Below are 59,225 nucleotides of genomic sequence, written 5' to 3'. Positions count from 1 at the left end.
ATAAAGAGATTGGTGAAAGCCAGCGCTTTAAGCCATACTGGCCTTATCACTGGTCCAATTATCAACTAATTGATGTAAGAACTAAAAGAGTCATTAGTGAAAATGCTTGAATTAAATTTTTTTTATCATCTTTGTACATTTTTTTTCCATTAGAGTCACACCTTTTGATTGATATTAATGTTTTACTCACATCCTTCTCATCCTGGACCCCTGGTAGACATCTTTTTGCATTCATTGCAACATGGGCAATTGCATAATTTTCTTAACAAGAAGTTATGTTGCTTGAAAAGGAAAATTCATGTCCTTCTTAAAGTTTGTAAGAGCATCAGCATCCTTCATGTGATCAATTCCATGTGTGATGGTCAGAAACTTCAGTTTCTTTCAGCTGAGAAATCAACAATAAGATAGTAAAGGAAACTTAATTTTCAGCTAGAATAGTGAAGGAAGTAAAATTTACACAATTGGTATATTTTTATTTTTTTTCACTGTTCAAACAATATCATCATTAAAATCCTGGATGAACAATAAAATAATAACTGAAAATTTCTATAATACAGTGTTGTTTTTTTAATAAATTAAACCAAAAGAGGAAAATTTTTTAAAATATAGAATCAACAAACTACCAAAACTTGAACAAACGGAAATATAAATGAGCAATCTACATGAGCTCAACGTCTTTTTCCTTCAAAAATAAATCCACATTAGCACAATGGTAGGCGGCCAGGCAGACCAACATAATGGTACATGCTCATACATCATCATTGCTTGTAAGGGAAAATAGCACAACGGGTAAAGATGACTATTCTTTATCCAACAGCATGCATCAAACTCACTTCCACCCTATCCTTGAGATACAAAGTAATTTGTATATCAAATTTATATGATGTTTCATATGGAAAAGTAAGAACTTTAACTCAAGATAATATATATTGCAAGAGAATGAAATCAAAGATTTATAAAAATTGTCTCCTCACTCATTTTCGTATCATTTTTCATTTTCAGTAATTATTTTATTTCTCCATTGAAAAGGATCTATCACACTAATAACCTTTAGTATTTTCAGTTTACACTAATTAAATATAAGAGAGCTCTTGATGCTTCAACATGATGAAACTACGTTCAGTCTTGATCTAAACTTAATAGACAATCAATTATAATAGACTCTTCACTTGCTAAAACATTCATGACATGAATCCCTTAAAATATCATAGAATTTAATTCCTTACATTTTTATCATTACTTCATTAATTGTTAACATGATCAAACTCCTGAGGGTAACATAATAAATAAAGTTACTGAAAATGTTCAAACAAGGAATTTGATTATAGTTTACTTAAATTAAATGTAACACAAAAACAAATCAAATTTTAAATCTTCTTAATGAAGCATATATTTTTTGGTATGCAATAAATAAAACTTTTTTTGAGGACAATAACATGATCTTCAACTAAAATCTAAATTATTATATTATTGTTTAGGATCATTGATTTCATTATAATTATAATAACAAAACTCTATGGTTTTGGAGCATTCCAACTATGTATTAGCTTTTTAAATGCATAAATAAGTATTGGGAGTGGTGTAAATTTACAGTTTTCCATGGTCAATCAATTTCCTCCACTATCCTAAACTACTTATGAAATATAAGAATTGTAGAGTAGAATAATAATATATAATCTGAAGTAGTGGATTTTCTAATAGAGAGGAGGGAGAAAAGCTAAAATATCGTGGCATGCAGTATATCACATGAACTGTGTTGACCTGTTGCAAGCTCACAAAGAGTCCATGAAATCATAAGAATACTGGGAATCATCTATTAGCTGTCTTGACAAGCTTAGGCTTGGCTGAGAAATAGATTATAACCAAAGTCATAATATTCCCCAAGAAAAAAAGGGAAAAGGTCCATTATTGTTCAACAGCATCCCCATTGAACCGAACTCCTTATGCTGGATCAATATCTCCCAAGATTCCTAATGATTGTTCAGATCCAACTCCATTTATTTAGATGAATATTCTTGTTATTTTCATATTTTTGTTTTCCTACAATTAGTTAAATAACAAGTGGAGATTGATGTTGAAAATAGTGTTTGCCTGAAATTTGTGCTATGCCTTGCTTTATTTTTCACTATTTTTGTAAGGAATAAATTTTTGTTACCAAAAGTTTTAAAGGCTAGTCTAGTATTCTTGTTAATTTTGTGTTTTCGTTTCTCTCTAAATCAGTGAAATAACAAGTGGAGATTAATATTGAAGATAGTATTTGCACAAAACTTCTTCCATGCTTTGCTTTATTTTTCACTCTTTTTGCAAGCAATTTGCTACCAAAATCTCTAAAGGTATTAAAAAAATAAAATGGTTCATCATACATGTTGTCCGGTCTAAATCAAATTTCTTCTTGGGTTTTCAAAAACAAAAATAGAACATCAAAAGCAATACCAAACAATGCGTTAATTAGCTTGCTTCAGTTTTGGTTGTCTTAAATTTATTCTTTAGTTATCTCGAGAGATTTTTGTCAGCTGACACTTTGATGGCCTAACAACCAGAATGCATTCAATCAAATAGAAGAATTGCATGCAATACAGGTGTATGTGCACGTGCGCGCGCGCGCGCGTGTGTGTGTGAGAGAGAGAGAGAGAGCCTTTTATGGAACAAAGCATGCTGAATTTAAGAACTGCTATGTTTGTTTTATGTCCAAATGATCATAATTGCATACTAAGTGTCACAAGTTTGTTTTATGTCCAAATGATCACAGTTGCATCACAGATGAAATATTTGTACGTGCTAGAATTCCTTTGGAAGATGTTAACCATGAATAGAGACCAATCTGAAGTCAAAAAATTTTCTCCTGACATCTCTGTTCTTCCACCATCATGACGCACTTAATTTTCATACTTGCCTCCCTCGAAGATAAGCATTAAGCATTTTTACGTGAGTCAACCCCTTAGTTCCAATGAACTGCATGAGTGGATTAAGACTTAAACCACACAACATAAAGCTTACAAACAAATATGACATGATCAATTAGCATGACTGATTTATATGCAACGTCTTATTATAAAAGATATATAGTGAAGATAGGAGTATGGAAAGGTGGCAAATGTCTAAAACATGCATCAAGGTTTCAAAAAACATCAAAACAGAATGGTACGAGCAATATACCATTTGGTAGAGAGTAGCATCGATACATAATGCCTCAAACCATAACTTTCTAGTAAAATACCGATACTAGATCTAGTACATGAATTTTAAACCTTGATATGCACAAACCATTTATAAAAGTGCAACACCAATCGTGTCCCTGTTTTCTATCATATAATCAGGTCATCTATTTGATGCATCATATTTTCATGTGCCATTATATTTTTTTCACTAGTTTATGCAAAATAAAAAGATAAGATTCAACACAAGCAACCATCACAAAATAATCAAAAGCATGCACATATTGAAGATTAAAATAAATAGTCTGCAGAATATCAAAACAAGCAACCCGATTGTGAAGCAGGAATATCATCGGCACCCATTTTCATTGATGCACTGCCTTTGTCCCTTTGTTTAGAACATGAAGAAAGAAAGAAAATTCATGAAAGTGCTTTCTGTATACTGAATTGTCCTTAATTTGAAAACAAAGATCCATTTGTATTTTCCATTGCCAAGTGTCTTGGCATGCAAGTCAAGACACTCTTAAAAAGAATTTAGTTTTATGAGATATCTTGACACAGTTACCAGGAAAGCATTTAAGCTGATCAAGTTTCTATCAGGAAGATATATTAACCTCCATGAACTGTGAACAGATCTTCAATCTCATGGTAAGTTCATAATCTTTTGAGATAATATAATAGAGCATGTCATAAAACAAATAAAACTCAAGGTAATTCTTGTCATCATAACCCAAAACAGAGCAAAAATACATCGAGGCAATGTACGGAACCCACAGTCAGGATAGAATAGAAGAGAAGTATTGTTATAAAAGCAAGCATCAAAAGTTTGTCTATTGTTGAGAATATGTTTGTGTGCTGAAAATCCAAAGAAAGCATCATAAGTTCTCTCACTTAAATTGGACAAGTTCATGATGCTGATAATTCAAAAATATGCGCCACTGACCACCAGATGCCCTTGGGGCCATTTATTAAGCATGATAAAGGCCCCTATTCAGATGAAGCTAAGAGAAAGCATTATTACTACTAACAATTGCTGATCAGTATCTCTTGAACTTGATTCACATTGCTTGTCATAATAAAACTTTTCTTCCATGCCACAACCCCCGGCCCAAAGAAAAATAATGATGCCTCTGAGCTTGCATGAACTCCGCATACAAAACACAGGAAGCCTGCAGTGCTGGAACCTGTCGAATTGCTTAAGATAATATAAGAACCTTCAACAATCACTCAGGGGAATAATTTCACCGAAAAGCAAGAGAGAAACCCAGGAGGAGATGAAGCTCCACATATTCACATTACTAGCTCTGAGATAATCCTGTTCAACGGCCTTAGAGGGATATACCAGAAGTAGAAAGAGATGGCATATAGGGTGCTATCAGTCCGTCCCCCAAAATTTCAGCTAGAACATGTTCAAATGTTTATTCACCTTGTCCTTGGCATATGAACAGCCGATGCTCAGAAGGAAAACCAAGTTACTTGGCACAGGAATTATATGATCATAAATAGTTTCTACTAAAAATTCCGGACAGCTACACAAGCAAAGTTCCTAAGAATCTATGCACGAACAACTGCAGAGGAGCACTCTTTTAGAACATTTACAGTTACAATGCCATGAGAAACCACTAGGCTGTTGCATTTAAAATTCCACATCAGCTGATCTTAAGGGTTGCCTTTGATATAACAAAAGCCTCGGCAGGCACTTATATTTACACATGCATCTTAATTTCTAGATGACTTGCTCCTAAAGAGCTGGCTTACAAGAAAGAAGCATCCTGTACTACGAAAAACAGAGTCAGCTCAATTAAGTTTACAATTAGCATGCAGCCACTTAAATAATCCAGAGATAAAATGAGTGTGCTGCATGTGACACGTAAGATAGAAGGGGAAATTTGCACTTAACAGGAACAACCAGAGATGAACTGTACAGGCTAAGCTCATTTTGCGCCAAAGTCAAAAGAGTGAAAACAAATCTGATTTGTTTCTAAAGGGTTCTGTGGCATACTATTAACAACATTCACATCTTCTGTTTGTTTCCTTGTTGAATCATTATGCAACACTTTCTCCATTTCTGCTATAAATCTATCAAATCCATGCTCCAGAATATCAAGTGCATCTTTAGATACTGCACTCTTCACTGCAATAGCAATTGCCTTATGGCAAACATGATTATATCGCAATGTCAAAGGTGCTTGATTACCATAAGCAACCACTGATTGATGTCTGCTAGACACTGCCTCATCTTTTGCATCCTTTGTCCACCTCCTCAGTATGTACTGAGATGGAAGATCAAGGATATTGTTGTTGTTAAGAACTTTCAAGGCATGCATGCATAGGATGCCCATGGACTCAAACTTTTTACAACTGCATGTCACTATAACATCAGATGGATTGAATTCCACAAGCCCATAACACTGCTTTTGGGGCATATAAACTCTGAAAGTGTATACAGTTCCATCCATACCAACAGGTTCGCAAAGACAAGCAAGTTGGCTCTTGTACTCGTATTCAAAATCCTCATACACCATCCTTGTATATGATTCTGCTGCTTCAATTAGCATAGGTATTTCGACGAATAAAACTGGTTTAGTATGCCGTGATTCATAATCTTCAAGAAGTTCCTCATCACGAAGTTGAACCACTGCCTTCAAATACTGTATAATGAACTTGGCGAGAGGCAATTTCCTATAAAAATGAATCTTAAAGAGACTGTCCATGTTTTCAGCCCACTGCTTTGTTATCATGGTAGCAGAAAATGAATTACCATGATATACCAGAGCCCACTGCTCTCGTACTGCATACAAATCCTCTAACCATGGGTTGCTTTCAAGACCATACTTAGTGATCAAGTTGTCCCATTCTTTATGGAAATCATCTTCTAAGCCACTAGCGTAGATGCAGTTTTCAAACTCCTTCTGAAAGTGAGGTTCAGAAGTGTAGACACTGGGAAGATGTATTTGAGCATTTTGAAGTATATGCCATAAACAAAACCGATGACAAGTGTTGGGTAAACACATAGTTATCGCCTTTGACATTGCAAGACACTGATCAGTAAAAATTGTCTTAGGCTGCTTTCCAGACATTGTGGCCAAAAAAGTCTTAAATAACCAGACAAAAGATTCTACAGATTCATCTAATAATAATGCAGCACCGAATATAACAATTTGTTTATGATTATTTATGCCAATAAATGGTGCAAAAGGTATATCATACCCACTAGCCCGATAAGTTGTGTCAAATGTGACCGCATCACCAAAATAGGCATAATCAATAACTGACTGTGCATCCGCCCAAAAGCAGTTAGTCAATCGTTCTTTGCCATCAAGTTGTACAGCATAAAAAAACGATGGGTTCTCAGACTGCTTAGCTTTCAGAAATTCTAAAAGGAACTGTGCATCTCCCTTCTCAAGTTCTCTCGTCCTGTCCGTGTTCAAACCGTAGCATTGGTTCCTTAAAACAAATCCAGCATCTTCCGTACAATGCATTGCCTCCGCCTGAAAATTATGTAATTGAGCAGCTTTTACTCCATGACCATCCAATTTAGTAAGTACTGCACGTTGAACAGGCAATTTCTTTCTATGAGACCTTAACATGTGCGAATTATTTGGGCTTGCAAGAGGATGATTGTGTTCATCAATAAATTTATTCACCACCCACACATTATTATTATTGACTTTAAATTCAATACGGGCCAAACAGTTTGTTCTCTCAATTGGACGTGATTTCCTAGCCATATGCACACGAGGGGCTAGACGGCTACCTTCATTGCTGCACACATAATGTCTATACCGTATACTCCCATCTCTTCTTCGAGAAAGATGGTCTTTTCGAACACTAAAACCTTTTCTCTTAGCATATGAGTTATAGAAACTGTATGCTTGGTCTTCTGAATAGAACACCATACCAACTTTTGGTTCTGCTTGTGAATTGTAAGATGCCCCTGGAGCAAGTGATCCATCTGTGCTACTGGCACTTTCAATTGATCCATTCATGACATTGGTATTCTTTCCCGATCTATCCATTTCGTTGGTATTTGTGATGATAGAAGTTGGTGACACATGAGGCACAGCAGTCTCGTTACGAGCACCTTCTTCAGATGTTGACATTTCATCTACACCTTCATCAACTTTCTCCTTATCCTAAAAACAACCTTTGATATCTCAACAAATTATTATCTGCTCAAATCAGCTATAAAGCATTATACAAACATGAATATAGAAAACCAGCTTCAGTAGATAGCAATCCTGAGAATGAAGTAAGTATACGTAGCAGCTCAAGAAAAATATTCTTAGAAAATTAATTATCAGAAAGATGTATAGCTAGTAATCATTGCCTCAAAGCTGCACACTTGCTATGTTGATCACAAGCAACATATGCAATGACAGTAGGTATCCAAGCAAATTAAATGATCTGAACAAGTTAAAATATGATGTTACGAAGTTCATAAGAAACCATATGCTAGGACTGGCCATTCACCTCCGCACTCATACTCATTTAGAAGACAAATCAGATCAGGCCAAGGCATATATGTCATTGACAAGAAAATTCAGGTTTATAACTTTGGAAAATGCTAAGGAGCTTCATACAACATTTGCTAGTATAAATTCACATATACACAACTAAAGAGCAAATCTAATAATCACATTCACCAAACTTGGGCTTGCATATGAGCAACTAAAAGTAGGACTTTAAATAGACACTTATTTGCATCAGAATCTTCAGGCTTACATTTCTGCATCCCAGTTTTCATAAGCAATAAGATAGATGCTCATGTATTATTGCCTTGTATATCACATATAACCAAATTCGACTCACATTTTTTAATGTGTTCATCCTAATTGTATCTCTTCGAGTGTCACCATGCATCCATCTCAACATCTGATCTCTGTTTGGGGGCCCCTTCATGGTCCAGTATTGTAAACCACAAAACACTGCAAGCTTCATTGCCATTTTCTTTGGCAAATTTTCATTATGTTGCCAAGGCATGAAATGAATGCATAACACCGTAAAAAGTAAGCACCTTTCCACTTCATTTAATTCTACAAACATATCTTCATCTGTTCACTAAATTTTGTAATACATTTGCGATGGCAAAGTTGGTCAAGCTATGGCATACTTGACTTTAAATTTTACTGGGCCTTATCTTCATTTCCTTTTCCACTAACATTGAAACTCTACATACTATTTCAGTTTTCTACTTTTTAAGGAAATTTCCCTATAATTCCAATTAGGCATTTGATGTCATCCTCTTGTCATCAATCAGCACTAATCATGGGCGAACAACATGGTATGCCTTGCCAAATATTAGAAGCAAGTCCATCTACAACAAGTGCAAAGATTCATCTACGATATAATGCAGAATGCTGCCATAGGTTCACCATGACAAGACTCGTGCCTTCATGCAACACTTCTAACAGTTTTCACTATCGTGTCCCCTCCCTCAAATAAAATTAAACATAAAATAGCTCGCTAGCCTACAATTGTCCACCAGTCCCACCATCTTTTGGTTGATATTTTTCCTCCACAATTACTCTTTCAACTAACAGGTTTGTCTCTTAAAAGCAAAAAACATTCAGCTTATATTGTTGATTACCTCTTATTCACTTCCTTACATCAAAACCATCCCCACAATCCCCTTTTAAAATACAAACACAAAACCTTCATTAACACCTCCCAAATGGGTGGAAGCGGCATCTTATCGAACATTGACATCGGCAAAAGTGGCCAAGTTCCCTCACTTATTGATTTCTTCATCTATCACCACAAGCTAAGGATAAACTCACAAGTTCCAAGTTGATCAACTCCTAATTTTTGATTTCTTCCTCTGAAACTCTCCTTATATCCTTATATTCCTCATGCCCACCCTTCTTTTTAAAACTTATAAGAAAGTTAATGCATGCAAAGATGATCTCAACTATTCTCCAGACCAGGAAGACTTAAGAGATTTGATGATTCCAAAAATGCTGCATCCTGTGCATTGGTTTGGGAAAAATATTGTTTTTCTCCACCAAGTTTCAACCAAAAAGTGTCTCATGTGTTATAACATTCCTATCTTTCATTTTACTGACATCAGACCAACACAATGTCCAGACCATAGAGACTAGGTTACGAAATATCCAGACAAGCCAGGACAGATTTGCATTGACATTTACTCCCACATTTATCACTGTCTTGGCAAGATTGTGCTCTCCCAGTACAACTATCCGCAAAGACAACTGGACTTTCTGGAGGCTTTCTGCTTCAAAAAATATATACATATCTCCATCTTAGTCTAACCATTTGTCCTTAAGCAATCACCTCCTCACAAATAATCATTCTAATCTTTCTTCTCTCGCATCATTCAATATTGCTGATTTCCACCATAATTTTGAGTCCAAATCTTCAAAATCTCCATTTGAAACACCAACAGTAGAATTCTCTACCCCTTAACACTCCAATCCCTCCCTTTCACCGAATTCTGCGTATTCTAACCACTTCTTGTATCGCAACTAATTCAAAACCCACTGTCCTCAAAAATATCAACTTTTATTGGGCTATGATCTCACGGTAGCCTAGGCAAGCCCCAAACAAGTGTTAAGAGCAAAATGATAGACATAATCAGCTACAAACAAGAAGCCCTTTTTTGGGACCAAAGGCATCACCATTCCAGAAACCTATCAATCTTTAACATGGAAAACAAAAAAACAAACAAATTGACACAATAAACCCAAATAAGGCCAAGAAAAAACCGAAACAGTAAAGTTTATGCCCTTTTTCATAACTCGGACAAAAAAACTAATATATGAATTGATGCAGCAAAGATATCTTGTGAATCCAAGAAAGAAAGGCAGCTCAAAACCCCCGATAAATCGAATTCGGATGCGTCGAGGTGGACCGTAACTGACCTTTTTCTCCCCTGCTGGATTAGATCGCGATCATAATGGAGTTCTCTGGTGGGAGATTAGGGTTCCATTCCTTTCAAGACCACCATAACGAACCCAAAATCCCCCCGCCGCTACCTCCTCCCCTCTCTCTCTCTCTCTCTCTCTCTCTCGGCTTACTTGGCCCAAGGACTCCTGAGGAAGACAAATGCGCACGTGCAATGCACGTGCGGATCAAGCCTACATTGAGTAGTGCGCTAATGATGCGGGACACTTGCAATCTGAATGCATGGACGGTTGTGATCCCTCGATTTTAGAATTCAAGGAATAGTGTCACTCCACCCCTAAGTTGTTTTATGTCTTCATTTTTTTTTTAAGTTTCAGAAGCTCTAGGTTTGTGCAATTTTGTTTCCATTTTTTTTTTTTTTTTTTGATTCATGTGCATCACATTTAAAGAACACTAATTTGATTAACAAGAGAGGGAGGGGGCAAATAAAAAAGAAAAAAGACTATAAAGATATTTCTTGAGATCTCGGAAGCGAGATTTCAAAATTTTATTTTCACGGCCTTTTCATATTTTTTTTACTTTCTTTTTTCTTTCTTACTTTATTCAGTTGACATTCGATGACAATAATCTCTCAATTATAACAATTTGTCCATATGCTTGTAAGTTGATAAAAGCTTGTCTATTTTTTCTTTCTTACTGGGCCTGCTAGTGAGACTATAATATCAGAATTGCTTATGAAGAGGCATGTAACAATAGTATGAAATTATTTTTGTTAATAGCTAAATAATTCTGTTCATGCTAAACCCTTCCAACAAAAAATAACTAATAAGAGTTTCTACATTTCCTAAAATAATTAAAAAATATACTTCCTTAAAATAAGTTTTGCTTTTTTCTATAAATGATCGCCATTCTATAATTTCAATTTTCCAAGGTAATTTTAAATTTTTTTGTAACATATTTAGATCACTTTGGCATATATCTATATATATAGAGAGAGAGAAATGTTTAATATACTTTAGCATTACCAAAAAATTGAATAATTGAAGGAATAACGAAACATTTCTATTATAAGAAAAAAATAAACAATCGAAGGAATAATGGTAAAAACCACAATTGTAAACCTCCTAATCATTTTGATTATCTACGCATGGATTGGCACTTCAAGTGCAGGAAAAAATAATGATAATTTTTTTTGATCTTCTATTACCTTCAATTGTCATGATACTAAACGTTAAGATTGAAATTATTCATATGTCAAGAAAAATAGTAAGCAGCAATTTTCTTTAAGTTTGCAAAAGAAATAAGAAATTGAATTTTTTTTGGACTTTCTTTGTGTGTGATTCTTTTTGTGAGCTAATTTATTCGTGTTAGATTTCCATTATGAAGAGTCTCACTTTAAATGAATCCTTTATACTTGATTGTTTTGTATACATGGTTGTCCTTTTTTTGGTGCATGAAAAATAATTTACGTCTAGTATTATTTTCCTTTTGAAGAGTCCAACAAAAAAAGACACATGGTTGTTATTGTTTTTTTTTTTTTGGTAGGGTGCGTGGAGAAGAACGAATCCTTTTTGAAGAGTACAATAAAAGTCTAACTCGTGCAACATTTTCCATTTCTTTAGAGTTTCTAAAAGAAATAAGGAAACCAAGCCTTTCCAAAATAACTAATAAGAGTTTCTACATTTTCTTAAATAATGCAAAAAATTATACTCTTTTAAAATAATTTCTGCTTTCTTAATAAATGGGTGCCATTCTATAATTTCATTTTTTCCCCCTTCTGTTCTCTCCAGTGGAGGATTTGATGGTAGAAAATTTGAAGTTTTGTAGCTATGAGAAGAGAGGGATGTAAACCTCAAGTATATGTACATCCTATCCATTATAGGGTTCGATTATATTTATAACTATATGTTAGGCTTAAACTTCCACATGAACCAAGTAGTCTTAGGGGTCTTAATAATGACCATCTTCATGATAGACCTTGTTTAATTAGTTGCACCTTATGACTAAGCTTCACAATCCAGCAGCTTGATTTGGTCTTGATTCATGAGAGTTAGGTCATTCATGTGTCAAGACTCGAGCCAAGTCAGATTGGCTATTAAGGAACGGAAGCACTTTGATTTATTTGTTTGGGTTGGTTTTTTTTTCTTTCTTTTTTTTAAATTTTATAATTTCTACTTTCTTTTTGCAAAACATTCTGTTGCACTAAAGATTTTGAAGGAATTTCAAGAAAACAATCCAACTTTGGGAGCTTTTTATGGAGAACGAAAGCTTGATTTGTTGCTGGAAAGCTGTTCAAAGAGATGGACTTGGTAGAAAAAAAAACAGCAAACAGGATTTTTTTCCTTCTTCTACCTTTTGAGTTGGTGACACTTTGATTTTTAAGTTCAGTTCGGAGCGAAAAAACTCGGTTAGAGAGGTGTAAAAAAGCTCTTTTCATCAGAATCCTCCAGCTGAATCATATGCTTGGATTTGAAACTTGAAGGTATTAATATGTTCATATGGAGGGACTATGAAAATCATCCAATCGAAGACGTCTTTTTGGCATTGAAGTGAGCCCGGTGTCATTCTTGCATCAGTAAGTGCTGATTCGCGTCCAGCTCAAAATGAGGGACATACCGACCCTTGTACTTGCTCTACTTGCAATGCAGCCATGGAGACTTTGAATCATATTCCAAAATGTAAATATAGTTATTTCATGTTATTCATGCAGCAGATAATAGTTATCCTATCCAAAACAAAGTATTACATGACATTTTGCCTCATTCAAAAAGGACATCTGATTGGCAACTATACTATCAACATTTTGTCATATGTTACTTTGTACCTATGATGTATGAAATTAAGTGATTCAGGAGGAAAGACTATGAGATACATGATGATGATTGCATCTTGGAGTGAAACATTTGGGAGCCTCAGGTGGCACCAACTGCGCATATATTTCTTTGTTCCTATGTTTTGTCATCAATAGAAGTGGCTTGACATTGATGAAGAGTCTATATAATATAGCATTGAAACATACATACTAAACAGTCATACTGAAACAACATTCACAAATCAAATCCAAGCCTTCAGCATCATAGAAGTATGTAAATTTTTTAAATATTTTTTTGCCACTAAAATTTTCTTTTATATAAGCACCCAAACATTCTTAAACACAAGAGACCGATTATCAAAACCAATTAATGGCAATAGTTTTGTAATATCAAATGATGGCAAAACTACTGTTCTATGGACTATATTAGGATAATAGCAAACTGAAATGCATATCAAGAAACCATATAGAGTAAAAGCGTGAAACATGAAACAAATACATAAAAGTTCCCTCATTTTTACACAAACATATAATAAAAGTTCTTTCAACTCCCCGTGCAAAGTAGCAGAGACTCAATAGCAAATTTCAATCTCTCAAAAGAAGAAGAAGAAGAGCCAATTTCATGGCACAACAATACCACCCATCACCAGAAACCATTAAGCCATAGGCAATACAAACAAGAAACTCCTACTCCTGCATAAAAATATTGAGAAACCATTATCCGATCCCATACTGAGATTCAAATAAAAAAATGATATTTTTGGATGTCATTAAGTTAATAACAGTGAAGTTTAGGAAGCAACTCGTCTTCCAATCATAGAAGTTGGTAATCACCAATATGCTCAAATAGGTTAAGTTGGTAAGTTTAGTAGTTTTCCAGAGTTTGGCATAATAATAGCTTATATTATGCATCTGTATTCAATTTTAGATGAATACATGCAAAAATTACTTCCTCTGTAGCAAGTTTCCTGCTGCACAGCTTGATGACACTATCCAACAAAGTAGAAGCCGTAAGAGAAATCTGATGTCCTCTACATACTTGGTATTAATATCATAGAAGTTACACCTAATTCCATCTTTAAGCCAAGTTTACCTCTATTGATTCCCAACATGCATATAGCATCTGTTACTGGAAATTGAACCCGGGGGTGACCGCGGACCGAGGAGGAGGAGCTCTGGCAGGTGGTGCGGCGGCGGACGGCTTTCTCCAGAGGACCTGCAAGAAGCCGGTGGCCGGGGGTTCCAGCGCCGGCCCTCCGATGCTTAAGTCAAAGGGAGGTTTTCTTGTAGAGCAAGGAGAGAGATTACGTAAAAAGATGTCTCTCCCAAGGAGAAGAAGAAGCCCCCTTTTTATAGGAGAAGATGTAGGGGTTACCTGTGACTGGACGTGACTGTGCGAATTAATGAGTTACCGTAGTGATTGGACGTGATCGTGTGAATTAATGAGTTACCGTAGACGACCCGAGATTTGGGCTGGCTGGTGGTTTGTTGAGATCGTGCGCATTTAAACGTTGACAATCGTTGAGGCGGAGATCGCGGGATTGGACCCCGGATGAGGAGGGGGACTTGATTTTCGGTGGAGTAGGGAGATCTGCTTCTCCCTTTGACTGGGTCTTCTTTGGACTTGAGGTCGATCGGGCTTAACTTAGCCAAGATCAAGGTTGTAATCTCTGGGGTCGGGTGCGCTGAGGTTGGGCGCCTCGAGGTCGGGTGCCTTGAGGTCGGGCGCCGAGAGAGTATGCTTGCTGTTCGACCGATTCCTGTCTAACTAAAAATATGCTAGACAGATCGTTGTTAGAACCGACGAACAAAGTTTAAATTTAAATTCTACTCTTACCTTTCCTACTCGAAGAATAGCGGTTGTAAGAGGTCGATCCACAGGGAGGCGATTGGAGTTGCATAAAAATTAGAACGTTCACTCGGATTCAAAATCGACTTTTGAATGATGGAAGAAAAAACATTATTTTAAGGATGTTGATGGATTCTCTAGTCTACCGGAGAATGTTTTTTTTATTGAAATTAACTAAAAGACAGGTATTTAAATTCAAAAAGCATTTAATTAATCAAAGAAGAGTTTTGGCATAAATTAAAATGGATAAAACTAAGAGGATTGAAGCAAACATAGATTTCATAAAAGAAGATTTAATGTATTGCATAAAAGAAATTAAAATTTCAGCATAAATAAAATCTCAAAAGTAAAACTCTCCATCAAAATAAAATTCTCTAAATTTAAAACTTAAAATATTGCTCTCAATTAAAATTCAGACTAAAAACAACACATTGCTCTTTAATTAAACTTAAAATAAGAACAACATGATACTCAAAACAGAATCACTAACACAAATTAAAAATATAACCTCTAAAAGAAAAACAACTAAAACAATAAAAAAATAAAAAAAAAACAAAAGAAATGTAATGCTCTGTTTTCAAATATGAAAACAGAGCATTACTCTTCCGAATCGTCTTGGACCAAACCCGCCAAGCTCCTCTGTTCTTTGGCCTTCAACCGAGCACACCCCCTTCCCTCTTCCTCCTTCTCTTCTTATAGCCGCGGACGGACGCCTGATGCGGAAGGGAGATGGCAGACGCGGTGAGGACGCGGGGAGGAGTCGATCACGGATGAGATTCGGGCGGAAGCTTCGTGGACGGCTGCTGGGAGCTGAAGCGGAAGGTGGGGACGCGCAAGAGGCGGAGCGGGATTGCCGGAGATTGGAAGGAGCTGGATTGTTGCAGCTTCGCTGGGAGGCACGGATGCGTGATTCCTTCTTTGGGCGCTGGATTTGGGGCGTTCATGGTATGGGAGAGCTGGCAGCGACGGGAGAAGAGGAAGAATGCTGGGATTCCGGTTCGGAGGATCTTCTCTGCTTCGGCTGGGCTTGATCGTCGGGATCACACGCGGAGGAGGAAGGATGCTGGGATTCCGGTTCATTGCTGGCACGGTGGCTGGCACGGTGAGACTTCTTTCTTTGGTTGCTGGGAAGGAGCGGAAGGTGGTCATCCGGGATGCTGAAATGGAAGAATTTGGCTGGGATTTTCTTTGCAGTCGGAACGAGTGGATCACGGGATGGTGGGGACCGTTGCTCTCCCTGTTTTCGCACGGGATGCTTGCAGTCGGACGCTGGGATGCTGGTTTCCTCCTTCACGGGTGGCTGGGATGGATTGCGGAAGGAAGAAACGCGGGAGAGGAGGAAATGGAGATGCTGTGGCTTGGATTCCGGAATAGGATCTGGACGCCGTGCGGGATCGTCGGATGAACGCGGACGGGCGCTTGGATCACGGAGGGGGGCGCGGACGCGGTGGCTTGGATTTTCCTTTCCCTCGTAAGATGGGAGCTGGGAGACACCAAGTTCTGTCCAATTAGTCATATAAATAAAAAAATAGTATGATATGAAATTTGGCTTGTAGACGGGTCATCTATCCTGGCTGGATGTCAAGTGCAATTCTTTCAAGTCATGGGTTACCCAACACCTTATAGTTATGATATAGCCAATTTAGATTTGCCCAAAATTATTTTCAAAAAAAACACAAAAGAAATGGACCCGATTCGGACCCAAACCCGACTCGGACCCGACCCGATCTTCAACCGGGTCAGATCTGGGAAGGGATCCTTTTTTAATCAAATTTGTACTTAATGTGCATTTTATCTCTAATTTATGAAAATCTGTGCCAAACCCCAATATAATATTAATCCAGTGAATTTATCATTATCGATTAGCAATAATACTAATTTAGGTGACATGTAGGTCGCACTTTTGTGCTCTCATCACACCCCCCAACTAGCTTATTGCTAGTCTCTAGCAATTTAGTGTGAAAATGATAAAATGAGAGTGCAAAAGTGTAATTTATTATTTAAAAATAGTAAGATAAATACTCATTTTCGTAGAGCATTACGATTGCACTTAGCACGTGCAACAAGCCTTTAAACCCCTAGGTTACCCTAGTGGACGAGTGTTGTCTCGTGAGGGTTTGCAGTGAAGTTACCCACAAACTTCAATCCCAAAATAAAATTTATTTTATGAAATGAAAGTCTAATTTCAAGTACATAACTGATAAGAATTTCAAAAGCACACAAGGTTTTAATTATTAAGTAGCCCAAATTCTAGGTTAGTATGCAATTTAAGTTGAAGTCATTAAGTTTTCCGTTAGGGAGTTGTAAAACTTATTTATACTTGAGTGCTTAGTGAAGTTTGGACCATGCACAAGCTAAGGTTTTGGATCTCCAAAATATCGCTAATATTAGTAGTTTCCAAGAATTGGTCGGACAAGACCTATTTGCTGATTCAAAATCATCTTTTCTGCAGGATTTCGAGAGCTGTGGATGTTTACTTTAATACCTCATGGGCTTTATATGTAATATTCCAGTTTACTCGAATTTTTACAACGACGGCTTTCACACTATTGTCTTTTTTAAGGTCAATATACATTTTTTTGTTTTTCATTTTTTTTTTCTTCTCTCTTTTTTTTCTTTTTTTTTCTTTTTCTTTTTTTTTTTGAAAGAGAAATGATAATGTATATATTGTGCACTTTTACTCCTGTGATGATTCCTCCATGTAGCGGGCAATTAGTCGACAATTCTCACACCAGTTGGCATGAGGTGTCGGGCATCAAGACTCCCCTACGGACCTATGCTCGGGTTCCTCATCACAAGCCCGCTGACCTTTGACAATAGCTAGCCCTTTTCGATGTACCTGACTAAATCCACCATTTTTTTTATTTTTTATTTTTTGGATCAGAAAAAGGTGGTTCATCAGGATTCGAGGTTGCTACCATATTCTCAACACAATGTCGAACCTATACCTTAGAAAATGCAGGCCAGATGTGTTGTGAAATTCAAAGCACTAATTAGCTTACAACTCACTAAAAGGAACTTAATAAAAAGAACTCACTTTGTACTACTTCTAACTAGTCATTGGGCTCTTAGATTTTATATACCTTGTGTGTTGTATATTTTTTTTTTCAAAAATTTTAACTAAAAACTTTTTTTTTTCTCTTTATAAAATGCGTAAAAATACCCCCAAACCTAAATCTAACATTGTCCTCAATGTTAAAGAAAATTTAAAGCAGTATAAGAGGACAGAGGAGAGGTTACCTGATATGGGTGGGTAAATTGAAAATTGGGACAAAATCCCCCAAACCTGTATGTTAGTAATTTATTGAACTTTTTTTTTTTAAATAGAAGATATTTACATGTTGGGTTGCCTCCCAAGAGCGCTAAGTTTTATGTCTTCAGCCAGACAAAATGTAAATCTCCCTCTTTTTTTTCAACCATTATCTAAGAATGGTTTTGGAAAAGTCCGATGAAGAACAGTCGGCTGATGACGATCTATGCTCATAAGGGGAACAGAACTAAGAGGCGCATGCTTGATCCCTTCCTCGGAATGGGCAAGGTAAGCTTCTAAAGGGTCCTTATTATAAGTTTGTAAGAAAGTCTCCTGAACCAGACTTTCAATCATGTCAACTTCATTGATTTCTTTGTCGTCTGGTGGTTGTTTACTTATGTTGAAGACATTAAGCTCGACTTTCATGTTGCCAAAAGATAACTTCAGCATCCCATTTCGACAGTTGATCACAGCATTTGCTGTGGCTAAGAAAGGTCTACCTAAAATTATAGGTGTGTGACTGTCTGGATGTATTGCAGGTTCAGTCTCAAGGATAACGAAGTCCACAGGATAGTAAAACTCATTTACCTTTACAATTACATCCTCTACAATTCCCTTAGGATACTTCACAGTCCTATCTGCTAATGACAAAGTGATGTTTGTGGGTTTTAATTCCCCCAAACCTAGTTCGGTGTAGACAGAATAGGGTAATAGGTTCACACTTGCTCCTAAGTCTAATAGGGCTCTCCGAATGATGGTTTCTCCTATTTTAATTTCAACAGTGGGGCAACCAGGGTCCTTGTATTTTGGGGCAATCTGCTGTTGAATAAGAGATGAGGCTTGTGCAGCCATCACAGCTTGCCTAGGAATACTGGTTTTTCTTTTCACCGTGGTTAAGTCTTTTAAGAATTTTATATAGGAGGGGATCTGTCTGATGGCATCTAGGAAGGGTAAATTTATTTGAACATTTTTAAAGACTTCCATGATTTCATCGTACTGAGATTTTTTCTTTAAGTCTTGTAGTCTACTAGGAAAGGGAGCCTTAGGTGTGTAAGTCTCTATTGGTTTCTCCTCTATTCCTTGTGTTCCCTGTTCTTGTGCCTTTTTCTGGGTGGGGTTTGGTTCATGCTTTTCTTCTTTTTCTTGCACAGGAAGTTGGACTTTGTTGTCCACTTGCTTGCCAGACCGTAAAGTGGTAATTGCCTGGACTTCATGGGTAGGGTTTCCATTAGAATCAATCTGAAACTGGCCTCTCGGCCCTTGATTCTGTTGTCTACTAGGGTTAGGCACTGGTTGACTAGGTAGTTCCCCTTTCTTCCTATCCCCTAGAGAGTTAGCTATTTGGCTCAGACTAACCTCAAGTTTTGCAATTGCTTGCGCATGGAATTGGTTAGTCTGGGCTTGGGCTGTATTGGTCTGTTGTTGTTGCTTGATAAAATCTTGTTGTTGTTTCATCATATTAGCCATCATGGTTTCTAATTGTGAAGGTTGCTGTGGGATAGGGGCATTATAAGGCGGTACAAATGGAACCAAAGGTTGGTTCATTTGTGGTGGACCTATCCTGGGGAAGTTGTTCTGAAAACCTGGTGGACCACCTTGATGCTGAATAGGTTCATTTTGCTTGTATGAGAAATTTGGGTGGAACCTATTATCAGGGTGATAAACTGGGCTGAACGAGTTGGGAGTGGGCTTCTTAAAGACACTATATGAATTTAGAGCATTTGCTTGCTCGGCCTTTATAGTGGGCAGATTAGGGCAGCACTCCACTAGATGCTCAGGACTGTTACACAAAACACACAAACTATATGACTCGTGATCCACTTTCATGACGGGATTTGACTCTTTGTATGAACTCGAACTAGTGGAAACAGTGAAAGCATCAAACTTTTTACTTAAGTTGTTCATTCCAGTCACCAGATTGGATATGACATTTTTGAGTTCTGGGTCTGCTTTCATTTCATAATTACCTGGTTTTCTAGACCCGAACTCATCTCTATTTACTTCCTCACCATAGCTACTCCAATTTTGGGCGTTCTCGGCTAAGTCAACAAGAAATTCATAGGCTTGATCTGGGGTTTGGTCCATGAACCTACCTTTGTGCATGGACTCGATCATGTTTCTATGTGCCGGAGGTAGTCCTTTATAAAAGAAATGTACTAGATCAGCCTTGTCAAGCCCATGGTGCGGGCACTTGACCAAAAGATCATGGAATCTTTCCCAAAGTTGGAAAAATTCCTCCTCTGATTTTTCTCTAAAAGTTCTGATAGCATCTTTAATTTTTTCAGTTTTTACCATGGGATAGAACTTAGCCATGAACTTCTTAGATAGTTGTTCCCATGATGTGATGGAATTTGAAGCAAGGGAATACAGCCATGCAGCAGCACGATCTTCTAAAGTCATGGGAAACAACCTTAATTTAATACCCTCTTCATCTAAGTTTTGGTTTCTAAACGTTTGACAGATTGTCAAAAATTTGTTCAGATGAATGTAGGGTTGTTCACCTTCGAACCCATGAAACTTGGGTAACATGTTTATTGTTGCAGCCCGAATCTCGAATTGGGCTGCATTATTGATTGGTAATACTATGCAAGTAGGGGGACTAGCAGATGCGGGTGCGAATAATTCATTCAGGGTTCTAATATGTTCACCCATTGTAGAGATCGACGGTTGGTTTACAGTTCGCAGGTTATGATGAAAAGTTCTGTCAATCTCAGGATCAAATGGGGTTAACTTATCCCTTAATGACCTTCTACCATGCATACATTTTCCACAACTTAATTAGACTCAATTTTTTTTTAAATGAAATCCTAAAAGATAAGAAGAATGGCTAGACCAAGATGACCACAATCAACACCACACAACAATTTGACCCTATTAGTCTTAGAGCTAAGTGAGGTTTAGTAGGTTCTTAAATCTAGTTGCATAGAGACTTATCAGGTTAAAAAAGTTCCTGAAATTCTCTCTAGATTAGACAGCTCCTAATCTCCCTTTCAGATTAAGCTTGAGCTTACCAGTTAAGTGATCCAGTAACCAGTGACCAGAAAAGTCCCGGGGTGTGCAGTGGTGCCAGAAGGGATACACCGATACCACAATACCCGTAACAGTTCTCACTGTTGTAAAACTTTCCTAGACATCACCAATTACTAAATCCTCACTGGAGTGGCTTTCAGCCGCTTCTTTCTAAGAGCCTAATTGAGCTCGAAAACCCTAAGGCCGACGTCTAATTTAATTTTAATTTAATTTGGCTTAGGATAAGTATGCAAGGTGGTGATTTTTGGGCTAAGGACAGGTAATGACTTCCCGACCTTATCTTTTTAATGGGTTTTGCCCTTAATTACTTTATGCAAATGCTGAATACTAAATGCAGCACATAATCAATATTTTTTTTAAAAGTTTATGCAATGTCATTAGGTTGTACTGATTAAATGAGCAAGCAATTTTTTTTTAATTTTTTTTATTTTTTCTTAATTTTTAATTTTAATTTTATGTTGCTTTTTTTTTTTAATTTTTAATATAGGAATAACTTGAATGTGAACTAAAACTAATCCTTATGCGTCAGTCAATCTCTGAATGCCCGTTGAATAAGCTCTGGAGATTACTCCGTGAGGAGTCCCAATAGAGGTATGATCACCTCGGGGGATTGCACCCTATCAATTACTAGCAAAAATAATATTTTTTTGAATTTAATTAAATTTTTTTTACTTTTTTTTTGAAATTTAAATTTCAAATTTCGAATCACAGAATTCGAATTTTGAATTTAAATTTTTGAATTCTTGAATTTTTTTTTTTAAAAAAAAAATTTTAAATTTTTTTTTTTACTTTCTTTTTTTAGAAAACTTTAATTACGAATTTCAAATTTCAGAATTTAATAACTACAAAATTTACTAACTAAAATAATCAAAATAAGGAAAATTAATAAAAATAAAAACTTACTACCGGAGTGCGTTCACTCCGGGCATCCAAAATCCAATTTGATCTTCGTGATCGTTCTTGCTTCTCGATTTGCCTCCCCGGCAACGGCGCCAAAATTCTGTTCGACCGATTCCTGTCTAACTAAAAATATGCTAGACAGATCGTTGTTAGAACCGACGAACAAAGTTTAAATTTAAATTCTACTCTTACCTTTCCTACTCGAAGAATAGCGGTTGTAAGAGGTCGATCCACAGGGAGGCGATTGGAGTTGCAAAAAAATTAGAACGTTCACTCGGATTCAAAATCGACTTTTGAATGATGGAAGAAAAAACATTATTTTAAGGATATTGATGGATTCTCTAGTCTACCGGAGAATGTTTTTTTTATTGAAATTAACTAAAAGACAGGTATTTAAATTCAAAAAGCATTTAATTAATCAAAGAAGAGTTTTGGCATAAATTAAAATGGATAAAACTAAGAGGATTGAAGCAAACATAGATTTCATAAAAGAAGATTTAATGTATTGCATAAAAGAAATTAAAATTTCAGCATAAATAAAATCTCAAAAGTAAAACTCTCCATCAAAATAAAATTCTCTAAATTTAAAACTTAAAATATTGCTCTCAATTAAAATTCAGACTAAAAACAACACATTGCTCTTTAATTAAACTTAAAATAAGAACAACATGATACTCAAAACAGAATCACTAACACAAATTAAAAATATAACCTCTAAAAGAAAAACAACTAAAATAATAAAAAAATAAAAAAAAACAAAAGAAATGTAATGCTCTGTTTTCAAATCTGAAAACAGAGCATTACTCTTCCGAATCGTCTTGGACCAAACCCGCCAAGCTCCTCTGTTCTTTGGCCTTCAACCGAGCACACCCCCTTCCCTCTTCCTCCTTCTCTTCTTATAGCCGCGGACGGACGCCTGATGCGGAAGGGAGATGGCAGACGCGGTGAGGACGCGGGGAGGAGTCGATCACGGATGAGATCCGGGCGGAAGCTTCGTGGACGGCTGCTGGGAGCTGAAGCGGAAGGTGGGGACGCGCAAGAGGCGGAGCGGGATTGCCGGAGATTGGAAGGAGCTGGATTGTTGCAGCTTCGCTGGGAGGCACGGATGCGTGATTCCTTCTTTGGGCGCTGGATTTGGGGCGTTCATGGTATGGGAGAGCTGGCAGCGACGGGAGAAGAGGAAGAATGCTGGGATTCCGGTTCGGAGGATCTTCTCTGCTTCGGCTGGGCTTGATCGTCGGGATCACACGCGGAGGAGGAAGGATGCTGGGATTCCGGTTCATTGCTGGCACGGTGGCTGGCACGGTGAGACTTCCTTCTTTGGTTGCTGGGAAGGAGCGGAAGGTGGTCATCCGGGATGCTGAAATGGAAGAATTTGGCTGGGATTTTCTTTGCAGTCGGAACGAGTGGATCACGGGATGGTGGGGACCGTTGCTCTCCCTGTTTTCGCACGGGATGCTTGCAGTCGGATGCTGGGATGCTGGTTTCCTCCTTCACGGGTGGCTGGGATGGATTGCGGAAGGAAGAAACGCGGGAGAGGAGGAAATGGGGATGCTGTGGCTTGGATTCCGGAATAGGATCTGGACGCCGTGCGGGATCGTCGGATGAACGCGGACGGGCGCTTGGATCACGGAGGGGGGCGCGGACGCGGTGGCTTGGATTTTCCTTTCCCTCGTAAGATGGGAGCTGGGAGATACCAAGTTCTGTCCAATTAGTCATATAAATAAAAAAATAGTATGATATGAAATTTGGCTTGTAGACGGGTCATCTATCCTGGCTGGATGTCAAGTGCAATTCTTTCAAGTCATGGGTTACCCAACACCTTATAGTTATGATATAGCCAATTTAGATTTGCCCAAAATTATTTTCAAAAAAAACACAAAAGAAATGGACCCGATTCGGACCCAAACCCGACTCGGACCCGACCCGATCTTCAACCGGGTCAGATCTGGAAAGGGATCCTTTTTTAGTCAAATTTGTACTTAATGTGCATTTTATCTCTAATTTATGAAAATCTGTGCCAAACCCAAATATAATATTAATCTAGTGAATTTATCATTATCGATTAGCAATAATACTAATTTAGGCGACATGTAGGTCGCACTTTTGTGCTCTCATCACTTGCTGCTGTCACGCTCGCCATCAAGTGCCGGCGATTTATCCACGTGCTTTGAGCAATCCATTTTTCTCCAAACACTACCCCCGACTTCCGAATCCGAGTCATTTGCGAGCTCGGACAAAGGAAGTAATTATTTTCATCACGCAGGTGGAATCAGACGGCTTTAAATTGCTTCGTCGCTTCAAGCGTTTCAGAGGCATCTTTAATGAGAGCACGTCGTGGCAGCTTTTTGCTTTTTGAGGCAGTTTCGAGCCGCGGGTTCATGATGAGGCTCCAGTATCCGATGAGACGCCGCTTCGATTCTTCTTTTAAAGCGTCGATCCAAGTTGATATGCTGCTTTGGTTTCCGGAGCCGATACGTGGCGCGATCTAGATGGAAGGCGCAGTTTGGCCTTGTCGATCTGAGCCGTCAGGAGGGTCTATATAAACCCTGGCCTGGCCCTAAAAGCTCTCATTTGGCCGCCGTAGCTCTTGTCTTCTTCTTCTTCCACTTTTTTCTTCTTTTTTCCGATCATTGTTTAGCCTTCTCCGGGGGTGTTTCAAGGTGCTCTTTGGAGGATTTTTCTTGGTTCTTCGCCTTTGTCTGCGGGCCTTTTCGGTGAGGACTACGGTAGGTTGCTCTTCCCACGTTCGTTCGGGGGCTGTCAGTCTTTCTTTTCCGTTTCTCCTTTTTTTTCCTCCTTCTGTCTCTTTTTGGTGAGCACGGCAATGTCGGGTGGTGCTTCATCTTCCGGTAGGGATCTTTCCCGTAGAAGGGGGGTCGTATCGAAAATAGGCCAGAGCCCAGATGGGATCGGGTCAAACTTGGCCGAGGAGGAATTGGACCTGATCCGAGCTCGGTTTTTCCCTCAGCGTGGGTTCCATCTTGAGCCTGCGAGGTCGGAAGACCGGGTTACGAGACCTCCTCCGGGTCGGATCGGATTGTACATGGAAAGACTATGGGCCGGCTTGAGATTCCCTCTGCATGGGTTCGTGAATGAGCTCTTGGTGGCGTATCAGCTCGTCCCAGCGCAGCTCACTCCAAACTCGTGGAGGACCATCATCGATTTTTTATCGCTTTGCCTCGCTCACAAGATACCGATCTCGGTAAACGTCTTCTGTTGGTGTTTCATGTTAAAATCCAACCCCACGGACGGAGAATGGATTTACCTTGCCCTTCGGGGTGGTAGACCGTTCTTCCGAGATGCTCCTTCCTCCATTCGTGGGTGGAAGAAAAATTTTTTCTTCCTCTCCTCCGAGCACACGTGGGAGTTTGACCCATCGTGGGGGCTGCCCCAGCTCAAGGCCATCAACAAGCCTCCAAAGCTTTCGGTGAGCGAGCAGAAGATTCTCGATGCTCTTCGCAGCCTCGAGGGGGACATTCTTCTGAATGACCTCCTAAGCGAGGAGATTCTGGTGAACATTGGCTTAAGCTCGGCGCACCCTGAGGGTAAGGACGGTTGCACTGCTCCTCCCTCATTTCGTCGTCCTTTGTTTCACTTGTTTTTTCTTATTCTTTTTCCTCTCTCCTTTTTGGGTGTTGGTCTGACACTTGAGTTCTTTCTTCTTGTCAGATATTGCAAGAATGGTGACCAACAACGCGGCCCTCCTTGCCAGGTACTAGAAGAGGGCAGCCGAGGCCGGCGGGGCTCACCCTGTGCCCAGAAAGAAGGCTAAGCCAGCTTCGACTTCTGCTCCTATCGCGGTTGAGGGCCTCGAAGCTGGGACTTCCAAGCTCATTCGGAAGAACAGCTAGAAGAGGAATGGGGAGCGTGGGCCGGAGGAAGTTCCCCTTGTCGAGTGCGCAACTTCTTCCGGGGCCGCGAGAGATCCAGTGGCTCCAGCGTGCCCGACCCCTATTTCTCAGCGACCTCGCTAGGTCGTCCAGTTGCGGCGCTCGGGGCCCGAGCTGGGCAGCGGTCTCAGTGTCCCAAGTGCCTCTCATCATTCTCTATCGGGCTCTTCAAGGCCTAGCCTTCCGAGCTCCTCAAGGACCGACATCCCGAGCTCGTCGAGAGCCGGGAGCGTCGCTCCGAAAGGAGGCCCTTCTGCCCGGAGTGGTCGGTCTGTGAGGATGACTCGGCCCTCCACGATAGCAATGTCGCACGCGAGGTGGTTCGCTGTGCGTTGCTCCCAGCCGACCGAGCTAAGCTCGAAGCTGGTGATATCGGCAGTTTTGTCGATCAGGCCTACCGCTCTGCCATCCGAGTAAGTTGTCTTTCAGCTTTGATCTTCATATTCTCTTAAGTTTTCGATCTCGGCTCACCTCCATTTTCTTTTTTCACAGCATCTTTATAAAATCGACATGCTGGTCACCGCGGCGTCCGAGTGTCAGAACAAGGCTCAAAGGAGCCAAAAGGGGCAAGAGGATGCCAAGAGGAAGCTCGGCGAAGTCGAGGCTACACGAAGGGAGGCTACTGCAAGGATGGAGGCTGCTGAGGCCGAGCTTCGATCCACAGTCGAGCGCCTCGATGAAGAAAAGGCCTCGCATGCTTTGGCTAGGTTGGAGCTCCGTGCCTCCGAGGCACGTCTGGCCGATGCCTATTCCGAGATCGCCCGCCACAAGTATGAGGCAGGGGTCCTTCGGCTGAAGATCGAGCAACTCGAAGCTCGAGAGAGAAGGGCGTCGGAGCAAGCCCAGAACACTGTGCAGATCTTCTGCGGGTCGGCTAAGTTCTGCGAGCTGATAAAGGAAGAAGCGGTTGACAGGCTCATCTGCAGCTTCAAAGACTTTCGAAGGCAGATGCAGAGGATTTGTCCCAAGCTTGACCTCATCGGTCTTCAGCCTCGTCTGGGGGTCGTTGAGGATGAAAGCGAGCCCGAAAATCTAGAGGATGACAGCGCGTTCGACAGTGCGCTCGAGAGCCCTGAGGCCGAGTGGGGGGCATCGAGGCCGAGACTGAGGCGGCTGAGCAGACTGCTCAGGATGCTTCGTCTAGAGAAGCCACCAAAGGTGTTTCTAGGGAAGCTTCTAAGGCTGCTCCCGAGGCTGCTTGCGAAGCTTCAACCAAGGCCACTACAGGTGCTCGCAGAGACAGGCCAGCAGAGGATCCCGGGGCAGCTCCTGCTAGGGATCCCGATGTGGTTGTTGTAGATGACCTCGAGGTCGATGACGAGACCACTGCTGCTCCAGAAATACCTTAGGACTTAGTTTTTTCTTCTTTCTTTTTGTAAACGAGGTCGGCCATTGTAGCCATTGTATGGCCAAGTGGATCGGCCTCGAGACCAAATTTTATACTCAGCCTTGGGGTTCCCCATTAATGAAACATGCTTTCTTAAATCTCATTGTGTCTTTGAATTCGCTTTTACTTGTCCATTCAACGAACTCTTATCTTTGACTGCTTGAGTTGGACTCCGCGCATCATTCATTTTCACAGGTGATTTCGATATTTTTTTGCGAATTCTACTAAGTCTCTAGGCTCAGCTTTTAGAAGAATTCCGCTAAGTCTTTGAGCTCAGCTTTTGGAAGAATCCCACTAAGTCTTTGGGCTCAACTTTCGGAAGAATCTCGCTAAGTCTTTGGGCTCAACTTTAATTGCAGTGTGGATTGAAGTTGGCTTATTGTTTGACCGTCGGAACTTGCGTGTCTCTTGACCTCAAACTTGGCCAGAGGTCGAGGGAGGCTGAGCTCGCGGTCGATGCAGCTGGGCGCCCCCGAGCTTGGTCGGGGCATCATTAGGTAGGACTCGAGGTCGTCGCAGCAGGCCATCTCGAACTTGGTCGAGGCATCCCGAGCTTGGTCGAGGCATCCGACCTTGGCCGAGCATCCCGAACTTGGTTGAGGTATCCGAACTTGGTCGGGCATCATTTGGTAGGACCTGAGGTTGGGGGAGACCGAGTTTGCAGTTGGCGCGGCGGAGCATTCCGAACTTGGTCGGGCATCCAAACTTGGTCGGAGCTTCGCCAGGTTTCCCTTAAGGACTTGAATCATCTTTGGGACATCCTGGAGTTTACAAGTAGATAAACATTAGAAGAAGCGTTGAATAATTAAGAGGAAATCTTGAGAAATGCCCTATTGGCTATGTTCTCAAACACCGGAGACCCCCGGGGGGCTTTACTGATAATACATTTGGAGGTTCTCGGAGTGCCAGCTTTGGAGAATGGGAGTCCCTTCAAGGGACTCCAGCTTATATGCTCCAGGCCGCTGAACTCGAGCAACTTGATATAGTCCTTCCCAGTTTGGGGCAAGCTTTTCCTGCTCGGTAGGTTGAAAAGCCTTAGCTTTCCTCAGGACGAGATCTCCCACTTCGAAGAGCTTGACTTTTACCCTGGAATTATAGTATTGCGCCGCTTTCTATTGATATCTTGCCATGCGGATTCAAGCGGCCTCCCTTGTTTCCTCGAGGAGATCCAAGTTACTTCTGAGCTGGGATGAGTCGGAGGCTGCATCATAGTTCTCCACCCTTAGCAACGGGAGCCCGATTTCTAAGGGAATTACCGCCTCTATTCTGTAAGCCAGGTTGAAAGGGGTTTTGCCGGTAGGAACTCGGAATGTAGTTCTGTAGGCCCAAAGGACATTGTAGAGATCTTCGATCCATTGTTGGATCGATCGAGTCTAGTTTTGAGTCCCTGAAGGATGTTTGATTTGTCACCTCCGTTCGTCTGTGGATGAGCAACTGAGGTGAAACGATAGTCGATGCCGAGCTCGGAGCAGAACTCCTTGAAGCGATCATTGTCGAACTGACGGCCGTTCTCGAATATGAGGACGCGAGGGAGCCCAAACCTGCAGATTATTGATTTTCAGACGAAATCTCGCATTTTTGGCTCGGAGATTTGGGCCACCGGTTCAGCTTCGACCCACTTGCTGAAGTAGTCAATGGAGACAATGAGGAACTTTTTCTGTCCCGTAGCCTTGAAAAATGGGCCCAAGATGTCGATCCCCCATTGGGCAAATGGCCAGGGGGCACTGATCGAGGTCAGTGGAACTGAGGGTCGGCACTGAATGTTGGCGTTTCGCTGGCATCGATCGCACCTTTGGATGAAGTCTGCGGCGTTCTTTTGAAGTGTAGGCCAATAATATCCTTGGCGTAGAATTTTGTGGGCCCTGCCCGGCCTCCTAGGTAGTTCCCGCAGATCCCTTCATGGACTTCTCGCATAGCATAATCCGCCTCTGAAGGACGGAGACATCTAAGGAGGGGAGAGGTGAAGGACCTGTGAATCTGTGATAGAGCTTGCCTTCGTATAAGAGGTATCAGGAAGCCTGACGCTTGATTCGGCGGGCTTCGAACTCGTCGTCGGGGAGGATTTCGCTCTGCAGGTAGTTAACGAACGCATCCATCCAACTTGGTTTGATTTTGGCACAGAGAACTGGTTCAGACTTCTCAGTGCTGGGTGCTTCGAGATACTCAAGCGTTGTGATCTTCGGAAGCTCGCTCATGCGGAAAGTTGCCAGTTTTGACAGATGGTCCGCCCTCGCGCTCTCTGCTCTGGGATGTGTTGGATATCGAAGGCGCTCAGTGTGAAGGTGATATCTCACACCTTTTGGAGGTACTTTTGCATCGATGGCTCCCTCACTTCGAAATCTTCCAAGATCTGGCTCATGACCAGTTGGGAGTCACTGAAGACCGTCAAGCTCTTGACCTTGAGCTACTTCGCCAACCTCAGCCCGGCGACAAGCGCCTCGTGCTCCACTTTATTGTTCGAGGCGGAAAACTTGAAGCGTAGAGCTTGCTCTGCGACCATCCCATCCAGGCTAGTGAGGATGAGGCCTGCACCGCTACCTCCCGAGGTTGAGGAGTCGTCCACATGTAGAACCCATAGTTGCCTCGAGGTCTCCTCCCTTGATGTGAGCTCGGGCTCGGGGTCGTCCGATAAGGTGCACTCTACTATAAAGTCGGCGAGCACTTGGGCCTTAACTGTCGGCCTCGGGCGGTACTCGAGGTCGAATTCTCCGAGCTCGACTGCCCACTTTGCGATTCTTCCCGCGCGATCCGACCGTTGCAGGACTTGATTTATAGGCTGGTCGATCAGTATAGCCACAGTGTGGGTCTGGAAGTAGGGTCAGAGCCTTCGGGCTGAGGTGAGCAACGCATAGGTTGTCCTCTTCAGCTTGGAGTATCGGGTCTCGGCATCCCTCAGAACTCAGTTGGTGTAATATACCGGTCTTTGAGACTTGTCTTCTTCTCGGACTAGGACCGAGCTTACCACCACCGGGGAGACGGCCAAGTATAGAAAAAAAAGCTCGCCTTGCGGAGGCTTTGTGAGTAATGGAGGGGAGGCAAGATGGCGTCTGAGCTCTTCGAAGGCTTGCTGGCACTCTTCTGTCCACAGGAAATCCTTTGGCCGCTTGAGGATCTTGAAGAACGGGAGGCACCGTTCGGCCGACTTGGAGACAAACCTTCCTAGGGCCGTAATTCGTTCGATGAGTCGTTGTACCTCCTTGACCGTTTTTGGTGGTACCATTTTCTGCAGTGCTCGGATCTTCTCGGGGTTCGCTTCGATCCCGCGTTGGGTTACCACAAAGCCGAGGAACTTATCCGAGGTAACCCCGAAGGCACACTTGGTGGAGTTGAGCTTCATTTGGTACTTCCTGAGAGTAGAGAATGCTTCGTCGAGGTCAGTGATGTGATGCTCTGCCATCTAGCTTTTCACCAGCATGTCGTCTATGTAGACCTCTATGGTTTGGCCTATCTGATCTTTAAACACCTTGGCGACCAGCCTTTGATACGTCGCCCCAGCATTTTTCAATCCAAACGGCATTACTTTATAGCAATAGAGGCCCTTGTCGGTGATGAAGGCTGTCTTCTCCTCGTTCTCGGGCACCATTCGGATCTGATTGTATTCCGAGAAGGCGTACCTGAAGGTCAGCAGCAGCTGGTGTCTCGAGATGGAATCGACGAGCTGGTTGATCCTGGGAAGGAAAAAACTGTTCTTTGGACAGGCCTTGTTCAGGTCGGTATAGTCCACGCACATGCGCCATTTTTCATTAGCTTTCTTCACGAGAACTACGTTGGCGAGCCAATCTGGGTAGGAGACTTCTCGGATGAAGCCGGCCTCGAGGAGCTTGTCAACCTCCTCGGCCGCAGCTCGCTGTCATTCTGGTGCGATGCTCCGTTTCTTCTACCTCACCGACTTGTAGGTTGGTTTCACTTAAAGTCGGTGGACCATGACCTCGGAATCTATTCCTGGCATATCCATAGGCGACCAGGTGAAGACGTCCATGTTGGACTAGAGGAACTTAATCAAACAATCCCGCTCGCGAGGGCTCAGGCTAGATCCAATCTATACGGTTAGCTCCGAACAGTCTCTTCTTAAGGAGATTTGGATGAGGAGCTCACCAGGTTCTGCCCGTTCCCTCCTAGGCTCGTCCCATACCTCCAGATTTTCGATGGGCAGCGCGCGGTCCGAAGCTTGGGCTGACGCATCAGTTGATTGTTCTGCTCGGCTCAGTGTTTTGGCTGGTTGCTTTGCTTTGAGGGTCGCCATGTAGCATTGTTTGGTTGTCGCCTGGTCCCCACGAACTTCGCCTACTCCTCGCTCGGTAGGGAACCGCATGAGCAGATGGTATGTCGAGACTACAGCTCGGAGGGCATTGAGTCTTGGTCGGCCAAGGATGGCGTTGTAGATCGAAGGCAGGCGGACCACAAGGTAGTCCATCCTCACGGTGCTCTCTCGAGGGGTGAGCCCGACTATGATAGGTAAGTTGATCACGCCTTCAACCGGAACTGAATCTCCGATGAACCCGACCAGCGGAGCATTCATTCTTCGGAGCTGGCCCTCTGTCATTCCTATTCTTTGGAAAGCATCGTAATATAAAATATTTGCCGAGCTTCCATTATCAACCAAAATACGCTTTACATCAAATTTATTCATGACCATGGAGCTGACCACAGCGTCATCATGAGGAATTTCAACTCCTTTTAAGTCCTCGTCCGAGAACGAGATAGTTTCAAAGGTGCGTTGACGCTTCGGAGGGACTTTCCTCTCGGTCAGTTCTTCAGCTGAGCTCCCTTCAGTCGGACCTTTCCCTATGGTGTTGATTGTGCGAGCGATGGGCATGTTGTCGTTTTGATCTTCAGGTGGTGTGGCATTCTCCGTTGGCATTCTTTCATCCCGCCGGTTCTGTACGAACCAGTTGAGTACCCCACGGCGGATTGGTGCTTCAATCTCATCTCGGATTCAGAAGCACTTCTCTGTGTCATGGTCGTGGTCTCGATGGAAGCGGCAATACTTCCTGAAGTGCCGCCGAGTTTCTAACTCCCGCATCGGGGGTGGAGGTCGGAAATAGTCTCGGCCTTCTATTTCCAAGAGGATCTCTGCCCGGGTTGCATTGAGGAGAGTGTAGTTTCCGTACCTCCCCAAGGGTATCCTTGGCTGAGGCGGAGATCTCGACCGAGGTGGGGACCTCAGTCGGGGCTGCGCCCACTGACGGGGTGGACTCCTCAAACGAGGCAGGTTCTTCTTTCGACAGGGAGACCGGCTTCTCGGGCGGCCGCGCTCCTCGCGACGCCTTTTCTTCCCTTTTAAAGCTTGCTTAGCTGCACCCCGCCGGGAGGCAATAGCCTCCTCGGCTTTTGCATATTTCTGAGCTCGGACCAGCATCTCGATGAAGTCAGCGGAGAAATTCTTCTCAATGGAGAAGAGGAACCTGTAGGACCGAGCTCTTATCTTCAGCGCGGACATGGCGATCGACTGATCGAGCTCGCGGACCTCTCAGGTTGCGGCATTGAAACGGTCGATATAGCCTTTGAGGGACTCTCCTTCCTTTTGCTTGATGTCGAGTAGAGAATCTGACGTTCGCCGCTGGCGTCGGCTGGCAATAAAGTTGGCAGCAAACTGCCTACCAAGCTGCTCGAAAGAGGACACAGTGCTCGGCTTCAGACCGGAGAACCAAAGCCGAGCCGTTCCTCGGAGGGTTGCAAGAAAAGCCTTGCAGAGCACGACCTCCAAAGACCCCTGCAACGCCATAAGGGCTCGGTAACTCTCCAAGTGGTCCAGGGGGTCGGTGGTCCCGTTGTAGGGCTCTATTTGAGGTATTTTGAACCTCGATGGGACCGGTTCGTCCTTGATCTGGCGAGAGAAAGGTGACTTGGTGGTGAACTCAAAGTCACCCTCACGCCTTGCCTTCTGGTCTTGGAGCGCCTCGATCTGCCACTCGAGTTTCTCGACCTTCTTGTCGAGTTCTCCGCCTTGGAAGATTGCAACAGTGGTCTGTTCTAGTACTGATTGATCCGGGGCTGACTCGGCCTCCGAAAGTTGTGGCCTTTTATTCTGGTTCTTCCCTAGCGGCTCCCTCCGAGGAGATGCTCAGTTGAACCCTGGTAACAGCGCCATTCTCCATGGTTGACCCTCGAAGAGTCATGGGAATCTCAACCTTGGAACACCGGTCCATCTGGAAGGAGTGCCAATTGGACTTGAACCTGCGGAAGCGGCATAGGAGGGGCCTCCACGCGTTGCAGGCCTTGGACTGCTACTGCCAGAGCCTGGACTTGCTGCACCAACGTGTTGAATTGCTCTGGTTGGACCTGAGGAACTTGATCTGCCGGAGGCCTTGGTAGCGGGTTCTGAACTGAGTGGCCGGTGCGCGATGCCGAGAGGCATTAGAGGCTCCTTTACTCCTTAGCCTCATGATCATGACTCGGATCCTTCCTCTAGCACCAACTGTTGGTGAAAATTGGATCCGAGGATGACCGCGAACCGAGGAGGAGGAGCCCCGGCAAGTAGTGCGGCGGCGGACAGCTTTCTCCGGAGGACCTGCAAGAAGCCGGTGGCCGGAGGTCCCAGCGCCGGCCCTCCGATGCTTAAGTCAGAGGGGAATTTTCTTGTGAAGCAAAGAGAGAGATTACGTAAAAAGATATCTCTCCCAAGGAGAAGAAAAAGCCCCCTTTTTATAAGAGAGGATGTAAGGATTACCTATGACTGGACGTGACTGTGTGAATTAATGAGTTACCGTAATGATTGGACGTGATCATGTAAATTAATGAGTTACTATAGACGGCCCGAGATTTTGGGCTGGCTGGCGGTCTGTTGAGATCGTGCGCATTTAAACGTTGACAGTCGTTGAGACGGAGATCGCGGGATTGGACTCCGGATGAGGAGGGGGACTTGATTTTCGGTGAAGTAGGGAGAAATGCTTCTCTCTTTGACTGGGTCTTCTTTGGACTTGAGGACGATCGGGCTTAACTTAGCCGAGATCAAGGTTGTAAGCTCTGAGGTCGGACGCCTTGAGGTCGGGTGCCGGGAGAGTATGTTTGCTGCCGTCATGCTTGCCATCAAGTGCCGGCGATTTATCCACGTGCTTTGGGTAATCCATTTTTTCCCCAACAGCATCCGTTCAAGGTAATCAAGAGAGGAGCATGATGGACAAAAGGACAACGTTTTCTAAGCACATAGTTGTGAAGGTAATCTTGAAAATAAATAAAAAAAAACTATAGAGCAGGTTATAGAGCTGGCACACAGCTTAAATCCAAGAGAAAATTCTCATATCGCAAGGCATAACCATATGAAAATAAAACCAGAAGAGCAGTATTTGAGGTGAAAAGAAAAGTTTTCATATGTTTTAATGCAATTAGATAATATAGACATGCATATCAACTATGTTGTATATTTAATACCAGTGGTTGCTATGATCTAAAGCATGATTCCTTCCCATTTGCACATACATATGCAAACAAAGAAACATGTTGGCTATGATATGAATTATAATTTCTTCCTGCTTGCACAAACAGATGCAAAAAGGAAACATGCTGGAACTTGTCAAAATACCATGACAACAATCAATATAAAACAATCTCCACCCGAGACAACTAAAGAATAAGGTCAAAAATGGCTATGAATTCAAACCCATATTATGCATATACATCTGGGTTACCAATCAGTCAGCCACAGAGTTTTTTTATAAACATGTTCAATTCAACCATGTATCTTCACCCTGTGCTTTCCATAAAATTAGCTGTTGCTTTTGCTGGAGGGAAAAAGGCATTTAGCTGATCGAGCTGCCAAGCTTAATATAGAATGAAATAATCTCTAATCAAAACAAATGGAGCTACAAACAGAAATATAAGCAACCACTAAACTGCTGCTTTACCAACAATATTATCAGTTATAGCAGTTAAAAGTGCCAAAACCAAGAACTTACAACAAAATTAGGCATTTTGCAAAAGATCTGATAAGATTGTCAGGATCTAACATGAACAAACACTTTAACAACTCAATTACTTATGGACACACAAACATCTTAAATTTTACACAATCCAAGTGGACCACACAGCTGTAAGGACACCCCTATCAAGGTTATAAAATGCATTTGTCAAAACAATCAAACAAACGAGTTCTGCTGCATGTAAATAACTAATAGGGGGGATATTGCTTCAGCCAGCATGGGCACAGAGGCATTACAACAGGTTAAGCTCATCTAGCAGTAAACTCAAAACCGTCAAAACAAATGTTACTCGCATCTAATGTGTTATGCTGCATATTGTCATCAACATTCACATCCTCTCTTTGTTCATTTAATGAAGAATTATGCAGCAAATTTTCCATTTCTGCAATCAATCTATCAAGTCCATGCTCAAGAATATCAAGTGCATCTTTTGATAATGCACTTTTTACCGCAACAGCAATCGCCTTATGGCAAACACGGCTATATCGGAGCGACAAGGATTCTTGAAGATGAGAGTCAACCACAGATTGATGTCCATCAGACAGTGGCCCATCCTTAGCATATTTTGTCCACCTCTTCAGTATGTACCGAGGTGGGAGATAAAGAATGTTGTTGTTGTTAAGAACTTTTAATGCATGCATGCACAGAAAACCCATTGACTCAAACTTTTTACAGCTGCATGTGACTGTAGCATTGGATAGGTTAAATTCAACATGCCCACTACTCTGCTTTTGGGGAACAGAAACTTTGAAAGTGTACACTGTACCATCCGTACCAACAGGTTCACAAAGACAAGCAAGTTGGCTCTTGTATTCATATTCAAAGTCCATATACACCATTCTTGTATAGGATTCTGCTGCTTCAGTTAGCATAGGTATATCGACCAATAAAACTGGCTTAGTTTGCCTGGATTCATAATCTTCAACAAGCTCGTCCTCACGAAGTTGAACCAATGCCTTAAAATACTGCATAATAAATTTTGAAAGGGGCAGTTTCCTATAGAAATGAATCTTGAAGAGATTGTCCATGCTTTCGGCCCATTGCTTTGTTGTCATGGTACCACAGAATGAATTACAATAAGCCAGAGCCCATTTCTCTCTAACTGCATACAAGTCTTTTAACCATGAATTAGTTGCAAGACCATACTTAGAGATCAAGTTATCCCATCTTTTATGGAAATCATCTTCAGAGACACCTCCATATATGCAATTTTCGAACTCCTTCTGAAAGTTAGGCTCGCGACTGCAGACACTGTTTAAATGTTTTGGAACATTTTGAACTACATGCCATAAACAAAGCTTGTGACATGTGTCAGGTAAACTTATAGTAATTGCCTTTGACATTGCAGCACACCAATCTGTAAAAATTGTCTTCGGTTGCCTTGCAGACATTGCAGCCAAAAATGTTTTAAATAGCCAAACAAATGATTCTGTAGTTTCATCTAAAAGTAATGCAGCACCAAAAATAACAATCTGCTTGTGATGGTTTATGCCAATAAATGGTGCAAATGGTATGTCAAACCTGCTTGTCCGGTAGGTTGTATCAAACAGGACTGCGTCACCAAAGTAGGCATAATCAATTATTGATCGTGCATCTGCCCAGAAGAAGTTGGTCAATCTTTCCTTTTCATCAAGTTGTACTGCATAAAAAAATGATGGATCCTCAGACTGCTTAGCTTTCAGATAGTCTAAAAGAAACTGAGCATCTCCCTTCTCAAGATCTCTTATTCTTTTTGTGCTCAAACAGTTGCATTGATCCTTCAAAACAAGTCCAGTATCTTCTGTACCATGAAAATCCTCTGACTCAAAATCTTGCAGCAGAGAATGTTTTATTCCATAATAGTAATCTGCTTCAGTAAAGACTGCACGTTGAACAGGCAGCTTCTTTCTGTGAGACCTTAACATGTGTACCTTATTGGGGCTTGCTAATGGATGATTATGTTCATCAATGAATTTATTTACTATCCATACATTATCACGATTCACTTTGAATTCAATACGAGCCAGACAGTTTGTTCTCTCAAGGGGGCGTGGCTTCTTAGTTATATGCGTACGATGCTCTTGACGGGTACCTTCATTGCTACAAACATAATGCCTATCTCGTATGCTCCCATCTCTTCTTCGAGAAAGATGGCCCTTCCGAACACTGAAACCCTTGCTCTTTGCATATGAATTGTAGAAATCGTATGCTTCTTCTTCTGAATGAAACGTCATACCAACTTTTGGATCTAACTGTGAAGCATTAATAGAATCCAGAGCAGGGGATCCATCCAGGATATTGGTTTTTTTTACTGATTCACCTATTCCACTAGTATTTTTCACGGATCCATCGACGACATTGGCAAGTTTTGCTGATCCATCTATCGCATTCATTTCTTCAACCGATCCATCTGTGGCATTGGTATCTTCGACTGATCCATCTGTGGCATTGGCATTTTCTGCTGATCCATCAGTGGCATTAATATTTTCTGCTGATCCATCTGCAGCATTAATGTTTTCTGCTGATCCATTTGCAGTGATATTTTCTGCCAATCCATCCGCAGCATTGGTGTTAGTTATAACTAACATCTCAAAGCCATCATGACATTCCTTGGGAGCTGGGGATAACTTTAACATGGCATTCTCCTCTGAAGCACATTCATTTGAAGTTGACATTTCAGCTAGAAGTGCATCAACTCCGTCTAAGAAAATGGATTAATCATCAGCACCTTCAGTAAACCATTTTCTGAATATATTAAATAGGACAGGGATCTATAAATTAAACTTCACAAGATAAGTGCAATCCTTAGAAGAAGAAAACCTAGCATGGAATTAATACTGAGCAGCACAAGGAAATGACTAGCAAATTGGTTATCAACAAAAATGAACATATAGTAGCCCATGATCTCAAAGAGACAAAGTCATCGCTCATTATGTTAATTGTAAGCAAGTAACATGAGCAATGACATAAAATGCTAAGCATAATGAGTGACCTGAGCAAGTGAATAAATGAATTGGGGAAAGTGAGAAAGCAAACGCTCAATTGAAATTCATCTCTTACTTATATTCAGCAACTAAATTGGTTCTATATGAATTTAAAATCAATGAAAAATTAAATGAGAATATACATAACCACAACTCTGAAAATGTTAATGGGCTTCATACATAGACCAAAATGCAAATCAGATATTCAGGCTTTCTTTATAAGCATACTATTAACATAAATACAAGTAGAAAAAGGAAATGCATCACTAACTTTTGGTTCTATCAAAACGTTTAAGTTTCCCAGTTTTAGAACCAACTTTTGATAAGCAATATGATTTTCATCTGTAATTGTAATTTATAGTTGAAACATGTCTGAGGAAAAAAATAATGTTATCTCTGAAAGATTTTTCTTAGGTTCAGCCACTAAAACAATATATGAAATCCATCCTACCACATAGAAAAACAGATAAATGCAATTCCATATATAAAATTGCACTAGGACATAAATAAAAAACTGCACAAACTCTTCCACTGTATATGTATGTGTCTGCGTATGCAATAGTACATACATACAAAAATATATAGTAATTAAACTTTCAGTCAAAACAAGATGATTATTCTTCTACATTTGTGAACTGCAATGAACCTGCTAAACTTGTATCATTCAATTCAGGTCTACTTCAAACATCTCAATCTTTATTTCTGTTATTTTAAACAAAAAGAATGTTATTTCACAAGATTACCAACGTCTCATCTGAATGGACATAAAATAACACAAATTTGCACTGTTTAGATTCAATAAAAAAAGTTTGGGCTTGATTTAAAATTATTTTTGGAAAAAAGGAATTTAGGAACAAAAAGAGAGGAAGATGAAGGAAATTTAACTACTGATTACTAACTACCATTTGAAATACAAAAGTATGAAACTATTTAGCTGTAAATAACAACAGGAATCTCTCAGTACATTATTACTGCATTTGCTCTCAGAGCATAGTATAACAAAATTTGTGCTGCATCTACCATACCTGAGGAGGAGCCTTCTATGTTTAGGCAGGCATACTAGAGAATAAAGACATTCTAAATCTGGCATAATGATTAAGCAGAAGAAACAAATCTTATCCCCCCCCCCCCCCAAAACAAAACAAAAAAAAGCACGTCAAAGAAAAAAAGAAAGCTCTTCATTTTTTCTTGTTTTTCCCCCATTTTGATATCAAACACCTCCTCTATATTCTCTTGTCAATGGCAACTATAGCGACAAATTTCATTCTCGTTTACTCTACTTATAGTTCACTTGCATTTCCAAACATTCTTGAATTTAGCTCAACTCCTTCCACTCCCAGGTTTGATAATAAATTTGACGCATAACACCATTAAATACTTAAGGGTCAGAGGATGCTTGGCTTGTTCGAAGACAACCTAAAACGGCCGATAGCAGAAAAGACCAAACTAGTTAAATTGCATTTCTTGACAAAAAACTCGAACCAAAATTGCAATCAAAAGCCAGAACCACGGAAAAAAGGGTCTCAAATCAGCAGCCAACCCGAGTCTCCAGCATATTTAATAAAAATCACATCTTTAACAAGCTTCGAATGGTTTCATCGAAACCCACACCGTGTTAAACGAAATCATGTGCACTCGCTAAAGAAAATCCAAGACCTTGAAGTTCAGAATTATCGAACCACTACTACTGATTGAAGCCTTAGGATTCTTCAAGAAAAAATCGGTTTTGAAGCAAAGATTTTGATCACTCTGGATCTATGAATCAACCAATAACAATTAATTAACTCAAACAATCATACAACTTCAGAAATTTATGCTCAAAAGAAGGAAAAATTTCGGTCAAACAAGCTATCCCACCGAAAAATTCAACAAGGAATTGATATGAAAGGAAGAGAAAACCAATCCAAGCTCACCTCCTTCCAGCAAAGATTCGGATTTGCTTCCAAAAACCCTGATGGCCACCGCTTCTCTCAAACCCTCGGGTTCCCACGTCCCTCCCTCTCGAGCCCCAAATCTAGGTTCTGGTGCTCCGCCGGTGCGATTATAGCCGAGCTCGGAGAGGCTGTTTTCGTCTCAGAATAGACGGGTGATCTGAACCGTCCATCAGGATAGCATTGCGATCGTACGGCAGAGATCTTCGCAATCTGATCCTGGCCCTTATTGGCCGATCACAAAAACCCAATCTTGGTCGCTAAAGTGCTTCTTCTTTGTGTCAATCTATATATACACATATACATGTACATACATACATACATACATACATACAACAAACATATAGACATATATATATATATATACACACGCACATACATACATATATACATACACAAAATCATTTTTGTATACATGATTTTTTTTCAGTAAATACAAATTAAACTTTTTTTTTTGCAAGTCTAAAGCATATTAAATTTGAGAGGAGAGCCACTGAATGGACAATTATGATCTCAACAACTAAATGTTCTTACCTTTTTTTCTTAGGTATAGATGGACGTAGTGTTGGACTTTTTTTCTAGTTGCGTAATGTCTCTAACAAAAAATAAGAAGAAAATATACAATCTACCTAACTACAAAAATAAAAATAAAAATAAAAATATGCACTCACTTAGTCTAGCACTCAAACTGCAATAGAAATAGCCAAAATACAGATAGATTACGCGCTTGGATTAAATTGATATGTAACATAATGATACATGTCTATGTCATTCACAATATTGGTTGGATCAGCTTTGAGACTCAAAAATTACTGACCTAAGCTCTAACCCAATTTCAACTTGGCTAAACTTAAGTCCAATATTTAGCCACCCAAGGGTCCAACTTGCATTCCTATCCCTGAGTGTATACAGTTGAAAACATATATTTTACAGTAACAATAGTATTATGGAGAAGGAATTTAACTACCAAAAACACCATAAGACATAAAAACTAGCTTGGTGTGGGCAACTTCAATCTGAACTTGGGGTTGATACCCATCTATCCAACGCGGCTGGTTGTCTCGAGTTGCATGCAAATTAATCCAACTCGAGCTCTAACTATTCTTGTTCTACTTATCTCATAATGGAGGAGCAGAACACTAGGTTGTATGCAGCATGATTTACCCAACATAGACTGATGACCATTAAATTAACTTAATTCATTCCTTATCCGGAGAAGATACGAAAACTTGGAACCTTTTAAAACATAAAAGGGCATCTTATGAACTCCCTTCGAAAAGGGAAGCAACGTCAACAAACTCTATCAATAACATCCAACGCAGAGCATTGTTTATTGAAAACTAAGATGAACACATCTAATAATCTGCTTTCCTTTACTTCTAAGGAAGGCTGCTATAATTAAACATTTAAAAGAATAAAGGATGTCCCCTTCTCGTATCCCATTGGACCACCCTCCGGTCTACCATCCAAAAGATGCCTATATCATTAGCTTCCTCGACTTAGTTATCCTATCCTCTGTAAAATAGATATAGTTTGATCGATATTGTTGTGGTTAAGATTCGCCGTCTCAGTAACAAATTACGTACGGGTACCATCTTATTACTTTGAGCGAAATGTGGCAAAAGGAAGGAAAATCAGTATCGATATACCAAATATCGGTTTAGTACGAGACTGCATACTAATTCGGCATCTTTTCAGCTGGGACTAATATCAATAGCAAACATTGAGCAGTCCCCAAATGCTTTCCAACTGCGTCCAGCTCTTACCACCGTTCTCGAGCACCCGAAAGTTGACGGTCCTTGCAGGCTTAAATTGGCAAGCATTACATCCTCGAACCTCTCAATCTCTAATAACCATCAAAAGGAATTAATGACACACGGAAAAAGCGTTGAGAGAGTGGAAGCCATCGTGGAATTAACCTTAATTTTGTCCTTGCTAAAAAGAGAAAGTCAAAAAAGTGGTTTAAGTCAGCGTTACGTCATAAAGTTTGTCGGGTTGATGCTCTCTTTTTTTTTTGCTAAAACAGATGTTTCATACATGGCAGGTACGAATACACCCAGACGAATCTGCAAACAAAATATATATGCATACGCCGCCACCCACTCCGCGGCCCCGTTGGTCTTCCGATATATATGCATAGCCCGAAAGGTGATCCCCTCCCCCACCATCGACCCTGTATCACGAAGCAAAGGATGCACTCCTCCTCCATCACTATGAGGGCCCTGCTGGGCCTAGTTGATCACCGTGGACGAGTTGCCCTCCAGGAGGATAGAGCTCGCCCGAAGCACTCATCGCGTATGTCGCAATCCCAGCCAAGCCACTCGCAGCTCTACCCCTGGGACCGAGGTGTCGAAGATCTGACACCCCCCGCTGCCACTATGGTAGAGCTCGGTCCCCTGATAACAAAACCTGCCCCTCCTCTTCTGCCTCCATCCAGGACCAAACCATCAAAATTGACCTTGAGAAAACTTGGGGGTGGGGGCTCCTAGGTGAAAAACACCGTGTGAGAAGCTACCAAAGCAGTATGGGAGCCCCAGGTGTCTCGAGCTATCAAAGATCTATCATCCAACCCTGCATGAAGGAGCTCTATTGCCTGTGTCCAAGCCCGCTCCATCACAAACCAAGGGGACGGACGGAGCTCGCCAAAAAACTCGAGCGTTCCTAGCCAGCCATACCTGGTACGCTGTGCAGGATACCTGAATAGCCACAAAGCGCATCTGAGGGGAGCAAGACCACCGCCGAACCTTCTCCAAAAAGCAGTCCCTCCGGCTCCAGGCACCCTCCGAGATCCCGGACAGCCTCCAAGTCCACCTCGCCCAAACATACCGAAATAGTGCATGATCCATTGACTCGTCCACCTCACAAGACAGGCACACAGAAGGGATGCTAACACTATGTCGACTCAGCGCCCAGCTCGTCAGCAGACAGTCCCAGGCCACCTTCCAGAGGAAAAGTGCAACCCTCTGGTGTAGCCCAAATCTCCAGACCCAGCCACAGTCCCCGCCCAGCTCTGACCCCTGCTAGAGGACCCGAGAAACATCACCCACCCTAACTCTGGCTCTGCAAGTGGTGCTCCATACCTTGACATCTAGCCCTGCTGATCCCAGGACAGGAAGAGCTCGTACTCGCTCGGCTAAGTGCTCCCCAAATAACTGGCCCAGTCTGTCCTCATCCCACTCTGCCTCCCCCGGCATGATGAGGTCACACACCCGTAGCCCCTCCGCCCCCTCACCGCTGATCATCGTCGGCCACAAACTCAATGGAAGTACATCCACCCATGGGTCCTCCATCACGTCAATGCTCCGACCGTCGCCAATCAACCATCTAGTGTGCGCCAGGGCCATAGGCAAATACCTCCCAACCTCCCGCCATATGAAGGAGGTCCTCCGTCTCCCCACCGCCGGGCCAGCAGGGCCTGTCCGGCCATATCTCGCTGTCATGACCTGACTACACTGCCCACCGCGCCAGAAGCGCCTCTCGCCTCGCCAGAAGTGACTGCACCCCCAAGCCACCTTCGCTCAGGGGCAGACAAACTCTCTCTCAGGCCACCAGATGTACCCCGTGACCTCTCCCCAAGAAGCCTCACAAGAAGCCACGCATAAGCCGCTCTATCCCCACCAAAATCGTCTTCGGCACAATAGTATGGGCCATAAGGTAAACAGGCATGGAAGAGAGAACAGACCTGACCAGCGTCAACCTGCCCATCATAGAAAGTGATGAAGCCCTCCAACCCTCAAGTCTACTCTGCATCCTCTGCACCAAAGTAGAGCATTCCGCCACCCGCAATGTAAAGGATGACTGAAAGAAGAGAAATCAATCCTCCCTGTGATGGGGACCCCAAGGTAGTCCAATGCTCCCTCCTGCTCCTGCATCCCCAATATCGCCCTAATCTCTCGTCGCACCCTCTGCTCCGTGCGCGGGCTGAAGTGTATAGATGACTTTCGAAGATTAATTCTCTGTCCGGACGCCCCACAGTACTTAGTCAACACTCTCTGGAGAGCTCGTGCATCCCTCACACTTGCCCTAGCAAGTAGCAGGCAATCATTTGCAAAAAGCAAGTGAAAAATGGGGTGAGCACTGGGGCTGGACTGTAGGCATCCAACTTCCGATTCTTGCAAGCTACACGTATAGGGACAAAGGGCATCCCTAGCGGAGCCCCATAGTGGCTCGAAAAAAGGGCGAAGGCGTACCATTGACTAATATGGAGAAGCTAAGCCCCTACACACGGCCAAGAACCCAGTCAATCCAGGTCGGATGGAAGCCAAAACTCTCCAGTGCCCGTCTGAGAAAGGCCCAGTGGATCCGATCATAAGCACGCTCCATATCCAATTTCACTGCCATCAAACACCGCCTCCTCGGAGCTCTCTGTAGATCTCCCATCATCTCCTGCTCTAACAGGATATTGTCTGATATGCTCCTCCCTCCCACAAACGCTCCCTGCTCCTGACTAATAATGCTAGGCAGCAAAGTCTTCATTCTCCCAACCATAAGCCTTGTCACTATCTTATACAAAGTAGTGCACAAGCTAATGGGCCTGTAGTGGCCCGATTTTGATGCATCCTGACGCTTCGGTATCAGGGTGATATAAGTAGCCTGCCAGCCATCTGTCATCACCGCCCGACTGAAAAATAGCTGCACTGCCTCCACCACCGACCTCCGAATGATACTCCAATATCTCCGAAAAAAGAAAGGTGGAAACCCGTCCGAACGTGGGGCCTTGTCCTCTGCTATAGCCCATACCTCCTCCTACACTTCTTTATCTGACACGGGTCGAATCAATGCTGCATTATCTGCCTCCTCAACTCTGACTGCTGGCCTAGGGAGCTGGCCAAGCTCAAAGGGCTCCTTTACCTCCGTCCATCTAGTCCTGAAGAAATCGAACAACATCTGTCTCACTGCAAAATCCTCCTCCACCCGCTGGCCCACCCCAACTCTCAGTGATCGTATCATATTTCTTTGCCTCCTGATGACCGTCAATCGATGGAAAAAATTGGTGTTTTGATCTTCTTCCTTGACCCACTGTATCCTCGACTTCTGCCTCCAAAAAGTCTCCTGCTGATGCAACAACGAGTGATGGGAAGACAAGTAGCGTCGTAGGTCTGCCATCTCATCCTCCTCAAGCTCCCCCTCACGGTCCTCCCTCCCCTGGAGATCTGCAATCAACCCCTCCACCTCCTCCAGCCTCCGAAAAATGTTGCCCACAACCTTCCAGTTCCATCTGCGGAAGCGACGTTTAGTGAGCTCCAATCTGCGCGACACCCTCTGCATAGCATCTCCCTGTACAGGCATTTCCCAAGCCCCCCTGACCACTTCCCAAGATTGGGGGTATGACAACCACAGCTTCTCAAAATGGAATGGGCTATAATGACTGGAGCTCGAGGCTGTAGAAACCAAAAGAGGACAGTGACCTGAGGCAATTCGAGCAAGATGACTAACCTGGTAAGATGGAAACCGTTGAATCCAATCCGAGGATGCAATAGCCCTGTCAAGCCGCTCCCACACTTTCGCTCGTCCAGACTGATTGTTGCACCAAGTGAAACGTGGTCCGGAGAAGCCAAGGTCCACTAGGCCAGTAACATCCAGAAACTCTCGAAACTCCCTCCTATCCACTGAATCAGAGTAGATCCTCCCACCTCATTTCTCATTGGGGCTAAGCACACAATTAAAATCTCCCACTACTATTGTCGGCACCCCCTGAGTCAGCAAACATGACAGCTCACCCCAAAGGACTCTCTTTGTTCGGTAATCAGTGCTAGCATAGACCCCACACAAGACCCACGGGGGTTCCTTTGGTTCCAAAATGACCATCACAACCTCCTGAGAACAGTGACAAAAGACATCTACAGAGGCCACCCCTCGCTTCCACAGCATCAAAATACCTCCAGACAAGCCCTGGGACTCTACTTCAAATGATTCACAATCAGCTGCTAAATGTCGCTGCACCCGACGTAGACCTTCTCCAGACACCCGTGTTTCACATAGAAAACAAATCTCAGGGCAATGAAGCTGAACTAATTTTTTGAAGGACGACAAAATGAAGGCTTAGCCGCCCCCCTACAATTCCATGCTAGAATCTTTATTTCACACAATAAAGTAAGGTTTGGCCCGGACACTGTGGGCTGCTCACTAGCCTCTTCCCCTGACTTCTCCACCCCTCCCTGAATCACAGCCCGCAACAAATTCACTACTTTCCCATGATCTTGAATAGGTGAAATAGGTCCCTATCCTGAGCCTCCAGGAATTCCTCTCATCACCACCGTCGCTGGAGCCACAGGAGAGCACCTAGCCGGCACTGGCAGTGAGCCTTCCCCTGTCTTAGGTCTCCCCTTCCTTCTCTGGCCTGATGAGGAGGCCATCTCGCTTGTCGAAGCCACCTCCCGCTGTTGGAAGCTGGCCGTCTGCGCCTCTTTCGGACCCTTCCCCTTGGTCAGAGCCGTCTCGCCGCCACGGCCACCCGCGTCTGTGGGGCCACGCCTTCCGCCATCGGCCCGCTCGACACACATGCACCATCCTCAACGTGCGAGGTCCCGGCCGTCCTGTTAGGAACTTGGACACAGCCTGTCCCCGGTCGAGTGGGGGCTCTCGCTGGCGGCAGAGAGGCACTCCGGAAGTGCCGTCGTCCCTCCTCTCTTCGACGTAGACGCGGATCTTCAAATGAGGTCGACGATGCCGACCGAGGGAGTTGAGTCGGCTCAGTCACCCCCGAACCCCGTCTCGCCTTGGCCGGGCTCCTGGCCCTCTTCATCGGGCTTGGGCCCTATCCGCGGGTCAGCCCGTTGTCCACTGCCTGGCCCATTCCCACATGGCCCGACCCGTCTTGGAGTAGTAGACTTAGGCATGGGCCCGGATCCATCCTGACCACCTTGGCCCGCCCTGGCTCGGCCCTGTCCAACTGCACTAGCTGGCCCATCCCTTCTGCAAACTCCGAGTCCGACCCAGCCCCTGCTCCGAGTTGAGCCTTCCCAGCGTCCACCACTGTTGCAGCTTTCTCCGGCGACCACCTCCTAGCCAACTTGGTTGGTTTTTGCCATCCGTCCATGTCCGTCGGCAACGCGGAAGGATTCGATGCAGCCTTAGTTGATGCTCAATTGCTCATTGATGAGATGTATATAAAAAATCAGCTTTTATAATTTTGAATGATGTAAACTCATGCATCCTAGATTATTGGTTGATAAATATGAATATAATTCATATCCTGAAATATCAGCCAGTATAATATGAGGATAAACATTAAGAATAATTGGTTTGTTGTACCTCGCTGGAAGTTTGATCAGATTAATAAATATTACATTCGGTGTGTAAAACAAACATTAATCCACTATTACAATATTGCTTGATATTTCGATATCTCGTTCTTATACATCTACGGATTAACATAATTACTATTTTGTTTTTGCTAAAAGGGCGAGAGATTTTCTTTTTAAAAGAAATTCATGTTATCTTGTTCTACACAAAAGCTCCTCTTTGTTCAATCCATTTATTATGAAACATAGAATAAAGACCATTAAATGTATTTATGTACATTTGATGCTAATTATTTTGAAAGCACATACTAATATCCATATATTCATCCAGAAAAAGAGAAATAATAGACAAGGCGAACAACCCTTAAGGGGAATGTGATCTCAAACATCATTCTTTAGATATAAATTGATTGAATGCCATATGAAAAACATGTTTTTCCTCTTTTTTTCTTTTTTTTTAAGCTTTAGCGGACGCCTCCTAGTACGCGAGTACGTACGCACCCAATAAAATCAGAAAACAAAACATCACGAAGAGCTCTAGGCAGCCCTCTCTCCTGTATCCACAAAGTACCGCCTGAGTGACTAGCCATGTAAGAGGCCACCCACTAGGCGGCCCCATTAGCCTCCCTATAGACATGCTTAGCCAGGAAAGCTTCCTCGTCACTACCCATCGCCCAAATATCATGGAATAGGGGATGGTCCCACTGCACTACCCGCGGACCTTCCTAAATCCACCCTATAATGGTAGCCGAGTCACCCTCCATAATAATGGAGCTAGCCTGCAATACTCGTCGTGCATATCTGAGGCCCTTCCATGCAGCCCTCAGCTCAACACTGGGAACCAAGGTCTCCGATAGGTGACAATCACCAGCCGCCACCACTCGCGAACTCGAGTCCCGAATAACAAATCTGGCACCCCCTCTACTCCCTTCATCCAGTACCAATCCGTCGAAGTTAACCTTAAAAAAACTCGAGGGTGGAGACTCTTAGGTGAAAACAACCATGCGAGGCGCTACCTGAGGGGAATGGGAGTCATAGATATCCCGAGCTATCAAAAGCCCACCTAACAAGGTATCGAGACTAAACTCCTCTGTTTGTACCCGCGCATGCTCTACGACAAACCTTGATGACGTGCGGCGTTCAGCAAAGATCCTGGCGTTCCTAGCCAACCATATCTGATAAGCAATACACGTAACTATAAAGACCATAGGGCGCATCAGGGGGCTCTCAGCCCTCCGTCGGATGACCCGAAAAAACTGATCCATGCAACCACATATATCCTGTGGGATCCCTGCAAGAGCCTAGGCTCTCCTCGCCCACACACACTATAATAGCACGTGCTCAACAATCTCATCAGCCCCACACATCAAACACTGGGTGAGATCCTCACCCCGCAGCCACTCAGCACCGATCTCATCGAAAGATGGTCCCAGACCACCTTTCAAAGGAACAGTGCCAATCGTCGGTGAAGGCTGAGCCGCCAGACCCAGGCACAATCCGGGTTTGCCTCGAGATCCTCTTGTAAAACTCGAGCACCATCCCCCACCCTGACTCTGGTTCTACATGAGGACCACCAAACCCGGACATCCGGTCCCCCACACCCAGGTACCGAGAGACACCATACCTGCTCGGCAAGGGAATCTCCAAAAACCAACCGCAACCTATCATCGTCCCACTGCTTATCTCCAGAATCGTGCAGATCACATACTCGCAGTCCATCGCCCATCTTTGTGCTGACCATGGTCGGCCATAGACTCAGGGGTACATCACCTACCCACGTGTCTCCTGCCACATCAATGCTCCTCCCATCGTCGATCAGCCATCTGGTATTGAGAATGATAGTGTTATTTTCATGATTAACAAGCAATAATCAAGAGTATGTTACAAGTTAATTCGATACTTCATTTATAAGTCTGTTACTCTCAGTATATTTGTATAAATGCATTTCATTGTTTATTTGGATGAATCTAACCTTGAGTTGCAGCAAAGTGTGGATTGAGTCGACCCCAAGGTTGATTGGGTCGACCCCGGCACATCAAGAAAGCATTTGGCACACTTCTGCAAAAATGACACAGATGAACAGTAAGTTGGGTCGACCCAAGGAAAGCATGAGTCGACCCAAACCTCAAGCCTCTCAAAGACTCAAAAAAATGGTTCTCTAGAAATACTGAGAGGGTCGACCCAAGATGAAGTTGAGTCGAACCAAGCTTGAGTCGACTCAAACAGTGAGAGGGTCGACCCAAAGACAATGACAGAATACATGACAGAAAAGGTTCTCTGGAAACCCTAAGAGGGTCGACCCAAGTAAAAGTTGAGTCGACCCAACTGAACCTTGAGTCGACCCAAAGAAATGTTGAGTCGACCCAAGTGAAGGAAGGCTGAAATGCAAGGTTCTGTGGTTCTGAGAGGGCCGACCCAAGAAAAGTTTGAGCTGACCCAAATCTGATGAACAGTGGTTTGGGTCGACCCAAGAAAAGTTTGGGTCGACCCAAGCACGGGCAGAAGCATAACGGCTAGTTGTGCAGAAGTGCTTTTTGGACTCCAACGGCTATAAACGGCTAGTTTCTTCAATCCAACGGTCAGGAAGGACTATTTGGAGGTTGGAGAAGTATTTAAGAGGGAGTATTCATCAGAGAAAGCTAGCTTTGGAAAAGACATCAAGTGCATTCAAGAGAGAACCCTAGCAAGGCAAGCTTCATCCAAGTGCTTCATTCAAGAGTCAAAAGAAAGTGGTTGAGCAGATTCAAAGAGTCATTAAGAGCTCCATCCACCCGTGAAGAGTGAAGCATCCTTGACAAAGAAGAGAGAAGTCATATCAAGCGATAACTATTCTCTAAACTCTTCTTTGTAGATTATATTGTTATATTTGCTCATCTAGGAACTTAAATCTTCTTCCTTTGTTTGTTAAACTACTTGTAAAGGTTGGTTGGTTAGCCCGCAAAACCAACGGAATAGGTTGATTGGTGAACCCGGAAAACCAATTGTAAAGGTTCGTTGGTGAGCCCGTAAAACCAACATAGGTTCGTTGGTGAGCCCGTAAAACCAACATAGGTTGATTGGTGAACCCAAAAAACCAATTATAAAGATTCGTTGGTGAGCCCGTAAAACCAACATAGGTTCGTTGGTGAGCCCGCAAAACCAACATAGGTTTTTGGTGAACCCGGAAAACTAAAGTGTAAAGATTTTTGGATTGTGAGCCCGGAAAACAATCCAACTGTAATCCGCGGGATTATAGTGAATTCCCAAGGGGTCGCTTGGGGAATGGACGTAGGTGCTAAGGAGAGCACCGAACCACTATACTTCTTGTTGTTTGCATTGCGATTTGTTTAAGTTCACTAACTCATCATTTAACACAAGTAAGATAGTTAAAATTAAAAGAAACCTATTCACCCCCCCCCCCCCCCCTCTTGGCTTGTCACCTTGGGCAACAAGTGGTATCAGAGCAGGTGCTCTAATATTAATTATTGATCTCAAGATCAAGAGCCAAAGATCATGACAACTCAAATAGATAGTTTTCTAGGAGAGGGACAATTAATTGATAGACCTCCACTTTTTAATGGCATAAACTATACATATTGGAAAGCACGCATGCGTATTTTCATTCAAGCACATGACTATGATTTATGGAGTATCATAGTCAATGGACCACACACAAGCACTAATCATGATAAGAAAATGGATCAGCAAAATGCAAAAGTCATGAATGTGCTATTTTGTGCATTAGATGATAGTGAACTTAATTGCATATCTTTCTGCACAACTGCTAAGGAAATATGGAATATGCTTGAAGTTAAATATGAATGCACTAACAAATCTAAAACATCATGTGTAGAAGAAGAGCAGCATCATATGCAAATTCATGCTTAATGGCACATGAAGATGAGATATATGAGGTACATGCTAAAACTAAAAATGATTTTACATTTGATGAACTTCATGATGTCTTTTCTGATTTGTATTTAGAACATAAGAAACTTATTTGTAGGAACAAGAACTTGAAGAATGAAAATCAAATCCTAATAGATGAAAAACTAAAACTGACTAATGAAATTGAAATCCTAATTAAAGAAAATAAAGAACTAAATCAGAGAAATCAACTTCTCACTGAAAGCCATGATAAACTTGAGAAAAATAATGAATTGCTTTCAGAAGATAATGAAAAATTAACTAAAGAAGTTGATAATTTGAAACCTACTATTGAAAGATTCACTCTCAGCTCTGAAAAACTGAATTTAATGATAGAAAATTCAAGAGCTGTATATGACAAAGCTGGATTGGGATATCAACCTTGGTACACTCAAAAATCTTTCGAGAATATATTTCTTAAATCCTCCACTCTTCATCCTAAAACAATTTTTCACAATCTGGTGAAACTAATAAACAGAAACTGAAAACTGAAAATTCATTATCTGTTTTTGCTAAATCTATGTTGTTTAAATTTAGCAAGAGTATGCAGAAGTATATTACTTGTAATCCTAAAATCTGCAAACTAAGAGACGAAATGGTAATTAAGAGAATATGGGTTCCAAAAGAAACAATTATAGCTAACCTGCAAGGACCCAAAAGAGCTTGGGTTTCTAAGTTGAAAACATGATCATTTTTAGCAAATGTGTCTAGCTACCCAAGATTCCAATTATCTGAATAATGGGTTCTCTAGACACGTGTTAAAGAATGGAACTTAAAATATAATTAAGAAGAGTGACCAAAATGGAAGAAATAATGAAATTAGTAATCCTTGCATCCTCTCATATTGAAATTGTAGCTAGTATTAATCATTTCTATGATATAAGTGATACTTTTGGTATGAAAAGAAAATATATCCAAATCACTCCATCTTCCTATATTATGCTTCAGTTATTGATGGATAATTTACTTAATCAATACTCCTAGAATAACTCTGTGAATTCTCTATATACTTGATTGAGAGTTCTTATCCTCGGCATTATCTTCTATTGATCATAAACACAAGAATGTCTACTTGGTATGCCTTTGAATATATGCACTATGAATACCAAGATTAAAGAAACCTTTATTTTGGCATTAACTCATGCTAGTATGTACTTAGTCTCAAAAGACCTTGTCATTGACTTACTTAGACTAATTTCTGAAAGGTCAAAGTTTGCTACGCATGTTAACTAAGGAAACAAACAAAAAAAAAAATAATTTCTAAATCTAAAGATGTTGTTTACATCATTGAGTTTTTCAAAAGCTTACATTGGCTTTGTTCTTGGCACTTAAATTGAAATATTTTCTGCATTGGCACAAACTCACAAAAAGGGTTCAAATGAAAAAGGTTTGCAAACTATGAAAATAAAATTGTATCATGGCATAGTTTTGAAAACCAATTTCTTATTAAGTTGTGCACAGCTTCCTCAAGGTCAACTTCGATGGATCGGTTTTGGATGGCGGCACGAGTGGCGGTGCAGGCTTTGTCATACGGGGCCCGCACTCCAGGTTAGTGGCCGCCGGTGGCTGTCAGTTGTTCGATATCTCAGTTCCTGGAGCTGAGCTGCGAGCAGCCTGGGCAGGCCTTCGACATGCGCGGGCAGTATTGCGAGCCAGCTCGATTATTCTGGAGGGTGACTCGGCCACTGTCATCCGGTGGATACAGAGGGGGTTGAGGGGTGAGGGCACAGACCATCCCTTGATTCGCGATATTGTGATGATGTGTGAGGAGGGGGCCTTTCTGGCCAAGCATGTATTCAGGGAGGCCAATGGGGCAGCCGATTGGGTGGCTGCCCATGCGGCCCACCACTCGGGGTATGCCCTGTGGTCGGAGGAGGCGGAGTTGCCTTTGGCACTCCGCGAGATTTTGTATTTTGATCTTATTGGGTGTATTCATACCCGTACTGTATGAAGTATCCGTTTCAGCAAAAAAAAAAAAAAACCAATTTCTTATTAAGTTGTGCACAGAAAATAATATTGAATACAATTGTTTCTGATGACCCAAAGATTGATTCAAAGATTGATTTTGATGATCACAAAACCTTGAAGTATAAATACTAATGTTTGTGTTGCAAGGAGAAAGATATTTTTTTTGCAAGGAACATAGCAAGTTGGAAGAATACAAGAAGGCCTCCAAAGTTCTCAAGAAAAGTTGGAAGAAAGCTACAATTCATTGGCCCAAGCTTCAAGTTCAAAGAATTCAAGTTGAAGGAGCAAATTCAAAGAAAAATTCAAAAGAATAGTCCTCGAGTCGACTCCTGGAAGTTTCGAGTCGACTCTGGCACTCTAGAGTTTCAAGGAACAGTGCTCGAGTCGACTCCGGGACTCTACGAGTCGACTCCGACTGTGAACAAACAAAAAGACAGAGAGTTGATTTTCTGCGCTACAGTGATCTCGAGTCGACTCCCAACTTCAGGAGTCGACTCCCAGCTACAGTGCCGGCAGACTACTATTCACAGATCAACTCCTGTTTCAGCCGAGTCGACTCCTACTTCAGCCGAGTCGACTCGAGCACGCTGGGAGGCATAACGGCTAGTTTTTTCTTGATTCCAACGGCTCTATTTTTGTCTCTAACGGCTAGATTTTTGTTGGGACTCCCTCTAAAGCTATAAAATCAAGAGAAGAGCTAGGGGAGAAGGTATGGAAGTGGGAGAAAACATTTAGGGAAGAGATTTGAAAGAGATTACAAGGAAAATCTTCCATAAGCACAAAAGGGCCATTCAAAGTAAAATAGAGAGAAGAAGATCATCCAAGTGAATCCCAAAGCTTCCTCTCCATCCGTGTGCTGCCTCGGAGATCCTCTACTTCGTGCAAAATCAGAAGAGGGGGCAAGTGAAGAAGAAGCCGAGTTCCTCCATCTACAAATTAGTTTGAGGGCTTCTTCTCTTTTCTTTACTTATTTACATTTGCTATATTTGCTTATTTGAGAAGCTTGTATTTGATTTAAACTCTTGTTCTAATATCTTGTAACTTGATTCAATCAAGGGATTGAATCAAGGGGTTAAGGTTTGTTGGTGAGCCAAAGGGAAAAACCAACGTTGTAAGGTTGTGGTTGGTGAGCCTTTGGGGAAAACCAACCGGGTTGATTGTGAACCCGGAAAACAATCATTGTAAGGTTGTGGTTGGTGAGCCTTTGGGAAAACCAACTGGGTTGGATTGTGAGCCCGTGAAAACAATCGGTTGGTTCTAGTCGGTGAGCCTGTGAAAACCGACCGAGTTCGTTGTGATCTCGCAAAACAACAAGTTGGGTTGTGAGCTTGTAAAACAACCGACTGTAATCTAAGGGATTATAGTGAAATTCCCAAGAGGTCTTGGGGAGTGGATGTAGGTGCTGGGGTGCACCGAACCACTATACATCTTTGTGTTTGTGATGCTTTATCTCTTGTATTTCATGCCTTCCATTCATGCTTGATTGTGTAATATCTCTAGATTTGTTTCTATAGAGTTATAAGTGATTTGCTTAGCTTCCACTCCATTCTTACCATACACATAGATTAAAATTGATCATACAACTATAAGTTAATGTTAGATCAATTGCACCCTAAAGCCATAGTATAATTGCTCTAGCTTAATCTTCCACTGCTTTACTTGTAATTGCCTAGAGCTTAAGTAAATAACATCTTATTATTCCGCTGCATTCTATTCAAAGTAAAAATTAGGGAACATAATTTTTAGAAAACCCAATTCACCCCCCCTCTTGGGTTGTCACCTTGGGCAACAAGTGGTATCAGAGCAGGTGCTCAAGATTAATTGTTGATCTCACGATCAAGAGCCAAAGATCATGACAACTCAAATAGATAGTTTTCTAGGAGAGGGACAGTTAATTGATAGGCCTCCACTGTTTAATGGCATAGACTACACATATTGGAAAGCACGCATGCGCATTTTTATTCAATCACAAAACTATTATTTATGGAAAATCATAATAAATGACCTTCACACACTCTCTCAAACTATTAATGAAAAGGACCTAGCACAATTGAATGCTAATGCTATGAACATATTATATTGTGCTATTCATGAAACGAAGTTTAATGAAATTTCTGCATGCTTATCTGCTAAGGAGATCTGGGATACTTTAGAAAATATATATGATAAATCTCAGATTAGCTCACATGTGCTTCAATTGCATACTAACAATGAGATTGCAGAATCCTCCACAGTAGCCGAGTCGACTCCCAGTTTGTCCGAGTCGACTCCTAGAGAAGAACAGTCTGAAAGGCAGAGACACAGTCTTGAAGACCCTGTGAACGAGTCGACTCCAAGTAGTTCCGAGTCGACTCCCGAGTTAGCCGAGTCGACTCCGACAAGGCCCGAGTCGACTCCGAGGCAGAACAATTCAAAAGACAGAGAATCATCTTTTAGGCCTCTGAGAACGAGACGTCTCCCGAAGATCTCGAGTCGACTCTCAAGTCAGTCGAGTCGACTCCAAGTAAACTCGAGTCGACTCGAGGAAGAAATAACAGCAAGAAAATTCAAAAGCTTCCTAAAGTCAAAGAAGAAGAGGAAGCAAGAAGAAAGGAAGAAAAAGATAAAAAGCAAGAAAGCTAGAAGCAACAATGAACTACAAGAGGTAACTAACTTATGTTTTATGGCACTAGAAAATAAAGTAAAATCTGAATCTAGTGAATTTCATGAAGAATTTTCTTATGATGAACTTTTAAATGCTTTCCATGATTTGTATGGTGAATGTAGAAAATTAGCTATGAAAAATAAAAATCTTAAAAAGCTAAATTTGCAAATTTCAAAAGAAAGAAATTCTATTGCTGAAATACAAGACAAACTAAATTCTGAAAATAAAAGCTTAAGGTTAAATTCAGAAGAATTGATTCAGAAAAATCATAGCTTAATCAAAACAAACCAAAACTTGAGTAAAGAAGTTAACCAACTGAAATCTCTTATTAACAAGTTCACTGTAAGTTCAGAAAGATTAAAAATGATGTTTGAAAGCCAACATGCTGATTTTGATAAATCAAAATTTGACTTGATTCCTTCACTTAGCAATGAATCCCTAAAGAAAAATGTTTTGAATTTATCAAGCAAACCATTAAATAAGATAACATATTTCGAACATGAAAAGAATGGACATAACAACTTTACCTATCGTTCTAACATAATTAAATCAAGTAGTAAAGTTATTACAATTAAACAAATTTGGGTTCCAAAAGGAACCATATGTCCTAACTCTCAAGGATCCAAGCAAGCTTGGGTACCCAAAATAAAAATATGAGGATGTAGACATAGGTGTGCCAAGATACCCATGGAACAAATAGAACTTTCATACAAATGGGTGTTCTAGACACACGTCAAAAAAAATGAAACTTAAAACATACTTATGAAAAGTAATTTTTAAATAAAAAATAATAATAATAATAATAATGAAATCAGTAATCCTTGCATCTCATCATTATTTTTGCCTTAGTATTTGATTAAAATATGAATTGCAAGTATTGATCAATTTTATGATATAGAAAATACTTTTGGAAATATAATCAAATCACTTCATTTTATAGTATACTTTACTCACTATTGGATAAGTTGCTAAATGATTAATCAATTTATTAAAAATAACTCTATGAATTCTCTATATGCTTGATTGAGAGTTTTTTATCCATGGCATTATTGTTTATTGATCATAGATATGATAATGTGTACTTGGTGTGCTTTTGAATATATGCACTATGAATACCAAGATTAAAGAAACCATCTTTGGCATATAAAATCAACTCATGCTAGTATGTACTTAATCTCAAAAGACCTTGCCATTGGCTTACTTAGATTATCTTCTGAAAGGTCAAAGTTTGCTATGCATGCTAACTAAGGAAACAAACAAAAATCAATTTCTAAATTGTTGTTTCCATCACTAAGTTTTCAAAAGCTTACATTGGATTTGTTCTTGGCAAATAAAATTAAAATATTTTCTGTATTTGCTAAATCATGTAAAAATGTTTCAAATGATAAAGGTTTCCAAACTGTGAAGATAAAGAGTATCATGGCACAATGTTGAAAACCAAAATCCTGATAAAGTTTATACAGAAATTAATTATTTCAGCACCAAGGACACCTTAAGTAAAATAGGGTTAATAGAATTCTTGAAGAAATGAAAAAGACAATTGTGTATGATAGTCATCTACTTAAATAATTTTTAAAAAAAGCTATCATCACTGCTTGTCATACATATGATTTCTATTAGATCTATTTTTTGATGAAAACTCCTTTTGATCTTCTGAAAAAATGGAAAATGAACCATTGCATATCTTTCACATTTTTCAGTCGTACATGTTATGCTTAATATGCTCTTATGAAAATAATGCCAAATCTGATAGAGATATGTCTACCCTTGGATATCATTCATCAAGCAATGCATATAGAGTATTCAATGAAAAGTTTTTAGGTGCAAAAATATCAAGGTATCTTATTCTTTATGAGACTACTGATTTATTATCAAAATACTAAAATTAAATTATATATGTATATGGTTAATCTTTTACATATAATAATCTAAAAACTTGTTAATAATTATAACCAAATTGAGTTTTTCAGAAATACATTTAATGAAGAAAAATTGTTTGCTTAGAAGATGAAATAGATCTTGATTCTTGCATGATTAGAAGTAAAGATCACCATTATTATTTGCTTGCTTTATGAGCTTTATATTCTATCAAATGAGTGTGTAGAATGGACTCCTATATGCTTACTTTATTAAAGAAGATATATGTTAAATAACCACCATATTTGAAAACACTCATTACAAATATGATAAAGCAATATATAATTTGGAACAAGTATCAAAAGCATAATATAAAAGCTTAAGTAACCTTTTTGATAGAAAGTAATAGTGATAAATCTACACATCAAAAAGAAGAATTTGTGATATCTTATTTGCTCAAAATATGCATTGATGACATCATTTTTGGTTCTACTAATGAAGAGTTATATGAAGATTTTACTGAGCTCATGTAAGGTGAGTTTGAAATACGTATGATGAATGAATTAACATCTTCTCTCAAACTCCAAATTAAGACAAACAAGAAAGGAGATCTTCATTGACCAAAGTTAGTCCACAAGAAAACTCTTATAGAAGATTGGCATGAAGAAGGTATGTCTATAACCCCATCTTGTAGAATTTGAAAAGGATGAGCAAAGTAGATCTATTATTTTAAAGCTGTAGTGAAGCATGATAGAATAATTATTTTATCATACAGCTAGTAGACCAGATTGTATGCTCATTATGTGCACTTGTGCAAGCCTTCAATCTAAGTTTAATGAATCATATTTTATTGATAACAAATAAATCATAATCTGAATTTTGATAGAAACAACTGTTTAAGATAAGTTGATTAAAACTTAGCTAGCATGTCTTATTAATAATTATCTTAAGCAAATAAAATATAAACTAAATCGTTTTTGAGAAATTGATTTGACCTTGATAAAACTTCCTATTGCCTCACATACTTGTCCTTGAACCATCTTGGTTAATGAAACTATCTCTTTAGTTCAAGTGATATGTGCTTGCTTATATTTAGGCAATCTCTGGCGTAAAGTGACTCAATATTCAACTATTGTCATATCTTATATTGAGTCATCTAGTTAAAAAAAAATATGTTGGATGAATGTTTTGTATCTTGAAGAAACCAATGACTTTCTTTCAAGAAAGAAAAGGAGTTTGTTAATAATGCAGGATCCTTGAGCAAGAAAATGAGAGATCTCAACTTGAAGGATATCTCCATGTAAGATACAATAAACATTCACTTGCAAACAAGAGAGAGGACCTTCTTCAGCCAAAGGTTCATACATAAGAAATCTAGTAGGTATTTGACTGAAGAATGCAGAATGGATTGGTAATTCTAGATACTTCTTGAGCAAAGTCAACAACTTAAGTCTTATTATGGCATGATTAAGTTCTTTAATTATTAACTTTTGATATCATGGCTCTATACATATTGATTGACTTATGCTCTTAGAAATTGTTTCATGGTTTGCCTAAACTAAATGATTTCTTTGCCTATATCATAACCATGAAATACACAAGTATATGCTTAAAAGTTTGATGTAAAATAACTTGTGAGAAGTTATGAATCCA

General features: G+C 41.3%; 2 protein-coding genes across 6 annotated transcripts; both read right to left on the bottom strand.

Annotated features, from left to right (window-relative positions):
- Positions 1-3,955: 3,955 nt before the first annotated feature.
- Positions 3,956-10,284, bottom strand: LOC103721021 (protein FAR1-RELATED SEQUENCE 5-like). 4 transcript variants are annotated; one of them, XM_039124209.3, is made up of 2 exons: positions 10,037-10,284; positions 3,956-7,291 (listed from the first exon to the last, which is right to left on the bottom strand). In XM_039124209.3, exon 2 carries the CDS (start codon positions 7,256-7,258, stop codon positions 5,090-5,092), a length of 2,169 nt encoding a protein of 722 aa, XP_038980137.3. In that variant the 5' UTR covers positions 7,259-7,291; positions 10,037-10,284; the 3' UTR covers positions 3,956-5,089. The 4 variants fall into 4 exon arrangements, with proteins under 4 accessions (XP_038980137.3, XP_038980146.3, XP_038980132.3 ...); XM_039124218.3 differs by having other exon boundaries at positions 4,810-7,302; positions 10,037-10,230; XM_039124204.3 differs by having other exon boundaries at positions 4,810-7,327; positions 10,037-10,179.
- A 24,747-nt stretch (positions 10,285-35,031) lies between these two features.
- Positions 35,032-40,059, bottom strand: LOC103721020 (protein FAR1-RELATED SEQUENCE 5-like). 2 transcript variants are annotated; one of them, XM_039124225.3, is made up of 2 exons: positions 39,936-40,059; positions 35,032-37,739 (listed from the first exon to the last, which is right to left on the bottom strand). In XM_039124225.3, exon 2 carries the CDS (start codon positions 37,711-37,713, stop codon positions 35,308-35,310), a length of 2,406 nt encoding a protein of 801 aa, XP_038980153.3. In that variant the 5' UTR covers positions 37,714-37,739; positions 39,936-40,059; the 3' UTR covers positions 35,032-35,307. The 2 variants fall into 2 exon arrangements, with proteins under 2 accessions (XP_038980153.3, XP_038980156.3); XM_039124228.3 differs by having other exon boundaries at positions 35,032-37,783; positions 39,936-40,044.
- Positions 40,060-59,225: the final 19,166 nt, after the last annotated feature.

Source organism: Phoenix dactylifera, chromosome 2 (genome assembly GCF_051530095.1).
Source record: "Phoenix dactylifera cultivar Ajwa chromosome 2, Ajwa_hap1_PhDact_Kaust_v1.1, whole genome shotgun sequence".
Taxonomy (NCBI): domain Eukaryota; kingdom Viridiplantae; phylum Streptophyta; class Magnoliopsida; order Arecales; family Arecaceae; genus Phoenix; species Phoenix dactylifera.
This window is presented reverse-complemented; position numbering and strand designations above follow the sequence as displayed.

Bases quoted from the DNA above. Each gene is read 5' to 3' on its own strand.
- LOC103721021 (XM_039124209.3), bottom strand. From the start codon at position 7,258: ATGTCAACATCTGAAGAAGGTGCTCGTAACGAGACTGCTGTGCCTCAT.
- LOC103721020 (XM_039124225.3), bottom strand. From the start codon at position 37,713: ATGTCAACTTCAAATGAATGTGCTTCAGAGGAGAATGCCATGTTAAAG.